Genomic DNA, 64273 nt, shown 5'->3' with positions numbered 1-64273 from the left:
TTTCATATTTTCATGTTGAAGAAGTGCATGGGCGATCATTCACTTATCATACCAACTAAAGATATTGGTATCAAGGATAGCTTGTCTTATGAGGAGATCCTTGTTCAGATCCTAGACCGTCAGGTTCGCAAGTTGAGGACCAAGGAAGTAGCATCAGTCAAAGTTCTTTGGAGAAATCAATTTGTTAATGAAGCTACTTGGGAAGCTGAGGAGGATATGAAGAAGATATATCCACATCTCTTTGATCCCGGAGAAATTATAGGCCAAGGTACTAATTCTCTTCTTAGTACTCTTTAATTGATATGCTTGATGTGTTAGATTTGCTAGTTGGGTGTTTGAGTTGAATGTTAGATGTTACACCCTTAGCCTACTAAGAGTAATCTCATTCAAGGACGAATGTTCCCAAGGGGTAGATATTGTAACACCTCTCTATTTGAAAGATCTAGAATTAGAAAGAGTCATTATTGGAAAGAATGAAAAATCTGGAAAATTGGTTAAGATATGTTGAGTTGGAGTTTTGGGTCAACTTCAAATGACCATAACTCCTAGATCAGGATGATTTAGGTGTGTTTCCAGATACCATAGGAAATATCTTTGAATTATCTTTCCAATTCCGCCAAGTTTACTCAATTCCGAGTTCATATGAGTGAGATACGCTGATTTGAAGTTGGGTTGTTTGGATAAGAAAAGTCTAATACGGATTTTGGAAGGGTAGTTTGGTTTTTTCCTTACCCAATTATTTTATTTCGATTTTAGGAGTTTAATTAGGGTCTAATCAGAATTGGATGAGTTTGGAAAATTGGAAATTCACGCTAGGGCATGGAGAAAAGATAAAAGAGGAGAAAGGAGAAGAAATGTTCAAGATTTGTCAAGATCGTACAATTTTGGTTATGGATTTCGCCAAGGATTTAATCCTACGAGGTATGTCAGATCACATAGCATTGGGTTAGTTCACCCACGCGCCAAACATGATTCAATTTAGAGTAATTGTGTTTTTTTGAAAGAAAAGATTATGAGTTCTTGATAAAATTCGTTTAAGTTCTGGTGGGTTCTTGTTGTTGAAGTTTTCTTGAGTTTAATTCATATGATAAGGTGTGATTTCAAATATAATCTTACATATATTGAGGATATAGTTGATTCTAAGTGTTTGGGAAAGAGCCAAATGAAATTAGAGGGTTTAGAGTTGAAAAACGAAGGAAAAAGTTAGAATTTACCTAGGAAGGGGCCTGGGGCGCCGCCCCAACCAGAGCACCCTTATAGGGGCTCTAAATATTGGGCTCAGGGGAACCGCACCAGCCAGAGCGCCCCAAACCATTCTCTGAATTTTTGCCTCTGGCTCCCCACGTCACTCAGAGCGCAAGGGACGCCAGGTTTTCCACCCTTTACCACTTCTTTCCGTACTAGTTCCCTAATAACGTACCTAAGTTTTCTAGTTGATTTCTACACTCTAAGGTACGTCTAAGCATCATGAAACCATCCATAAACATGAGATCATGAGCCTTTGAATCCATAATTCAATTCAAAAAAAGTTAAGAGTCAAGTCAAGATGAGTTCAAAGTGTTTTCCAAAGTCTCTCATAAACGTTTTAACTTTGTTTTAAGACTTGAGTTTTGAGTTGAGCAAAGAGTAAAGAGTTAAGTTCATTTCTTTGAAATGTATACGGGAACTAAGTATTCACAAGAGTTAAATGTTTTTCACATTTAAACAAGAGAGGAAACACTGATTTCAAAGAGAGCTTTTAAGCTAAGTTTTGAGTAATTATCTCAAATCAAAGAAAGAGTTTTATTTTAAAAAACATATGAGCTGAGTATATTTTGGAAGTAGTATTGAGCACAGATATGGGGACGAGTTCACTATAACTCAAGTCTCCAGAAACCAAGTAGCCATCATGGGTAGAAAGGGTGATACTTTTTAGATTACACCTTAGTGCGTTTTAGCATAGACTAGTGGATCCACTTAGTTGAGGCATTCTATATCACGACAAGGTATAGGACAGTTCTGGCAGCGTGGACGAGATGCTGTATCATCACTTTAGCTCATAGTGGTGGTTGTCGGTTAGAGAAACTCCCACAGTATTATATTACTTTATATGTAAACTGAGTTGTTGAGTTGTCACCTACTGTTTTAAATGCTTTGTATAAACTGAACCTTTATTGTTGTTTTTACTTTGCATTTCAGTTGAGTAACGCCAAGGTAAGTGTTCTTTCTGATTCCTTTCAAGTTTATGTCATGTTAGTCTTCCCATCGCATGCTCGTACATTCAATGTACTGATGTCATTTGGCCTGCATCCTTTTATGATACAGATACATGTAATGAGGATCAACATCTAGCGCCCCGTTGATCCAGTTGAGCACTCAGAGTCAGTTGGTGAGCCTCCTTGATTTTCGGGGGACCCTTGTTACATTTCTTTCTAGTATTTCAGTTGTTAGGATGATCCGGGGTCTTGTCCCAACATCCCTTATTTATTAGAGGCTTCATAGACAGATAGTTATAGTTCTTTAGTCTTATTCATTTTAGTTGTTGTTTTAAGACTTGGGTTTGCCTTATTGACTAGTTGAATGTTTTCTTATTAACATTCTTGTGTTACATGGGTTTATCTTTGTTAAGTTAAGTCTTCCGCTATAAGTTAAGCCAAGCCAGGGTTCACTTGGGGCCAACAATGGTTTTCGAGTGCCAGTCCCGCCCAAGGTGTAGGCTCGGGGACTGACAAAATCTATCTGAGTTCTAACTTGAACTCCTATCTCCTATTCTTGCCTCTTGAGTTGTGTAGAAACTGAATTATTCTTCTTTACCGAGTCAACCTCATCTATCATTCATCATCAGAACGAGAAAGAACCAAACGAACAGGTCCTTGAAGTCAAAATGTTGGCTGGAAATTGAAATATGAGCCTCCAAAGTCTCAAAAAGTGGGTTGTATGCCTAAGTATACACTGATATACAAAGCGAGAAACACTGCTATACAAGTCAAAATTGTGAAATACACGGCTAAGGCAAAACATAAGTCGGGGAAGCTGAAATGCATGGTTATGTGCAGCAGATTTGCGAAAATATACATCATATACATTGATATACGTCAGGTATTTACGAAGAAAGGGAATTGGGTTAAACTTCAAAAGTAGCAGCAAACTTGGCCCAAGAAAGGCCCAAATTCAACTTCTTCTTTACTCTTAAATTATTTAATTGTGATTTTGTTTACCAACTCTAAATTTAGAATTGTTAATTAACTTAATTAGCTTCCTCAAAAGATGATTTATTTTCTTTGTGTTGGTTTACTTTTAATACATTTCATTTTTTTTGTGTTCACTTATTTTATTAATCAAGTATATTGGTCAAAATTTCATATCTTCAATTAAGCTAAACCTTTTGTTCTTAAAAAAGATATGTTCTTTGATGCTTCTTCACTTAATCACATTTTACTCATTTTAAAAAAAAAAAAGTTCAATTATTTTTTCTCAAAAAAACTTTAAAAAATGTTTTTTTTTCTTTACTTAGTTATTTTCTCAAAAAGGTTAGTCAAAAATTTTACTCTTCAATAAATATAAAATGGTTTTCATGCTTAAATTAACCAATTTGGTTTAAATTATTATTTCTTAAAATGATTCAAATAAATTTTAATTAATCTAGTTTTGTTAAAATTCTAATCACTTGTAATTAATTTAAATATTTTAATTAGGGTCCCCCTTTCTAAAATATCAAAAATTGTTCTTTGTTTAACTCTTTTTTTTAAGTCAATATTAAAAGTCATTTTTATAATCATTTTTCTAAAAAAATAGTCAAAACATATTCTAACCAAGTCGTGGGATAACCGCGTGTTAGCGGGTGCTTCAAATGCCTTAAAACCTTCTTGAAGCCTAAATAAGAACCTCTTACCATTTTCTCTAAATTTATAAAGATTTAATCTGTTAAAATCTTCTTAAATTAAATTTTCTTAATTTCTTTAAAAAAAATTAAGTGGCGACTCTTTTTTAAGTATTTTTCTCAAATTGTTTTATACTTAGAACATTTCAAAAAATGTTTTTTCTAAAGATAGTAAAATTACAGAATAATAAGGAGTTTTGGGAGCAGAAAAGTTATGATGAATCCCATGCTCATCACAAAAGCCATCTATTTGGGTATTTTTGAACTCTGTACCATGGACTGATCTAATTCCTGCAATCTTGCAGTTTAGTTTCAACTGAATTCCTTTTGCAAAGATCATTAGTACTTCAACTGTTTCATCCTTTGTTCGCAGGAACATGTTCCAGGTGAATCTTGAGAAATCATAAACAATCACCAAGATGTATTTCTTTCCACCTCTGCTTTGAATTCTCACTAGTCCACAAAGATCCATGTGGAGAAGCTCTGATGGCCTGATTGTGCTGACCCCTTTCTTTTGCTTAAAATAGGATCTTGTTTGATTCCCCCTCACGCAAGCATCACATATTTTGTTCTCATAAAATTTCAGCTTGGATAGTCCATGGACCAGGTCCCTGCAACCAATTAGTTCAATAGAGATGAACTTACATGTCCCAATCTTCTGTGCCAAAGATTTGCATTGACAGATTGAGCACTCAGACATGTGAGAGTATCCCCTTCTATAGAGTCGAGGTCAGCAATATACATATTCTTGACCCTTCTGGCAAAAAGAATGACCCTTTTGGAAGTAAGATCTGTAACAATGCATTGATTTGACACAAATATCACTTCATTTCCTTTGTCACAAATCTAGGACACACTAAGCAGGTTGTATTTCAGCCCATTCACATAATACACATTATCTATGGAATGTTCCACAGATCTCCCAATCTTCCCAATACCAAGGATGAACCCCTTTTTGCCGTCTCCAAATGACACACAACCACCTTGGTGTGCTTCCAAAGAGAGGAAATTTTGAGTTTCTTCAGTCATATGCTTTAAGCAGCCACTGTCCATGAACCTGCATTGACTACTTCCTCTATTCTGCAAAAGAATCACTTGTTAGATTTGAAAACCCACTTGAGGTGGAGTTCCCAAAAACTATCAGGAGACTTAATGAGAAACCTTCCAGTCCATGGTGGCAAAGTACTTTTATTGAACCGATATCTAGGATCAGGTGCCTTCCTTTTGTCAAATTTACAAAACATTTCTTGATTTTCTTTATTCCTTTTTAAGAACTCACAATTTCTTTTCAAGTAGCCATTTCTCCCACAGTGGGTACATAACAGGCTATCAGGCACAGACACGTACTTGCTATGAGGGTTATAGGGAAGTTCTATCTTTTGGCACCCTAGACCCTTAACATTGTTAAATTTCTGATTTTCCAATTTAGAAAGAATCATTGATGAGTCAGCCATTTCCAGGATTGATTTAGCTCTTCCTTAACTTTACTAAGATTCACTACTAGTTGTGAGTTTCTTTCAAGGGCTACAACAAGTTTGGACTCAGAAATTTTAAGACTTTCCTCTAACTCAAGTTCGAAGCTACTGAGTATTCTTTTCCACTCTTAGAGGTATCAGGTTCCTCTTCAAGTTGATGACTCTCAGTCTCTAGAATACTCAACCTAACGTTCATTTCAGACATCTGAGAAATAAAGGCAGACTTTTTGTCTTCACAGAGATTCAGGTTTTCACTTAAAATTAAATTTTCATTTGTTAATTCATCAATAGAGTCAATTAACATAGCAACAAGTTTTCTCAATCTTTTAATTGATAATGTGTCTATGTCACCCTTGAGATCAAAAAGTGTTACCTCATCTATTTGTCCATCAATGAGAATATGGAGTTGAAAACATTCTCATCATCCTTGACTGCCATCATAGAGACATCTTCAGGATGTTATTCCTCTTCAGAGTCACTGGAGGCATTTCCCCATACTGCGAAGGCCTTCTTCACCACTTGATCTACATTGGCCTTTCTTTTAGCATGTTCAGGTACCTGGTCCTTCGTTGTGGTTTGAAATCTCACACTTCATGTTTGTGACTCTGACATCTCTCAAAAAGTGACCTGGCTTTCCACACTTGTGACAAAGGTCCTTGGCATTTGCCGTTCTGCTGCTAGTTTCCTTCTTCTGAAACCCTCCATGCTTTTTGACTGTTTCTTGAAACCTTCTAGTCAAATAAGTCATTTCATCTTCATCTTCAGAGATATCTTTTTGAGATATCTTCAGGGCTACAGATTTCTACTTTCTTCCTTCCCACTTCGAAGAATCCTATTGTTTGTTTAGCTCATATGTTTGCAGATTTCATATCAGTTCATCCATTATGAGGACTTATAGATCTCTAGCTTCAGTGATAGAATTCACTTTGCTTTCCCATGATTTGGGAAGAACTCTGAGAATTTTTCGTACATGCTTGCTTGGATTAATGGGCTCACCAAGACACCTTGGTTCATTGGTTATGGAGGTAAACCTGGTCTGCATCTTATGGATCGTTTCACCTTCCTTCATGCTAAAATTCTCATATTGAGTTGTTAGCATGTCCACCTTGGACTCTTTGACCTAAGTTGTTCCTTTATGGGTTGTTTTTAAGCAGTCCCATATTTCTTTTGTAGTTTCACAAGAAGAAATCATGTTGTATTCATCAACACCAATCCCACAAACCAACAACTTCTTAGCTTTGTAGTTCTTTTCTATTTTCTTCCTATCAGCTTCGTCGTATTCTCTTCTAGACTTGGGAATTACTCTAGTGAGATCTCCTTCCTTCACATCCTTGGTAGGAATGTAAGGACTATTGAGTATTACATCCCATAGCTCGTTTTCCTCTGCCATAATGTAATCGCGCATCCTGGTCTTCCACCATCCATAGTATTGGCCGTTAAATCGAAGAGGATAAGTGGTGGATTGACCTTCTTCCAGACTTGGTGGAGCTGCCATTCGTTTAGGATCCCTTTTCTCTTGGTGTTAACTAGATAGAGAAACTGATGCTCTGATACCAATTGTTGGAATATATGCGCCCACCAGTAATCACAGGATCATGTCCTTTAAGACAGTTAAAGTGCATAAAGTAAATAACTGGAAGTAGAGTAGGGACACAAGATTTTACGTGGAAACCTCCTTGCTCAAGGTAATAAAACCACGACCTGTCACACAAGATTTTCAACTGTTTCCACTAATCTCCAAGCAAAAGTGAATACAGATTTCAACTACACCAATGAGACTTAACTCTTAATCTCACACTAAGTAATACACCTATTACTTATTGAGCCAAAGCAATGCATTCATTGCCCACTATATTAACTATCACTAATTAATATAGACTTCAACAGTAAGACCCAAAGTTAACTATAATAATGTTCTTACAATGACTTACACAAAGGTTTGAAACGTTTCTTATAAGAGTGAAACGAATCCTACAAGTTTAGTACATTACAAGCATTCAAAAGACAACAACACACACATATAGCACTTCTTCAGTTGATCAGGTCCCTTGCTGTATTTTGTGTTTTGAGGCTTGATTACTTCTCTCTCTTTTTGTGAATGAATGATCAAGTTGTTTGTCTCTTGATTATATCAATCAAGAAGATGTGTTGACCACTGGACAAACAACCTCATCCATTTCTATTGGTGAAGTACACTGACTGCTTCACCAACATCCTGACAAAACAACTTTCTAGTTGTACACCATATTGTACCTGGACGAGAACAAAACAACTTTCTAGTTGTACACCATATTGTACCTGGACGAGAACACTCTGTTGGGGACCGGATCCCTGCATTTGTGAGGATCATTAAAATAACTAAGATACATCAAGGAGCAAAAGAACTAGAAGCGATAAATTCAGTGCACCTATCCATATCACCTTTTTATTGTCTATAAATTTTGTGGTCTTGCCTTAGATTTGGACATTTAAAACCTACAAAACAACATTCTAACATAAAAATACAATAAAACAAGCATAAGAACAAAACTTCAAGTGAAAAAGGCATAAGATGTGCTATAATTACAAGGCACGTCAAGGAACTCGCTACTATAATTTAGTTCTTTGGTGATAGAAATAATGGATAACATGTTAACAGAAAACTCAAGTACATGGAGAATAGTTTTGAAAGCCTTTAGAGAAGCATGTCATGTGTTTATTTGTTCCAGAAACAATAATTCAGGAATTAAGCTGAGTGTTAAAAACGATACCTTAGTACTGCACATAATTGGAACTGACAGCATTAGAGAAATCAAGTTTGTTCAGGAGACGACGAAGATGTAGATTTTCATCTGTAGGCAAAGTTTCTCCGGAAGTAGTTTCTCTGGATGTCTCCACATATTCTACAATGTTAGCTGATTGATTGCCCTCTAGTTGGTCTACCCAGGGCCGGCTCTATGCTTATTTGAATAAGACATTGGCCTTAGGCCCCCAATTTTAGGGGGCCTCAATTTTTTACCAATAATAAATTATGTGTTAAATTTTTATAGAAAAGATTGATTATTTATGATAATATATATGTTTTTATTCTCTTTAATCCCATTTAAATAGAAGAAATCAAGAAAAAATGTTTTTTTTTTACAATCACTACACTAATATTCACATTATTTTATTCTTTTAACTCCTTTTACACTCTCTTCTTTAAATTTTTGATAAGTTAGAGTAATATTCTATCAAAAATATGAATCAATAGTCGAAAAGTGTTGAGTGAATTGTAAATTCTTTTTCTATTTCTTCTTAGATTTTCAAGCATTACAACAAGCATAGTAAAATGTGGGGTATACAAAATTATCAACTTGTTGAATCAAATTCTATGTTAACAATTCATATAATAATTGCCCGAGTAAGAAATGTTTTTCAACGTTGAATTGATAAAATCTTATCTAAAGCTAATAATTGTAAAAGAAATTGAATAAATCATTTATAAGAAAAATATTAAGTATACTTTGCATTTAAAAATGTAAGTTTTTTTTNCGACGAAGATGTAGATTTTCATCTGTAGGCAAAGTTTCTCCGGAAGTAGTTTCTCTGGATGTCTCTACATATTCTACAATGTTAGCTGATTGATTGCCTTCTAGTTGGTCTACCTTGTAACTTTTACTTTCTGTTCTACTACGACTCTACGAACCAGTTTCCTTGAAATTACTGTTGGTGCATAGTTTTCTTTCATTCAGACTTCTCAATTGGTGCATAATATAGCATTATCCTCATCGACAAACATATGAATATGCATCCTCAAGAAAAGGAAAAGAAATTTTATCGACAACTTGAACCCTGATCTGATCATACTCTTGGTTCAAACAGGCCAAAAAATCATGAACTCTATTCTTTTCAACCAGCTGTTGAAAGAGAACTGCTTCATTTCGTTACACTTTGCTTGAAGATCATGATAGTAGTCAATATCTTCCATTAACACACTTCGATGGAATTTTAATCACTGATAGTCAACTCACCCTTCTTGGTGTCATGGATTTTGTTTCGAATCTCAAAGATCTAGGCATCATTTCCCTTGAGGGTTTTTCAAGTGTCTGACCATCTCATCTCAAAGATCTAGGCATCATTTCCTTTGAGAGTTGTTTAACTGTTTGATCAACTTATCTAAAAGTTTAACTTGTTAGAGAGAGCAGAGCACACTTTTATTAGTTAATTGTATTCTCAACAAGAGTAAGCCCGCTTAGTTGAATACCAAAATAAATTTCTAACATTCTAGAAAAACTATATAAGAAAAAAATGTGCCACATCTTAACGTTCATAGCTCAAAAAGAAAGAAAAGAACAAATATCAAGCCCTTGCATCAAATACAAAATGGTTGCTTCAACATTATGCCATTTCCTTTACTCCCTCGGTTCCAATTTACGTGACACATGCCATTTTTCGAGAGTCAAACAGTTTAAGTTTGACCAAGAATTTGCTCATGAAATCTTCAATTTTTTTAAAATGAAATTTATATATTTGTAAACTACTTAAAAAATACTATAAGTCACAATGATTGATAATTCAAAATATTTAAAAGATATATGAAAAATTTATGGTCAAAGATAAACTTGTTCGAATCTCAAAAACTGAAATGTGTCGCATTGGTTGGGACAGAGAGAGTAATAGTTTCAACCTTTATTTTTTGGTACATTTAATAGTATCAACTTGTGACAACTAAAACTTGAAAACTAAAATGTCTACTAGTTTAACTAAGCAATATATTAGTTCATTCCATTTCTTGCTCTATCTGTTTGTCCATCACCTTTAGAATTGTCTAACAAAGTTATTTCATCAGCTAATTCCACATCTGTTCCCTTGCTTCCTTCAGTAATCTGTTCCAAGGGTTTGTATATATATAATGATGCACATATAAGATAGTATACAAAATTTACTACTTGTACTCCAGCCATAAGCCAGTAAAAGTTTTCAAGTCTTCCTCTGTTGAGATTCCTATCTGGTAGCCAATTCGTTTCTTTTCCGGTATACTGATGAACTAGAGTTACTATAAATGTACCTAAGTAATTTCCAAACGACGAAGCTAACGAGTTAAGTGCAGCTCCAGTGCTTCTCATGCTTTCAGGGAATTGTTCAATGAGAAATTCAAGGTGTCCAACACTCATGAAGACTTCAGCTACTCCGTGAAGGCAATACTGCGGAACCAACCAGAACACGCTAATAGGAATGACATGAGTCGTTGGCTGATCAAGTAAGTTATGATCTGCAGCTGCTTTTTTACGCTTAATCTCAGCTAGTGCTGAAGTTGCAGTAGCAAGAATATTAATGGCGAATCCTATTCCCATTCTCTGTAAGCATGTAACGCCTGATTTGTGTCCTGTGAATCGACGAGCAAAAGGAACAAAGAAGCGCTCATAAAGCACAAGGCCAATAAGCACCGTTAGGACGCTAAAAATAGACATGCTGGCTGGAGGTATTTGGAAGCTGTGGGACAAATGACGATCCATACTTCGCGCTTGTTGGATTGTAAAGCTGCCTACATGTGAATGTGAAGCAAAATGTAATATCCCTGCAGCCCAAATTGGCAGCATCCTTAAGATGCATTTCAGCTCTTCCGTTCTATGAACGGTAGCTAGCCTCCATAAATTTGGCTGGCACGACTCTTTCATGTCATCGCCGGTTACTACAGCAGCTCGATCAATCCACCTTAACCAATTGGTTAAATTAGTAAAGCAATAACAGGGTCGATTTCCCAGATGGTCAGTCAACTAATAGTTATTATATCAGAAAGTCATCTTTTTTCTTGATTCCAACTTTTTCTTCAGCAAAGAAAGTGACTTTCTAAAATAATAACTATTAGTCGAATAACCATCTGAGAAATCAACTTAAAAGTTCTAGACCAAATTAACTAAAAGAGCATAATTTACAAATTAGCATCTCTACAGATTCTTTTTTTTTTTTGCAAGTTAATTTTATCTTTTAGCTATTCTACATATGCTACATATTCGTGTTCATCAAACGTTACTTAAAATCACCTTACTTGAACTGATTAGTATGCAAAAGCCTTCCATCATGTGAGATAGCAGAATCAAGCTCTCTGTTCTCATATAAGAGACGATCATCGTCTGGAACAACGACTTTTCTCTTCCTCACTGAGGCAACAATAACCTGTGTCAATCTGATTAATGGACTTCCTCCTGGTTCTACTTTTCTGTAAAATGGAGATCCAACAACAAACACGATAACAGACAATGCCATAGCAATTGTTAGAAGTCCAAGACCCCATCCCCAATTTACGTTATCTTGTATATAAACGACAACAGTTAATGCAGTTAACGTAGCCATTGTGACACAGAAATAGAACAAATTATAAAAGTTCCACTTTCGCGATTCTACTTTAGATTTCCTCATGTCCAATTGATCAGCAGCAAAGGTAACTACACAAGGTCTAAGGCCTCCTGTACCAATAGATGTCAAAAGTAGGCAAATGTAGAGTGCCCAAAGCTGTGAATTCGAAGCTTCTTTGCAATTCTCCTGAGTTGGACATGGTGGAGGACGGAGTTGTGGCATGATTGCTGAGATAGTTATGCTGATCAGTCCCTGTATATAAACATCTCAAAGTAAGATTTCCATTGCTACTATAAAAATCAGGGGACTCTGTATGGACAAATTCTGTAGATAAACAGCAAAATTGTTTGTTAATCTTATTTAGCTACGGATTATCCTAATTCATAGTTCGTTGTTGCTCAGGCTGTTAACATATTTGAATGGAAAATGACAAAGCAGGGGCAGCTCAAGCATATTAGTGTCCTAGAGCCAAAACAAATCAAAAGAAAGCTTTAAATCTAAAACTTGTTAACAACTTCTATATAATACTCCAAATGTGTCAAATCTATTCCAATAATTCTTAATTTTTATATGAAAAGATTGTTTTTTCTGCAAATAGTACTTGGATTTTAATTATTTTTTTAAAATCTATAACCTACAAAATAGGCTCTTTAAGAAAAAGCCATGTATCTAGGAGTGGAAACGAGTGGGTCGAATCATATATGGATTGGCCAAAAATGAATAAAATATCTGACTCAATGTATTAAAAAATATAGGTTAATCGACAAAAAAAAAAATATGAACATCCATAGTAGGTATGACTTTAGGAATAGTCAGATGAAGTTCTAAGCCATAATGATTTTAAATTTTCCAAAAAATAAAAACTCATGAAAAATATTACTTCATGTGTCACATTTCATGTGAGGTAGTTTTACTCGGCACAAAGTTTATGAAAGAAAAGAATACTTTTAAAACTAGTCTAAAATGAATGATAGAAATTTTTATGGCTATAAATCATTTCATTGAGTGTAAAATAGACATTTTAAAGTTAAATTGTTACTTAATATAGAAGTGTGTCATTCTTTTTGTGACTGAATGAAAAGGAAAGTAACTCACATAAATTGGGACAGGGGAGTACTAATTATAATGTGAATATCTATGGATATGCATATTTTTAATGAATAATACTATAATCTATATTTAAAAAGTTGATTATGTAATGGATTGATTAGTTTGAGATAGGGAATAGAGACATACCATTTCATAAATAATGGAAGCAACAATAATAGTCCAAAATCGACCAGCAAATGAATCAGCAACAAGAGCACCAATAAGTGGAGTGAAATTTGAAACACCACTAAAGTTGGCTAGTGTATTAGATGCTTTTATTAAAGGCACATTTAGCACTTGCGTTAGGTATGTTATCAAGTTGCTATGAAATCCAGCACCCACAAATCTGTCACATACTTCATTTGCTGTTCAACAATAATAATTAATAAGCATTGTTAATTCTTCATACATTTCAATAATTATTACTACAAATATGTCCTTTTGCTAATAATTTAGCTCACATATTTATTTATTTTATCGTAAAGACATATCACATGTGAAGAGAGATATCAATTTTAAATATTTTAAAGAACATTTTCCGTTTTAAAATAAGTAAACTTATCTTATTCTTGGATCAAATCCCAATGGATAATAAGGGAAAAACAAACAGAAAAAAGACAAACTACCTTAGTTTTCATATATTTTCCATTCAAAATAAATGAATTTTTAATTATTTTTTTCAATTAAAATGAATGAATTTTTTAAAATTTAAGGATGTATTAATTAATTTTTTTTAGAAAAAAAACTATTCTTCTGTTTAATAAGTTTATCAATTATCTCTAAAAATAACAAATGAATAATATTGATAAATTATCTTTTATCAATATAATTAAGTATTTTTTTAAAAAAAATATACCACTCAAAAAATTAATTAATTAATTTAAACCTTCTTTCTTTTTATCTCTCAAGGGTCAACAACAACTTAAGTCACTAAAGGAGAAGAAATCAAAGGTAAAAAAAAGGGACTTTATTTACTTGAGAGATCGGATGTTATAAATAATTTTGAAATGATATTTTTCATCAACTTACCAAAACAGCATAAAATAAATCAGAAAATTCTTTCGTTTTTAATAAAACATTTTTAAAAAAATTACCAAACACACTCTTAGTCTAAAACTTTACTAATCAAAGAAGTTAAGAAGCACAATCACATGTGCAACAAATTAATTAAGTATATAGCTAGTTAATTATCTAATTAGAAGTTTCACCTTTCCCTCCATTAATTTATATTATGAAAGTGATTTTCATTTTGAAGAAGATGAAAGTGAGAGTTTAACTTACCAAGTATAAAGGGCATTGTTTTCATTCCTCCAAGCTTCCTTTTTTCAGTTTCAATTGTCTCATCTTCTTCTTTCTTGCCATTTTCTTGAACAACTAGCTCTTGCTTGGCCACCTTCATATTTTCACTCATCATGACTAGCTACCTACTCTTAGTTATGAAATGCAAGTAATTTTGAGAAATTCCCTATAGATGTAGGGGATATTTATTGACATTCTTAGCCCCATGTTAATTTGTCTCATCCATTGGTTTTCATTTGGAAGTATTTGGTCACCTTTTTTGCTTCTCTCCCTACTTGAGTAAGTTTGATTGAATGGAGAGGTATTAAAGTATTTTTTGGTAAAAAAATATATGTGTGGTCATAGAATTTATCTTACTATTTGAGAGATTTTGGAAATCAAAATATTAAATTTTAACATCTTTTTCAGTTCTTTTGTTTTGCTCAAAATATAATTGTTTGTTTATTTTAAAATCTACTCCAAACTTTTGTATTTTATCAAAAAAAAAACAATATATATATATATATATATATATATATATATATCCCTCAAACTTTTACTATTGTTAGTATATTAGTATTATTATTGTTTTCTTTTGCCGTGATGGATATTTGTAACTAATTTGTGTTGGTTTTTAGAGGTATGAATGGAAAATGAAGGATTGTGGTTTTTTCGAAAGGAAGTGACTTTTTCGAAGGATTGTGAGTTTTTTTGAAAGATTGTGTCTTTTCTAAAGGATTGTGACCTTTCTAAAAGATTGTGCATTTTCCAAAGGGTTGCGACCTTTCTAAAATGTTGTCTCTTTTTTGAAAATGGTTGTGACCTCTCCGATAAGACACAATTAGCACATTTTCATACTATCTTTTGTTGGCTATAAATTGAGGAATTTTCTCTTGTTTTTCAAAATTGATTCATCTTCCTTCTGCATACATTTTCTTACAAACAAAGTAAAGTGTTTGTGTAATTTCATTGCTGCCTTTTGAGTTCACTACAATTATTGAAGTTTGAGGTAGCGCTATTTTTTTAATAGATCATTCATTTCTTCATGAGAGGAAATAATCCATAAACACAAATAAAGTAAAGGGATTAAATTTCTTAAAGACATACAGTAAATTCTATGGCCTCAAATATTTTTATTTCTTTTCATCTTAATAGTTTTCTGGTTTAGTACTATGTTGAATACAGGAAGCAACAATTTGTAGTTACTAATAATTGGTTAGTAGAATTTGTTATTCAAATGATAATTTGTGTCAAACTTTTCTATATATAGAATTATATATGATTTGTGATAATAATAATTATAATGAACGATATTGATGAAGGCTCTACATAATATGGAATAAGAAAATATGTTTGTTTTGGTATGATTAGATCGATATTCTTGATAGTTTTTAAAATTTATGTTTATAAGTCATGTTCATATATTTGAAAATAGAAGTGAAATATATTTTAAGATTATGATCTAACACATTAAAAATTTATGATCAAATACTCGTTCAAAATTCTAATGTGATTTAAATTTAATATATGATATAACTTTAGCAACAAATAGATTTTCCTAGATTTTAACCATTGTGGGTAGATCCGCCCCTAGAGTGAGTAATACTGGCAGGTATTGTGGGGTCCCATTTGCAGTTTTTTGTTTCACTTTGCAGCTCATGAATTTTGATGTACATGTGACTATTAAATCAAATTTGCATTACCTAGTTGGATTAGAATCTGCAGAAATTGTTCTGGAGAAAAGACAATAACATGTTAAACAAAGTTTATCTACATGTTTTAGTTTTTAAATCTAACCAAAAATGGTCATTGGGTTATACCGTAGATTTTGTTTGCATTAGCTGATTAAAAGTAGCTTACTGTTAAAAAATTGTCAAAAAATAATCTCGAAGGTTAGGTTTTTTTGGGTCCAAATCGAAAAAAATGTCAATCTACTTTAAAAAAGATTACAAAAACCAACCTTCTAAAGTCGGTCTTTTTTTAAAAAAAAAAATGCAAAATCCAACCCTGAGAGGTTAGTTTTTCTTCTTTTTTTTTATTTGCAAAAAAATAAATAAAAAGAAACCTTCAGAAGCCGGATTTTACAAAAATAAAAAATAAAAATCACAATATATAAAATTAAAGAGTATTAATAAAAGATAGTCTTAAACCAGCATCAATTATTTTTACTAATAGAAACGTATTCAATTACAATGAAAATGGGAGTTTGAACCAAAATATTGGTGCATATTATTATTTTATGATTAAAAATATCAACCTCATGAAATCAATATTTTAAAAATAAAAATAAAAAAATTGACCTCCTGAAGTTAGTATTTTCACAAAAGAAAATTGTAACAAATACAATTGAACTTCGAAGGTCGGGTTATTTTTCGACCTCCAATTTGAGGTTGGTTTTTGGTTTCTTTTAGATATTTTGTTTTAGCCGTGACTATATATAATAAGCGTCAAGTGTTGAAAATCAATTTTGGGCAATGAAGTTAATGACTTGATTCAAGTTTTTGGAATTTGAATTTTTAAATTTTTCGTTACATGTTTGGCTAGAAGAACATTAACATACCACGAGTAAAGCTCCTTAAATAGTAGAATTTGAAATCTTAATAATGGAACATGTCAGCTCATGCTTATTTCAACACTAGAAGAAAGAGTTTTCAAAAAGGGAATTTGTATTTTAAATGTGGAATAAGTATATTTGATTTTATTTTATTTTTTAAAAAGTATATTTGAGATAGAATTTTAAGACAAATTTAGCAAGATGTATTTTAATTTGGAAGGGGCAAATAGTTGAAGATCTAATCTACTATCCGGAAGAGTTATGGTGCAACATGTATTTTTAATTTGAGATGCAAGTATGAATAAAAGCATGTAAAGTTGTTGTCACAATCCAATCCACCGGGCCTGCGGGCACCTACTCTAACACCTAGATAGGAGAACCCTTAGTCCCTAAACAATTTCATCATGCGAAAAAATTAAGAGATAAATCGGAAAGTTCATGAAGTTTACAAGATACTGAGTTAAAACAAAACCAAGATTGAATTTCTAGAATAATTAATACCCCGGGGATCTAGTCTAAAAAGGTACAAGAGCTACTAAAGATACGTCATGTAAACAGAATAATATCATGACATAGCTCCCACCATAACGAAGGAAAGTGGAAGCCATTGGAGATCGTCTTCGTCTTCTCTTATGAAACATCACTGACCCTGCAACTAGACTATGCCAAGTGGCATAGCAAGAGTAGTATCAGTACAAGCAACACGTACTGATAGGCATCATTGGTCAACTCGATATCCACTTCCTAATAAAAAGAAATCAACCAGAAGAAACACGCTATAAGGAAAATGCCCCAGCTAACCTTTGCACCCACACTCTGAACACCTTATTTGTCTTAACCACAACTAGGGAACAACACAANTGATATAGCTAAACAAGTTTCCGGTAACTTTCGAAGCACATTTTTAAGAACCTTTTGGGTCATTTCAATTTGCATCGCTCCCAATTCTGATTTAGATTAAGGTCGAACCTTTCTGGCACATATAAAGAAGTTTTTGAAACACACCTCGCCCCCAATCCGGCCAACCAACTTACTACACGCACATGATTCTCCACCACAACAATTCTGCCCTTGACAACATAATATACCATCTCAAGGATGACTAGCCATTCAAGAACGAACCCCTTTCCCAAGGTAGATCCTAGTCATTCATCACCATTCCCACTACTATGCCTTTTACTCTCACACATTCTCATACCTGGGATACAGAAACACATTTAATAGCCACAATATAGCAACACAAATAACATCATCACAATACGAAAAACAGTAACATTCGGACTTCGGGTTCTTTCATATCCATTATTACACAGGATAGGCATGATCAATCATAGTTCTGTCAATTTCTCAATTATGGCACAAGAAGTCATATTCATTCACAGATAATGCGTCAACAATGGTCTTCTCATGGAACCTACATCCAAGCTATTAGTGTGTCGAAACGTGACACCCGATCTAATAATGTGTCGGAATGTGACACCTGATCAAATAATATATTGAAACGTGACATTTGATATAATAATGTGTTGGAATGTGACACCAGATCCAATTATGTGTCGGAACGTGACACCTTATCCAATCAACCACAATTAAAAACACAATCAGAGCACCATAATCAATGATTTATATATTTGTATCGTATAATCAGGTAACATGTTCCTTGCATGCAATGGATCATAAATAGTCATTTCATTAAATTCATTTCATCTTTCCCTATTCATATATATGCATGAATACAATAAAGCAGTTAACAGACATATATAACACCGACGGGAAATCAAACCATCACCTACCCCTAAATTCATATAATAAGTCCACCCACACAATACACACTAGTTCAACCACAGGCACCACACTGACTATCCTCCCAACTTCATGCCTGAAGGTCTAAACATGAAATCTCCAGTCGGCTTATAATATATTAGGCGGTGTGAATGATTTATCAACTACTAATAAAGAAAACCTAGCCTACATGGGTACCAAGTAGTTGTATGAGGATTATATAACGACTCCTGACTTCCCAACAACGAAACAATGGAGGCAAGCATGTAATCCATGGATTGTAGCCTTTCTTATGTTATAATTCCTCCTCTCCCTCCTCCCCAAGCCTAGAGCAGCCTTTTGAGGGTTTTAGGGCGACCCTTATATATTTTGGCACTTAAGGAGGAAGGGGAAAAATAAGAATTTGCGTCTTTCAATTTTTTTCTGACTATCCCACCATGGCGACTCCCATCCCACTATGGCGAAACCGTTGTGGCAAGATTATTCCCACTATGGAGGGAACGTACAGGCCTGGACAACTTAGTTCCATGAAATACGGTTTGGGTCATTATAATAGATATTGATTTACCCCTCGTTCGTTCTTGAACGATAATAGGAGGAGTAGGCACGAGTCGATTGGAGTACTTTCAAAACTAAAAAATTAACTTGTCATGGAATAATAAAGAATTGCGTACCCCGAGACTTAAGCATGAAAATCACCTTGTCAAAGGAATGAGCTAGAAAGAATGAGACAAAACACGAACAAAATATATATCCCTATTTTGCTAAAACTGATCTTGCTATGGCGGTCGAGATCCCGCTGTGGAGAGGCCGCGGTGGCGGGACCCTAACGCCATGGTGCAATTTCAGGGGTCATATAAGAGGGGGATAGAAATGGGTTCTCCCCATTTCCTCTAATAGTAACCCTCAAACTCCCAAAACCCTCTCAATCGCTTCGTTCATGACGTCAATACTAAGGTAATAATCTCACTCCCTACTCTAATTGCTTCATTACATGCTTAACAATAATTGTATGATAAAACAATTGAGTAAAAATAGCCTTGAGGTAGTTTTTTGAAATTTCAAATAGATTGCTTGATTTGATGTAATAAACGTAACATGGATACTTCCCTTACGTTTACAACGTTTCCACATCATTCTGAGAGTAAGGATTACATGAAAATAGGGTCAAAATGTTCTGGAATTGGTGGGGAAGTTGAATAGTGTTCTTGGTTGGCAACTTAGATTTAGGCACCATTTAGGATTAGAAATTCTAGAATCTTTACTTATTTAGGTATTAGGGTACTTCAGAAACACTAATCTGACTAAATTTAGTGAAAATGGAGTTTTCTTTTTGGCGAAGGGGTGCCATAAATGCACCTCTGAAGCTTTTGCCCAGATGAAGGCGGCCATGCGGCCTTGCTCCTGTTGTGGCAACATCACTGTGGTAGGATCCTGGCCACCATGGCAGAAGGCCGCGAACCAGTGGCCTCCCAACCATTTTAGCTAGAAGANTTAGGTATTAGGGTACTTCAGAAACACTAATCTGACTAAATTTAGTGAAAATGGAGTTTTCTTTTTGGTGAAGGGGTGCCATAAATGCACCTCTGAAGCTTTTGCCCAGATAAAGGTGGCCATGCGGCCTTGCTCCTGTTGTGGTGACATCGCTGTGGTGGGATCCTGGCCACCATGGCGGAAGGCCGCGAACCAGGGGCCTCCCAACCATTTTAGCTAGAAGAATTTTTCCTTTCATTTTACCAGGGTTACTTATATATGTTGAGTCCTAATATGCACATTATGAAATTGCAGGTTTGATCAACAATGGCTGAATTTAATGAAGAGAACTTATTTTTTCGATTTCCCCGTGCTACAAGTCGGGAGAGGCATCATGATTACCGAAACACCAAATTTTTGTATGAGAGGGATTTCCAGTTGCTAGGCTTAGCGGAGAAGGCACCCGTCTTCCATGCCTGACTAATGGAGTTCGGTTTGGGACCACTAGCGGACTGCATGCTCAACCTGGATGAGGGAGTTTTATGACCTCCTCCCAACTATTTGCTGGGATGACCCTCACCATGTCATCTACATTAGAGTAGTGGATGTCCCTATTGGCACTCAGTTCATCAATGTAGTGTTCAAGTTGTCGGAGGTCTCCAACGTTGAGTACGAGACCAGACTGAGGGAGATGGATCTGGTTTGGTTATGGGATACGCTAGTTAAGGATGAGCATTAGGATCGGGTCTATTGGGCTACTACAGAGGGAATCACCATCACTTACTAGTTCGCCGATGCCAAAAGGTGGCTAAATTTGGTGGCTAGAAGGGTCTGCCCGTCGGGCAATCGCACTGACGTGACTTAGTGATCTTAGGTATATTTTTATGCCTAGAAATATAATATTTCCCGTATTTAAAGCTAAGTTTGAGTTCAATGTGTGTTTATTTATAGTCTTATCGAGTCTTTTGGTTGTTTATGAGCTAACCAACATGATTAGTTGTGTAGGTGAGTTTAATTGGAGAAATGAGCACAAAAATGGACAATGGGGAACACAAAAGATCCAAGTCAAAAGGAAGCAAGGAAGAAGATTTAAGAAATGTCATTTAAGGTATCTTCGTATCCTCTCTTCATCGCGGAGAGGAATTATAATTTGGCTCGTTAAGTACAATTCTAGGCAGACCACTCCGTGCCCCCTCCGCATCGCGGAGAAGGAGTCTTAAATTAATTCACGATGCTCAAATTTAGGCAGAGTGGTCCGTGTATTTATCGCATCGCAGAGAAGAGCAACTGCGTTCGAATGGAAATTTGAACATTGCTATACGTCGCTCTCTGATGTCCCAGTTTTGGCTGTTTCGACTTTTTGTATAAATAGGCTAATACTTTATTTTATTAAAATATTATTTTTCTGGGTTTTGAAGAACAACGACTTGGGAGAATGTTTTCATCATTTTTTAGGGTTCTTTACTAAACTCTTTTACTTTCGATCTTTCTATGATACTTAAACATTGTTTGATCGATTCTTTGATTATAAGTAGCTAAATACCTTAGTTCTAGGGTTGTGGCTACAAGATGATGGTAATTCATTAAGTTTTCATTGGGTTAATATCAATTATCATATGGATCTTTCTTATGTTCTTATTTGTCGTATTTCGTGACTGGACACCATTGAAATAAATACATTGTCCAAATTAAACTCGGAAGAGGAATAAGAGGATAGAACGTAGAGCATAAGGAGCATGATTTTCTCTTAATAACTAGGGTTAATTTTTATCTAGGATAGGGATATACCTAGAAACCATGCTTGGTCACTATACAGGAAGAAATCGTAATGCTCGGTACTTGATCCAGCCTATCCCCGCTCAACGATGTAGTTAGGTTGTCATTTATCGTAGGTGATTAGAGGTCGGGAGACCATGATCATACATTTAACCCTTGTGACTCAGTGATTCGATAGTTGATAAATACCCAAGTGAGTGAGTGATATTAATTGCATGAATCCTGATAAGAGCTGCAACCTTGGACTTTACCCAATCATTGTTTTAAACCCTTGAAATTGAATCGCGTTTGTTACATTTTATTTAACTCTTAGAATTATAAAATAAATCACTTTTGGAATATTGATAACTCTTGTGCTTAGCTAAAAGTTGGATCGAAAAGATTCGTCCACTACCAGAGGAGACGAAGACAACTTACTTACCTAGTCCCTCTTGTTGCTAGTGAACCAACATCACCAGTAGCAAGAGTTGAGCAAGAAGAACCTGAAATAATGGCTGAGATAAAGGTAAGAGACGTGGCAATCCCACATACCACCAATGTGACATCATACATTCAGAAACTTGCAGCTAGTAGAAGGTTTGAATTGAAGCAAAGTGTGGTACAACTATTGAACAGTAAAGGGCAGTTCACTGGTCTATCGCATGAGGATCCAATAGTCCATATCCAAAATTTCCTCGAGATCAGTGATACTTAGACTCCAACTGGAGTAAACAAGGGTTACATGAGGCTCACTTTATTCCCTTTTTCTCTGCTTGGGGAAGCAAAAAGATAGTTAAACTCAGAGCCTGCAAACTCAATTCCCACCTAGAATGATCTAGCACAGAAGTTCCTCATCAGTTTTTTTCCATCTTGAAAAATAGCTAGGTTGAGGAGTGACATCCTAAGTTTTAGATAGAAAGGAGGAGAAAACTTGTACCAAGCTTAGGACAGGTTTAAATCGATGTTGATGAGCTGCCCACATTATCATCAATCTAATGAGGTGTTGGTCCATACCTCTATTGAAGGATTGGAGCCTAACACCAAAATTCTACTTGGTTCAGCTGCAGGTGGTCAGACTTTGGAGAAGACATATGCTAAGCTATTCACCTTGCTGAACAGGATGTCACAGGGTAACCTCGAATGGAATGGTGGAGGGGTGAAACCTATGATAAAAAAATTGCAGGTATGCTGGAAGTAGATGCAATAACTATTTTAACTGCACAGATTGTTGCGATGCAAAACATGATGAATACCCACTTTAGCAATCTAGCATTGGGACAACAACCCGCTCAGGTGAATGCAGTCCAACAACCACCAACTTGGTGTGAGATCTGTGGAGGTGGTGATCATAGTGCAGAGGTATGTGGTGCAAACCCAAATTCTATTAATTTTGTAGGTAATGCACAATAAGGAGGAGGCCAGCAGAACTATGGAAACTCTTACAACCCGAGTTGGCGCAACCATCTTAACTTTTCTTGGGTGGAAATCAAAATCAGGCTCAAGGCCAAAATCAGTATAGACCCCAAGAAAATATGCAAGGGTACCAACCACATGTCTAACGGGAGCAACTAAATAAGTAATCGAGTAACATGAGCATGGAGGAGATACTGAAAAAGATTATGGTTGATCAATCCCAGTTAACTGCTGATGTAAGAAATAATCAGTTAGCCATACAAAATCTAGAGAAACATCACGATCGCAAAGAGGTTAACCGAGAAATATTGATCCAAATCCCAAGCAGGTAAACGCGGTAGATACACGCACTGGTTTGCAATTGGAGGAGTTAGCTCCTAAGAAAAGAAACACTGATGTTGTGAGTAAAGAGAGTGAACCAAAGAAAGTGAGGTTGTTGCACAAGAAGAGAGAGTGCAACCAATAGTGAAACCACCTCCTCCATTCCCTCTGAAGTTCAAGAAACAAAAGAAAGATGAATGTTTTGGTAAGTTTCTATCTCTTTTGAAACAAGTTCACATTAACTTGCCATTGGTAGATGTTTTGCAGGGTATACCCAGGTATGCGAAATATGTGAAAGAGATTGTGGTGAACAAAATGAGGCTGACTGAATATGAGATTGTTGCACTTACTGAAGAGTGCAGCACCAGAATCCAAAATAAGTTGCCCACTAAACTGAAAGATCCGAGTAGCTTTAGGATTTAGATCACTATAGGGCAGAGCATTCATGCGCAAGGGTTGTGTGATCTAGGAGCTAGTATCAATTTAATGCCAACTTCGTTGTACAAAAAACTGGGGTTGGGTAGTCCTAAACCTACTACCATCATCTTACTGTTGGCTGATAGATATGTTGCTAGGCCTGAGGGTGTTGTAGAGGATGTGTTAGTGCAAGTGGGATAGTTGATATTCCTAGTAGACTTTGTTGTGCTGAATTTTGAGTTGGATCATAAGGTTCCATTCATCTTAGGAAGACCTTTCTTGGCTACTGAGTGGGCTATGATACATGTAGCAGCCGGGCAACTCACTATCCAATCCCATGATAAAGTAGAGTTGTTCGACGTGTACAAGGCATTAAAGCTGCCAGCTATTTATGAGGAGTTGTTTGCCATAACTATGATAGATATTGAGGCAGAGGCTCGACACATTGCATCTAAGGACCCTTTAGAGCGAGTGTTAGTATGAGATAATATCTATGGGGATGTTGAGGCACACGAAATGGTGTAACATCTTGTTGTGGCACTTATAGGTAAATCTGGAGATCGTTGGGAGCCTTTAAATAGGGTGTTGGGTCCTCCACCCAAACCCTCCATTGAAGAAGCACCCTAGCTGGAGTTAAAAGCATTTCCAACCCACATCATGTATGCATTTTTGTGTAAAGATAAAATTTTACCGGTTATTTTGTCTACAACATTGTTTGATGCACAGGTTGAAGCAACATTAATCATCTTGAAAAAAAGAAAAGCAGCTCTGGGTTGGCAAATGTCCGACATCTATGAAATTAGTCCCGCAATGTGCATGCATAAAATCTACATGGAGGAAAGGCATAAACCGAGCGCACAACATCAATGGAGACTAAATCCATTGATGAAAGATGTGGTTAGAAAAGAGGTGATCAAGTGGTTAGATGCAGGGATTGTGTACTTCATATCAGATAGTAAATGGGTAAGTCTAGTATAGTATGTGCCAAGAAGGGCGGAATGGTGGTGGTAACTAATGAAAAGAATGAGTTGATCCCTACAAGAACAGTGACTGGGTGGCGTATCTGCATGGATTATAGAAATTTGAATGATGCCACTAGAAAAGAACATTACCCGGTACCTTTTATTGATCAGATGCTGGATAGATTGGCGGGTCAGGAATATTACTGTTTCCTTGATGGCTACTCAGGGTACAATAAGATTGTTATTGCACCAGAGTACCAGGAGAAGACTACCTTCACTTGTCCATATGGCACTTATGTGTTCAAGCGCATGCCATTCAGCTTATGCAATGCACCAGCAACATTTCAGAGATGCATGATAGCAATCTTCCATGATATGGTAGAGGCTTTTGTTGAAGTGTTCATGGACGACTTCTTGGTGTTTGGTGAGTCTTTTGAATTTTGTTTGACTAATCTTGACAGAGTTCTTGCTTGGTGTGAAGAAACAAAAGGGAATTGTGTTGGGGCATAAGATCTCCAAGAGTAGGTTGAAAGTTGACCAAGCTAAAGTTTGAGAAGTTTGCACCCCCTATCACAGTAAAGGGAGTTAGAAGCTTTCTAGGCCATGCGGGGTTCTATAGGAGGTTCATGAAGGACTTCTCTAAGACTGCAAGACCCATGTGCAGCTTGTTAGAGAAAGAGATGAAGTTTGTATTTGATGAGAAGTGTTTGCAGGCATTTTAGTTGTTGAAGAAGAAATTAATGAAAGCACTTATTCTGATTGCTCCAAACTGGGAGCTTCCATTCGAGCTGATGTGTGATGCCAGTGATATAGCGATTGGGGCAGTGCTTGGGCAGCGAAAAGATAAGATGTTTCATTCCATCTACTATGTAAGCAAGACACTTGATACAGCCCAGACAAATTATATTGTTACTGAGAAGGATATTCTAGCATTAGTGTTTGCATGTGATAAGTTCAGATCATACTTGGTGGGAACCAAGGTTGTGGTGTACATTGATCATGCTGCAATTCGGTACTTGTTTAATAAGAAGGATGCCAAGCCGAGGCTGATTAGGTGGATTCTGCTATTACAAGAGTTTGATCTAGAGATAAGAGATAGAAAGGGAACTGAGAACCAGATAGCTAATCATCTATCCAGATTGGGGGATTCATCCTATGTGAAGAATGAGGGGTAGATTCGTGAAGAGTTTCTTGATGAGCAATTACTTGCTTTGGACTTTGCTCAAGTGCCTTAGTATACTGATATTGTAAATTTCCTGGTGAGTGGTTTATTTCCACCTGGGCCTCAACACATCAAAAACAGAGGCTAAAGTATGATGCACACTTCTATGTATGGGATGAGCCCTTCTTATTCAAGCAGGGACCTGATCAAATAATGAGAAGGTGTATAGCTGAACAAGAGGTGGCACAAGTGTTGGAGAGTTGTCACTCTTCACCATATGGTGGACATCATAGAGGCAAGTGAACAACACATATGGTATTGCAATCTAGCTTCTTTTAGCCTACTCTTTTTAAAAGATGTTGCTATGTTTGTGAAGGGTTGTGACCACTGCCAAAGAATGGACACCATTTCTAGAAGGTATGAGGTGCCATTGAGCAATATACTGGAGGTAGAGATCTTCGACGTCTGGGGGATAGACTTTATGGGATCATTCCCATTGTCTCGTGGTAATCAATACATCTTAGTGGTAGTGGACTACGTGTCCAACTGGGTGGAGGCATGAAATTAATCCAGAAGCACATCTTCACCAGGTTTAGAACTCCAAGGGCTATGATTAGTGATGGAGGTACGCATTTAATTAATAGTTCAGTCCGTAATTTACTAGCTAAATATGGGGTAAGACACAAAGTGGCTACAACATATCATCCCCAGACTAGTGGGCATGTGGAAGTGTCTACTAGAGAAGTCAAGCAGATTCTCCAAAAGACTGTGAATGCCTAAAAGAAAGATTGGGCTGACAAGCTAGATGATGACTTATGGACATATCGGACTGCATACAAAACACCGATAGGGACTTCTCTTTATCGAATGGTGTTTGGAAAAGCATTTCACCTACCAGCCGAATAGGAGCACAAGGCATATTGGGCGATAAAAAGTTGAATCTGGATGCTGAGTTGGCTGGAAAGAAGAGGATAACGCAGTTGCATGAGTTAGAAGAGTTCAGGCTTCACGCCTATGAGAATGCCAAGTTGTACAAAGAAAATACCAAGAGGTGGCATGACAAGCATATTGTGGCACACACCTTTGAGCCTGGTCAATTAGTGTTGTTGTTTAACTCAAGGTTGAAGTTGTTCCCCAGAAAACTTTGATCTAACCGGAGTGGTCCATTTGAAGTAGTGAGGATGACTCAACATGGTGTTGTGGAGCTAAGGAACAAGGACAAGAGCTCTACTTTCCTTGTGAATGGACAATGGCTCAAGCACTATTTTGGAAATGATGTTGATCCTGAGCTTGAAGCGCTCAAATTGAATGACGAATGAGTCATGTGATGGGTCGTGTCACGACGCTAAATCAAGCACTACACGGGAGGCAACCCGTGAACCCTTGTAATAGTTAGGATTTCCTTACTTTTGTTTAGTTATTTCAATTCATAGGATTTAATTTTTAAAAAATGAGTCGTGCCATGACCAAAACTAAGGCGATGGATGGGAGGCAACCCATTGTGTTTTTCCTAGCGAGTTTTGAGCTTGAAATGTGCAGGAATCAAGAATTATGACCTAATCCGCGCCGTGGAGGTGTATAGGAATTTTGCCTCACCTGGAATTAGTTTTCTAATTTGAGGCAGAACCCTCCGTGTAGCAGCCGCGTCGCGGAGGGAGTCTCTAATTTTGATTTCGACGGGACTTAGTTTCTACGTCAAGAAAAAGGCCACCATGACAGTCCCGCGTCGCGGAGCAAGGGATAAATTTTTTCCTCGCCTGGAATTAAATTTCCCAGACGAGGCAGAGGACTCTATGTAGCAGCCGCGTTGCCCCTCAAGTAAGCCAACTTTGATTTTTATTAAGTAAAAGGGTTTTACCCATTTTCTTTGGAAATAACCCGACCCAATCCCGTCTAAACCCCAAATTCTCGTCCCCTAACCCATTGTACTCCTCAAATTGGCGATTATTTTTCCCTTTCCTTTTCCTTGCGATTCTCCAGCTTCAATCCGTAACGCAGAGGCAACTTGTCATCTTCTCTTTCTCAATTTTGAGCTTATCTATCATCCAGGTACGTATTTTGCTATTCTTTTCAGTAAGAGTTGGGCATCTTGATATGTAGAACTATGGGTTGTTGTTTGTGTGATCTGTGTGGTGTTTGGAGTGTATTGGATCGCATTAAAAAGGTTGTATGTTGTGCAATACGGGTGTTATCCAATTTCTAAGAAAAGCTCACCTATTATCACTTGTGCTTGGGGTTTAGGTTGATTGGTTGAAATTGCTAAGGTATTGTAGGTGGGTTATGCACGATTAGGAATGGCTGTCTAAACTATCAATTTATTGGGATTTCAAAGTCTGAGTAGAAGTATCCATTTGATTTCATTATAGGGTATTGAGTTGAATTAGGCTATGTATAAACATGCTGCCTATGGGTACTATTTTGTTCCTAGGTTAGGTTTGTTGGTTTCCAACAGGTTGGTGATTTCGAAAACTTGAGTAGAATTATCTGATTGTTATGTATATGTGGGTTTAGAGGAATTTTGGGGGATTGAATGCTTACACTAGCGAGGTCTAATAGGTGTTTTAATATGCTCTCATTGCAAATTGGGTGCCTATAGTGTCAAATTCTTGAGTAGACATTATTTTGGCGATGAATGCGTGAATGGTGAGTGTTGCTTGGCGGTGTTAACTGAATGATAGTATGTATTCATGGGTCTATATTAGTTGTGTGAAGTCTTGAGTAGCACTACGAGTGTGTTGACGGTCATTTTTGGAAAGTCTGAGTACCTAGGCTGAAGCATGCTTTGAAATATGTGTGGGGTGGTGTGTGCACACCACCCAATTGTGATCAATGTTATGAGTGATGGGCTGAACTATACTATGCTTATTGGTAATCATGTCGAATTAACAAAGACCTGGCAAGGAAGTGGCCACATCAAGCCATAGGAAACGTATCCAGAGTGGGAACGTCCCACCTCCACCTACAGTTCCCAAGGGCCAAACCAGGCGGTTTGGGGTGAGGGTTGTAACCAAAGAAGGGAAGGCATGGTACAAAAAGCACATCGAGGCCACTTATTTCTCTGATGTTTGTACTGACAGGCCTGGTGCATGAGCTCCCACAGATCCTGAGGCGAATTAGGGAGTTGTGGATGAAGTTTATATTCGCCGAACTAGAAGAGTGCAACTTGCACATGGTCCGAGAGTTCTACGCCAATTGGGTGCCAGAGGCAAGATCCTATTTTGTGACGGTGAGAGGAATTAATGTGCCTATCACCCCCTCAGGTATAAATGACATATTAGGTACACCACAAGACATGGACCCACTAGTGCTGACAGGGTTAAATATACACCCTCCATACCGGGCCATTAGACATACTCTGTACGGTCCCCAACCCATGGCGCAATGGACTAAGCACAGTGGGAAGAGATATCACCAATCTCTTCCCTATGCTCACATGCTTAGGGAGACACGTGTTTGGCTAAAGGTTGTCATGAACTATTTAATATCGGGTCTCCACTACACAAAGATTACTCGTGACAGGTTGTGCTTGGTATATGCCTTGATGACTGGAACGGAGCTGAATATTAGAGCTTTTTTAAAATCTACTATGTGAAAGGCCCGGGTTCACAAAGGGAACTGGTATACTTTTGGTGGACTTATTACTAGGGTGTGTCACACTGTAGGTGTCCCTGAAGAAAATGTGGACTACGTGGAACCTTTATTCCCAGCACAGGTGGACATCACTAGGACCAAGGGGCTCGACACTGAGTTTGGGCCAACCCTCACCACTGTTGAGCGCCATCGACGCGATGAGTTGATTATGGCCAGGATGTATGGCTTAGAGATGCTGCGCCATCAGAATGGCTGCCTGGCGTCCACTGATATGCAGTTCGGAGAGGTTGAGAGACGTTACTCTTTGAATGACCACGCTAAGGCACTACTTGGCATTGGTCCTGTGTTTCGTGAGCCGGTTGACAATGACATTCCGACCGATGAGGAGAGATTTCAGACCAGCTCAGATGTGGAGTCTGATTTGGATGAGGAGGTAGACCCCACTCATGCCGGTGATGAGGCCGACGGGGGTGATGCGACAGAGGATTGATCAGGGAGTGTTTTCACCTTACCACTTGAACTGTTCTGATAATTTTTTTAAAGCACGACAGTGCTAATGTATAAGTGTGGGGTGAGGAGTGAAAATCATACCTAGTCTGTATATATTTATTTTTGTTGAACATTGTTAGAGTCTGTTTTTGTTTTTTTGTTTTTTTTTGGGTTCCTTGGAGGTTGTTTTCAGTTCTTTGGCTAAGGAAAGTCCCTTTGAACCGTGCAAAATACAAAAAGATTTTGTCTTTTGTAGGATTGAGTCAGTAGTCATAGTTGAGTCACATTGCCCAATGATAAATGGATTACGACAGTCTTAAGGGCAATTTTGTCATGAAGTCATAGGTTGGGTTGTGCTAAAGCTGAAATTCTTAAAGGAATATGTGTGAAAGCATGATTTGAAGTTGATATATGAATGCAGTGAAATTTTTGTATTTGACTTGAATGATTACAGCTTAAACTTAAATTAGACCTTGTGCATAAATTGATTGTGTGTTGTGATTGAACCATTCTTGATTAGAACTTGTGCCCTGTGTGGTGAGATTTTTGTAGTATCCATGAATGCATCTGAGTCTAGAACTTGCCCGACATGTTATTCAAGAGAAATACAAGTGTGTTTTGTCTAGAAGATGATAATAGGCTTTCTTTGAATTGTCTTGAATTTTTGCCTTATCAGAAATAATATCCCTAGTATAGCCCAATTGAGCCTTGTTAGCCTTGATTTTGTTCTAACCCACGTAATGAAGCCAAATCTATTTTATTGATACCGTTAGCTTTGATCTCAAATCCCTAATGCACTATGTTAGGAGGAGAAGTGAAAACAACGGAAAAGAGTAAATAGGGTAGAAATGTTAGTTTGTTGGGGAAGAATGAAAAGAGGTGGTAAAATGATACCCCATGAGTTTGAATCTGAGATTGGCCCTGGTCCTTAGGACATTGTGCACTTCGACTAAGGTTAAAATCCTAAGTTGAGGGTGGCTAACTTGGTAAATACCTTAATGATGGCCCTGGACCTTACAAGGGCAAAGTGCACCTTAACTCGAGAGAAATCTCTAAGTCAAGGGTGGCTATTGTTGAGTGGTTATAAAAAAAAACTATAGAAATAATGGGGCGAATGATAAATAAAGGTAAGGTCGGTAATACTGGTGGAAATATACGAAGAAAGGGGGGGCTGAAGAGAAAAAAAAGTTGTGAATATAAAAAAGATGTTGAATATGGTGCATTAGGGGGGATAAGTCACTGATTTTATCTGAATGAATCCTGCCTTACCTTAAGCCTACATTAAAACTGGAACAAGTCCTATTTGATTGTGAGCATAATACACTTTACAAGTAGAGATGTACATAATGGGCAAGCTTATGGTTCTCAATGCATACATGTTTCATGTCTTTGTTGAGTGAGAGTGTACCATGCTTTTAAAGTCCTCAAAGTATATTCAATTTGCTTATTTGAGTGTGTGGACTATTCTTTGGAGTAAGGGGCACTTGTTGTATGAAGGATAGGTGATATGTAATGGTGCACATGTTGTTGAATGCGTTGGTTGCTAAAAATTGTCAAGTAAATTACAGGAGTCATGCAACTTTGAATGAAATCATGCTTGTGTTATCTGTTCACAGATCCTCAGAAGAAAGTGGCGGATGCACAAATACCATAATAGAGAGTCTAGGTCTAGGAGAAGCTGGTAAGTCGTTCGAGGACGAACAAAGCTCTAAGTGTGGGGTAGTGATCTTAGGCATATTTATAAGCTTAGAAATCTAATATTGCCCGTATTTAAAGCTAAGTTTGAGTTCAATGTGTGTTTGTTTATAGTCATATCAAGTCTTGTGGTTGTTTATGAGCTAATCAACATGATTAGTTGTGTAGGTGAGTTTAATTGGAGAAACTAGCACGAAAATGGACAATGGGGAACACAAAAGACTCGAGTCAAAAGAAAGCAAGGAAGAAGATTTAAGAAATGTCATTTAAGGCATCTTTGTATCCTCTCCGTGTCACGGAGAGGAATTATAATTTAGCTCGTGAAGTACAATTCCAAGCAAAGCACTTTGTGCCCTCTCCGGAGAGGGAGTCTTAAATTAATTCACGATGCTCGAATTTAGGCAGAGTGGTTCGTGTAGCTGCCGTGTCGAGGATAAGAGCAACTGCGTTCTAATGGAAATTTGAACACTGCTCCACGTCGCGCTCTGATGTCTCAGTTTTGGCCGTTTCGACTTTTTTGTATAAATAGACTAATACTTGATTTTATTAAAATATTTTTTTCTGGGTTTTGAAGAACGACGACTTGGGAGAATGTTTTCATTATTTTTTAGGGTTCTTTCCTAAACTCTTTTACTTTCGATCTTTCTATGATACTTAAACATTGTTTGATCGAATCTTTGATTATGAGTAGCTAAATACCCTAGTTCTAGGGCTGTGACTACAAGATAATGGTAATTCATTAAGTTTTCATTGGGTTAATATCAATTATCATATGAATATTTCTTATGTTCTTGTTTGTCGTATTTCGTGACTGGCCACCATTGAAATAAATACATTGTCCAAATTGAACTCGAGAGAGGAATAAGAGGATAGAACGTGGGGAATAAGGAGCATGATTTTCTCTTAATTACTAAGTTTAATTTGTATCTAGTATAAGGATATACCTAGAAACCATGCTTGGTCACTATACATGAAGAAATCGTAATGCTCGGTACTTGATTCAGCCTTTCCCTGATCAACGATGTAGTTAGGTTGTCATTTATCAAAGGCGATTAGAGGTCGGGAGACCATGATCATACATTTAACCATGTGATTCATTGATTCGATAGTTGATAAATACCCATGTAAGTGATATTAATTGCATGAATCCTGATAAGAGCTGCAGCCCTGGACTTTACCCAATCATTGTTTTAAACCCTTGAAATTGAATCACGTTTGTTACATTTTGTTTAACTATTAGTATTATAAAATAAATCACTTTTAGAATATTGATAACACTTGTGCTTAGATAAAAGTTGGAGAAATTAAGTGATTCCAAGCGTAAGTACCTGTGGGTACGATACCTGACTCTTTATAAGAGCCACTTTAATACTTGAACGACCACATGCACTTGCGTGTGCGATTTGGGTGCAACACTTATCCTTAAGCTCTGGTGGTGGCTTGCATAGTGCAGGGGATCAGGCGGAACGTGGGGTCACAGATAGTGTCCGAGTGGAAGATGTTCTATCAAGGCAACAAAAAGGCATTCTTCCTATCGGGGTTGGTGACAGCGATGTGCAAGAGGGTGCCACTCCTGGACATTGACGAGGTATTACCCATGGATCCCCTTTTCCATCCTCTCTTGACCAAGCGTCTCTATTCCAAAGGAAAGAAGAAGAGAAATATGAGCAGGATCAGGGGCAACAGAGCAGTGGCAGAGGGGGACGATGACGCCCCTCCTACCTAGTCTCAACCCCCACTATCAGGCGATCACATGGATAAGGACCCGGCTGCCGTCCGGAGAATATTGGGATGTACCTATGTTTGCACCTCAGCTCCAGTTCCACTTTCCATCGCCCTTGAGGTCGAGATGCTTCGCCACCAGTTGCGATGGGAGAAGTAGAAGAACATCGAAAGGGATCGTTTGATGGGCAGGATGTGAAAGGTCATATTCTCTTGCGTCGACCCCCAACGGGAGCTTCCCACGCTCGAATCGGAGGACTTTCGGGAGTTTTCCTTGTTAAGCGAGGCATGGACTAGTGAGAAGGCCCCAAAGTACCTCGATTCAGATGACAACACCCCCCCTCCCTCTAATTATAAATCTTTGGCTTGATTTGGTTTGCACCGTTTAGGCATGCAATAGACAATTGCACTATTTCCTTCTTGTTTTTCTATGTTTTGTAAGCACATGGAGGCTAGATTTATAATTTCATAGGCAAAAATAAATGCTAGATGCATACAACTCACTATTATATTGTTGAGCACTGACTGGGATGCGAGAATTAGTCAATATATAATTCAGAGCCAATTGGTGGAACATGGGGAAAACAGGAAGACAGGGCTGAGATTTTGTCTTGCCCTGCGCCGCCATGGCGATATCATCCCACCCCGACTGCCCTGATCAGGTGAGTTCCCAAGAAATATTTTCCTGGGAGTTCTGCCATTCTTAGAATTATTTATTTACCCCAGGGTCATAATTTAGCCAGAACCCAACTCCCCTAGTTGAATTCGGCAGAGTCTACCCCAAGATCGAACCCAACACTACAGATGCAAGAGATTTTCCACATTATCTTGGCATAACAAATATTCACACCTCAAGAATATGCCTATTAATCACATTATGGGTCATCATTAGACCATTTTGCCCCCACTAAACATGGTTCTTTTCTATCCACAAGTTCATAGAAACTCAAGCAATTATACCTCTTCTGATATTTAAGTATTCCGGCAAGTGCATCCCACACATAGACAGTTATTCAGCCACGATTATGGCATCTAGTTCACTTTGTTGAGATAATAATTGAAATCTTGAGATACCAATTGGACTCAACCTACACCACAAGCGACAAACTGCACGAAAGGAGAGAAGAAATAGAACGACTTCCTAGAATGCTTCATAGCTTCTTGAAGATTAGCTATGGACATCAACACACCAATCCACGGGAGTCTATTCCACATTTTCTTTTGTACTGGGAGACTGGTAACCTGGGCTATAATACCAATTGTCACGACCCAACCTACTGGGCCGTGTAGACACCTACTCTAACATTTAGATATGAGAACCCTTAGTCCCTAAATGATTTCATCATGAGAAAAAATTAAGAAGATAAGAGATAAAATTGAAAGTTCATGAAATTTACAAGATACTGAGTTAAAACAAAACCAAGATTAAATTTCTAGAATAATTAACACCCTAAGGATTTAGTCTAACAAGGTACAAGAGCTACTAAAGATACGTCATGTAAACAGAATAATATCATGACGCAACTTTGTAATGACTTGTTCACTTCGTTATGGATAAGCCAATGGGGAAGAAATTTGGGCCAGAAAACATCTGAGTAGTAACTTGGAAATTTCCAACCTAGGCCAGGCTTGGACAAAATCTGAGTCAGGTGAGGTCTAGGGTAATTCGGTAATGTATGGGGGATTTGGTTATGAATTTAATGATTTGCGTGGATATCCATGACAATCAGGAGCCTATACGGCTTTACGGAATCGAATTTGGGCGGGTAGAACTCTCGTAATTGATATTAGCGTGAAATGGTGGTTTTAGAACATCAAGGTTTGAGGGTGTGTTATGAAATTAAGACTTAGGAACAAAAATTCCGAGTCTCTGTCTCCTTGAAAACTGCCACAACAGGATTATTCCCACCCTGGCAGGGACGCTATGGCGGGCCAGTCACGAGTAAAAATGAGAAAAGTCTTAAAACGTTATTTTTCTGCAAACTTCGTTCTCGGAGAGCAAAAGGGTGACCTAGGGCTATTTCTTCTGATTTTTCACTAATTCTTGCTCTAAAGGTAAGTCAATTACTCCCCTAATTCGTAAATTAATTATTAGAATCCTTGTTATTTATTCTTGGGGAGGGTTTTGGCTTGAATTTAATGGTTGAGAAAGCCCTAGTTGGGTGTTAGGATCATGGGATTGGCCAAGGGTTAGTATTTGGATAGAATCTGGGTAAACTAGGCATCTATTATTGATCCTTTGAATAATTTACATGGTTTAGACCAAGAACAAGTTGAGAGACTCTGGAAAGGGAAAGTTCAAGCTCCTTAAAGAGTGTTCAGGCTTGGTTTCGAGGTAGGTGATGGTTTGAATCCCCATTTGTGTTAGATATGCCTGCTAACTGCTCAATTATATTCATTCTTGTATTTGAATCGAGAAAGATGAAATATATCTAATGAAAAGACTAATTGTGATTCTGTAGAATGAACATGTTACCTAATTGTACGATACAAGTGTGTAAATTATTCATTGTGTTTTTTATTGTGGTTGATTGGCTTGGATGTCACGTTCCGACACATAATTGGATCGAGTGTCACATTCAGACACATTGGATTAGATGTCACGTTCTGACACATACTTAGATCGAGTGTCACATTCCGACACATAATTCGATCGGGTGTCATGTTCCAACACACTAATAATTTGAGTGTAGGTTCCATGAAAGGACCATCATGGACTGTTGCATTTGAGATTGATATTGTGAAACTTATATATTGGGCATGAACTGGTAATTTTTATTCTTTCTGTATATGTGTGGGTTACTATGTTGTAGTTACTTGTGTATGTCTCTCTTACTGGAATAGTTGTGTGATCCTACAATACACTGTTGTTTACGTACTGATACTGCACTTGTTCTTTCTTTGTTGAGTACAAGGCATATACAGACGACTGTTGAGAGACCTTAGTTAGGAGATCACTGACTTGTCAAGTTCAATGTTAGTCCATTTCCTTTGGACTTAGACCTTTTAGACTCTTACTTTATGTTTAGTTGTTTTGGGGTTGCATCCCCTTATCTTAGACCATTTAGTTAGAAGTTTTGGTGCAATGACTTTCAGGAGTTGAATTTTAGCTTGCTTATGTTTGTGTTTGATTACTTACGGAGTTTATGGGAACTCAATTTTTAAATTGATTATTTAAACTGTTTCCACATCTCTAAATGCATATCTTTTGGTTAGTATTGTTTAGTTGGGTTGTAGTAATGGTTCTCCTACTTGAGAGTTAGTGTGGGTGTCGATCACAACGGCTTGGGTCGTGAATAGATCCCACCATAAGGAAGGAAAGTAGAAATTGTTGGAGATCAGCTTCGTCTTCTCCTATGAAACATCACTGACCCTGCAACCAGACTATGTCAAGTGGCATAGCAAGAATAGTATCAGTACAAGCAACACGTACTGGTGGGCATCATCGGTCAACCTGATAGCCACCACCTAATATAAAGAAATCAACCAGAAAAAACATGTTATAAGGAAAATACCCCAGCTAACTTTTGCACCCACACTCTGACCACTTTCTTTATCTTAACCACAACTAGGGAACAACACAATGTTGGCCTTATATTTGCATCGCTATAAACTTTGATTTAGATTAAGTCGTAACCTTTCTATCACACATAGAGGAGTTTCTGAAACACACCTAGCCCTCAACCTGACCAACCAACTTACTACACGCCTACGATTCTCCACCATAACAATCTTCCCTTTTACCACATTGTATACCATCACAAGGCTCCCTAACCACTGTGGAACGAACCCTTTTTCCAAGGTAGATTCTAGTCATTCATCACCATTTCAACTACTCTGCCTCTTACTCTCACACTGCATACAGAACACATTTACCAGCCACAATATAGCAACAAAAATAGCATTATCAAAATACGGAAATTAGTAACATTCAGACTTTCGGTTCTCTCATATTCATTATTACATAGGATGAACATGATCAATCACAGTTCTGTTACTTTCTCAGTTATGGCACATGAAATCATATCATTCATTGATAATCCGTCAATAATGGTCCTCTCATGAAACCCACGCCCAAGCTATTAGTGTGTCGAAACATGACACTTGATCCAATAATTTGTCGGAACATGACACCCGATTCAATAATGTGTCAGAACGTGACATCAGATCCAATAATGTGTCGGAAAATGACACTCGATCCAATTATGTGTCAAAATGTGACACCTGATCCAATTATGTATCGTTGCGTGACATCTGATCCATTCAACCACAATCACAAACACAATCAGCACCACAATCAATTATTTACACAATAGTATCGTACAATCAGATATCAGGTTGCTTGCATCAATTAATCACAAATAGTCATTTCATTAGATTCATTTAATATTTACCTATTAACATACATGCATGAATACAAAAAAGAAGTTAACAGACATATATAACACCGACGGGAATCAAACCATCACCTACCCCTAAATTCACAAATAAGTGCACCCACACAGTACACACTAGTTCAACTATAGGGACCACACTTACTATCCTCCCAATTTCATGCCCGGAGTCCTAAATGTGAAATCTCCAGTCGACCTACAATATATTAGGAGGTGGGAACGAGTTATCAACTACTCAATAAAGAAAACCTATCCTACCTGGGCGCCAAGCAGCTGTATGAGTATTATAGCACGACTCCTGACTTTCGGATAGCGAAACAATGGAGGCAGGCCTGGAATCTGTGGATTGTAGCCTTTCTTGCATTAAAATTCCTCCTCTCCCTCTTCCCCAAGCCTAGAGCAGCCTTTTGATGGTTTTTAGGGTGACCCTCATTGTCACGACTCAGGGGTACCCCCTTAGATGTAACATGACGTATAGAACCTCGAAGAACTCCATACAAGCCACTTAGCTCTCACGACATAAGAAATAGAACAATAAGAGTAAAACAACATTTCAAGTCCAAATCATTTTATAAAGAAAAGCGGAAGTCTAGACACTTTGTCTCATCATAGCCATCTATTACAATAGAATGAAATTGGGCCTAGCCCATACATCATGTCCAAAAGAGAATTACATGAAAGAAATTCAAATACAATAAAACTCCATCCTCGAAGCCATAAGGACTCACCAAAGCTCGAAAATCAATCAAATCCAACACTAGCCACGAAACTGACGACCCTGACTTTCGGACCCAACATTTGGAAAAAATGTAGGCAAGAGTATGTGTTAGTACAAATCAATGTACCAAGTATGATAGCTATGAAAAAACATTTAAATCATGATAAAATAGACATTTCATTTCATGACATGCAATTGACCAAACTAAAACATGATATAAGAGGGTTAGAAATCATAAGTCATAAAACCATGGTCAATGCAAGCTAACATCAATTTTGAAACCTTTGAACTCATATATGATACTTTTTGAAGTAACCTTAGTTCATTATTCATCTTGTTGTGGGAAATTAGCCTTAACCAATATAGAGACCATGTGAGTTATAACATGATCCCCCAGTATCTCCCACACCGAAAAGGGTTGTCCTTGCCTAAGGTAGAACCATGAACTTCTAGCTTAAGTAGATCCACTAGCTAATCATCCTACGGGGGTACATAGTTTAAGAGATAAGGAGATTGCTAATAGAAACTCGGCCTCTACTCAGGAGAGCTTCCATCTCAAGAGATTGCTTCTAGAAACCCGACCTCTACTACGGGAAAGCTTCCATCTCACATCAATATCTACTCGGTGCTAAGCATAATTCCCACAGAATAGTCATTTCTTACTTATTCTCGATCATTATTCATGGAAAGGCAGGATAACCAATCCAAGCTAGTTTCATTAGGATAGCTCCTTGTCTTTGATTCATGTAGGTGAGAAAACCTTTCAACCTTAGAATCCTTATTATGTAAGAAAACCTTTCACGTTATGCTAATATGTGTATATGATAATATCCTTTCACAGCACATCAACAACATCATCATTGACACTTTACTCTAAAAGCACCCTTAAAACATTTGCATAGACTTCATAAGAACATACATAAGTTCATAATTTACCTCTTGAGGTTCAAAACCCACTTTCAATCAACATTACTTGAAAACATAGGTTAGATATGGATTTCATGATAATTTCATGTAAAGCTTGCAATACATTCTTGATTTCATAAAACACTTGCCTTATACTCAAAATCCCACATCATATGATCATAACTCAAAAACATGGGGGGTTACATGGGTTCATAGGGGAAAACATCATAAAACCATAGTAATTCGTCAATTGATGCATAGAAGATCATAATTCAGTCATTTAAATCAATAATCAAGAGAACCCATGATGATTGAAGAAAACCCTAACTCAATTGGGGAATTCTACCTTTTGAAATAGAGGAATTTGGGAACTCCATTGATGGAAGGAATCCGTGGATGAAAACTATCACACCTCAAGTTCAAATGCTAGCTTTCAATGGAGGAATTGAGACCTTAGCTTGAAACCCTAGTTAAATTATTCTTATTCTCCAAGTTCTAGAGAGAGAGATATTTTGGGAGAGGAATTTGTTCTTCTTTTGTGATTTTGGAAGAATTAAGTGAATGAATGGAATTTAGGGGTAAAAATACTTATATAGGGGTCTTAGTGAAGGGTAAAACGACGTAGTATAGGAATAAAATAATTAGGAAAAGACCCAACTATCCTTGAACTTAACTGCCAGTTCTCACCCACGACTCACGACCGACGGACTGACCTACAGTCCGTCCTACACAGTCGTCGCTAGATTCAGAGGATTCTGGCCTGACCTACGATTCCTCGACCACGGACCGTGGTCCGACCAACAGTTCGTTGGTTAGGCAGTGGTTCTAGGCTTTTGAGCCAGGCTGAGGTGACCAACCACGGACCCCACCTACGTCTGTGGTTCCCACCACGGGCCGTGGTTGGCCTGCGTGGGTTGGCACCTGCAACTTCTGAAAAATGGAAATTTTCCCCTTTTTGAATACGGGGTGTTACACTCGTCTATTTTGGCACTTAAGGGAGGAATGGAAGAAAATAAGAATTTGCGTCTTTCAATTTTGTTTTCGACTATCCCGTCATGGCGGCTCCCATCCCGCTGTGACGGCGCCGCTATGGCGGGAAGGTACAGGCCCGGACAACTTAGTTTCACAAAATACGATTTGGATCGTTACAGTTGTGTTTTAACTTAATTTTTATCACCTAGTAATATTAAAAGGGTAAAACTAATTTTAGAGAGGTTTATGAATTTTCACACTCATTAGATTATAAATTTCAATATTTATTTTAGAGGTGTACTAAATCAAACCAAACTGTAAATCGAGTCAAATTGAAAGAAAAAAATTGACCAGTGATTTGATTTGATTTGGTTCGATATTGAGTAAAAAAATTCGGCTATACTTGGGTTGATTTGGTTTTAACAAAAAAAAAAAAAATTAACCCGAGATCATATCAACCCCGCATTAGTATATATAATTTTTAAAAGTTATTTTATACATAAAAGTATTTAGTTTGATGTAAGTTCTAAATATTTCTTATACTATTTCACAATTTTTATCTTTTAACATATTATTTCAAGTTTTTGAGACTTAGAATTTTGAATGGTCCAATAAAGGTCATAGATATTAGTTACTCTAATAAACCCCAAATCAATACTAATGCTACCAAAAAAATTAATTCAACACTAAGAATGGCAATAATGTTGAATATTTGTTCTTTAGTTTTACATCCTAATTTTAATTCTTCTTTGATGTTTAATCATGTAATTATTACTTATTAGCCTTATTTTAGCATGATTTAATACTTTTAAATTATGGTTATTCTCATTATGACTTATTAATTTGCCGTATTTATTTTATGATATTTATTATTATTTTTTGATGAATATTTTAGAGTCATCACTCATCTAATATTTTGTGTTACTTTCTTAAGAAACACCTTAGTTAGTTATATTTTTGTAGGACTAAAGAAATAATATTTGGACCACAAGTTAATCATATGTTTGTATGAATACTTTATCGGAAAAATCTGAAAAAAAATCGAAGTTTATTAATTTGATTTGGTTTATAAATTAAAAAATTGTACACAAATAATTTAATTGGATATTTAAAAAATCTGAACAAACCCGACCATATACACCCTACTCTATTCTATTCTTGTTAAACTAATTATTTATAATTGGGAAAATGAACATGGATATATTCATTATTGTGCGAATATAATTCGGCAAAGATATTGGTTGTACTTTGTTACCTTTCTCAAAAAAAACATAAAAAAATATTGGTTGTACTTATTAAGTCTCGATGCAATATATTTCATTATTATTACTATGTGCACACATTATATTTTAATACAAAGATACTATATAGGTACGAAAACACTTAGATTATATATACACATAAATATACGAATACAATATATTTTACTTATATAATATAAATAAAATATAATTATTATTATATTTCATAAATACACCTAAATTTTCTGTTGAGGCACTTTTATTTTATTTAAATAAATAGATAGATCTATTACAGACAGATGTCAACCATTAAGTCCAACAGAGGAAAAATGCACTATAGGTCATCTGCAGATATTAACTGCGTTTCCACATAGCTTCGTCATTTTTGTCTTCTTTCATCTGGTATGATATCCTATTAAAATTTGATTATTTTGGATTTGTGTTTCATGAAATTTTATAATCAAATTTAATTATTGATGCTAGTCTAAATATATAAAAGCTATAAACAAAGTGTATTATTTTCGCAACTAATTTGATATTTTGTTTATAGATGTTTTAAGTTATATAGTAAAAGGGGGCTTGCGTTTGAAATTGAAGTAACGCTTTTGGAATATGCGTAGAACTCCTATCATGGGTCAATATTTTGGTGCCGTTGAAAGTATGAATGAATGAAAACTTTACCCTAATTGGTTGGGGTGAGTGGGAGCTTAGTAATTGTTTAGTCGTTCAAAATCCTATGACATCAGGGAATTATGCTTTTTTTCTAACCTCACGGTCTCAGCTTCACAGATGGAATGAAGGGAGAGCGCAGCATGCACGCTCTACGTTTTTTGCTAGCTTTTCCTCTAGTAAAATATTAGCGTGTACCCTCCAGAAATTTCTGGGGCATGAGTTAGACATACAGTTGATTGCTCTTTCTTTCGATTGAACTTCAGTACTTCTCTCTCTGTAGACGTGCAAAATAACAGAGTTACAGTTTTTCATCTTAACACATATTTTTAATGCACGATATAAATATAGTTTAAAATTTATTAAAATTATAATAAATACATATTAAATATGAATTCATAACTATTAAATCATAATAATTTCAATCCTAAAAATCTTAGATCTTAATTATTAAATTCGTAAATTTAATTACGGATCCGCCTATGAGTCAAATTCTATAACATAATGTCACGTCAGTATATACACCACCTCATAGCTGTCTACGCCAAATATGATTGTTAATAGAGGTAGTGGAAAAGAAAAAGAAAGGAAGAAAAAAAAATGAAGAATTCAAAATTAGGAGCAATATTTTGATCCTAATTAATAATAACAAAGACATATTCGACCCCAATTATTAATAGTGAACAAATTTATTTCATTTTACATATTTTGGAGTAAATTTTATTTGATTTTTTTTAAAAAAAGAATAAAATTAATTTGCTGACATATGTGCTTAGATCATATATGGATTAAATGATTGAAGATGTTGATGTGAAATACAAAAACCATATCTTGATCAAAGAAAGTCAGATTTCCCTCTCTCCTTTAGTGGTTTTTGCCCAATTCCTTTATCACAGATTTAGTATTTTTTGTTTTGTATGGAAAAATATATTGTTTTTTTCTCTAACATATCAATAAAATAATAATGAATGACTATAGTGAGACTGATCTTTAACATTATCCCTGTCAAAATATGGTCTGGAACGCATAAATTTGTGGTCTTATTTGGAGACAAAGTGGTAGGTTTATACATTCTTCATTCATGTGATCAACAATTATCAACTGTACAACATATAGTATATTATATGAAGTGGGGTGAGCTGAATTTGGACGGACTAAAATTACTGAATTAATAAATGTCAGATTATTGATTTTTATTGCATGATTTGTCCATCAAACAGGTTGGTATTTATTTATTTTCTTCAAATACTGATTTTTAATTTGGTTTATTTAACAATCGAACTTATTTCTTAGGAAATAAGTTCTTTAAGAATACAAAATATGACTTGTAGCATATTATGATATGAAAATATAAATTCATGTCATGAGAAAAAGTTATTCATCTTGAGGGGTAAAAATTAAAGATCAATATTATCAACAAAAAATGATACAGTTGAATTTATGTGAAGCTAAGAGCATGTGTCTTAACTAATTTTTTAAGGATCGTTTATTAGTGATTAGAATATTAATTAATAGCTAAAAAAAGTAAGTAAATAGTGTGAGATAAAGTGGAGTAAAAAGTATAGATCCAAATGTCTCGGTGAGTTAGCAAGCATATCTAGGAGCTCTAGTCCAAGCTCCAAGAGTGCTTTTGTATGAAAGAACATACAAAAGAAATTTAAGTGCTTTTGTACGAAAGAACACCTTACGTAGGGTCCCGCTGTATCATTTTGACACTTTTTGCTTACATGACACAATGAATGTGATACACATACTATATGCGCGTGAGAGGCTTATTTAACTATTTTTTATTTTATTTTCTGTATCTTCTTCCCCATTTTCAGCCACCATCTTCCCAAACTTAAACTCCTTCCATGGAAATATAGATCTGATGATGACAGAGGAAGCAGTGAATTCCCGCAGCAAAGATTTCCTCAAGTTTGAACACATTTTCTTATTTTTTTCCCCTTCTTCCTCCTCAATTAGTTTGACAAAAAAAATAATCCATATCTTACTTCTTCTTTTTATAGAATTTGAAGCATTTAAAAAGAGATAGGTATTAATGGAGGAACGCACATCATATCGCATTTTTCCTTTTTTTTAGTAGTTGATCTACAGTTCTACATTCAATGATGCTCTCTGATTATTGAAAGGTCTAAAAAAAATTCAAGAAACTAATATTTAGTACTGGAGAACTCATGTTTAGCACAAGACTTTGATTGTTGGGATAAAACAAATCAAATTTTGATAAGAAAAATCGTGGGGTTGGAATTGTTTTCTGCAAAAAGCGTCGGAGAAGATGGGTTGGGGGGGATGCGGGGTGCAGGGGAGGCAGATGGAGTGCTGAAAAATAAATTTTTAAGAGTTAAATTATTTAGGTAAATGCTACATGTCATTCATTCGTTGGGTATTTTTTTTTCTTAAACATAAAACTCATTGTTTAAGAATTATTTTGAACATAAATGACAAATGTACAAATTTAATTTGATACTTTACACGTCAACCACAAGTATGGCACACACACCCACTATATTTTTGTTGATTATAAAAGAAGTGTCAAAATGACACAATGAGACTCTACATAAGGTGTTTAAAATGAGCATCGTCCCATTAAAGTATCTAAGTAAAAATTTGTGCCAACTTTAGAGGACCGTCAATGGGTTAGGCCATATATATATATATATAAGGAAGAAAGATGATTGATCATCACCAAGTAGAAAAGAGTCAAACATTCACATGTATATGGAATGGATTTCTTATTTGATTATTTTTTAAAAAAAAGTTGTATAAGCAATTATTGTAAATATATGATTGATGCTAGGAATGATACGGGGTGAGGTGCATATTGACAGATGTTGTATTTCTAATTCAACTTATCAATTGTAAGACAAAAAGTAGGCCAAATAGCACAGCAATAACATAAACATCACTATCATATATATTAGTAAATTATCTTTTTTTTTTGAAAAAAAAAATATTAAGTAAATGGGCCATAAAATTCAAAATAATTACAAATTCATACTTACATCCAAAGTAATTTCTCAAATACTCATTATCTCATAAATAATTATAGTTCATACCCCCCATTCATTAAGACTGATAATTTTCATTTAAATGATATTAAATCGGTATCATATATTGTATTGATATCATTAAGGTTGATATGATGTCCCGTTATCCTCATCGCTTTCCTTCTACAACTACTCTAGCTTGAGGTATTGAGTTCCTCATGGTTTACTCTTTGGTGTCATGAGTCTTAGGTATTCCCATGATTTACTCATTTATGCATGTTCATGGAAAAGCTTAAGTTTTGAGAAAATGAGTCAAGTTGATTTGATTTCTACATGTTTATGTGCATTTGAGTTTGAGTTGCATATAGACTTCATGATATGATGCTTTGAACATGCTTTAGCTTGGAGTTGATGTTTCCTCCTCGGATATGTGCATTTATGTGATTGCATACATGATTGGGCTGCTAGATTTGAGTTCTTTTCCTTCATGTGATGTCTAGAATCCCATTCGAGGACAAATGTTCCCAAGAAGGAGATAATGTAACACCTCGGAATCAAGAAGTCTAGAAAAGGGGCAAAACGGGGGATCACCAGCCCAAAATTGAGTCATGGTACCCTTCATGGAGCCCTTCACGGGTTGTGAAGGGCACAATGGCTCATGGTGGTGCCCATGAAGGGTAGGCAGAATCCTCCCCAAGGCCAGCCTTTTCCCAGTGCCCCTAGACGGGTCGTGAAGAGACAAACGGCTCGTCAGGGTCGTCGTGAAGGGGCAAGGCCACAAGGAACATCTCCCCAGGCTACTGTTCAAGGACCACGGCAGCCACCACGGCCCATGAAGTCCTTGACGGCTCGTGAGGGCCACCATCTGGGGTTTGCATCAGCTGTAATTAAGTGACAGTTGGGTATTTTCCTAATTATTTTATCTTGATATTATGTCATTTTGCCCTTACGTAGAACCCCATATATAAGTGATTTTAACTCCAAAATAACACATTTTTATTCATTCTCTTCTCATTCACCAAAAGAAGAGCAAGTCTTTCTCTCCCAAAATATTTCTCTCTCTAGAAAACTTGAAGAAGAAGGATTCAACCTAGGGTTTCAAGCCAAGCCTCCAATTCCTCCATTGAAGTTGAGCAATTGGCATTGAGGTATGATAATTTTCATCCATCGATCCATTCATGGAGTTCCTAAATTCTCCAATTTTCAATGTTAGAAATCCCTAATTGAGTTAGGATTTTTATTCTATGCTATGGGTTCTCTTAATTATTGATTTAATTGATTGATTTATGATATTTTGTGCATGAATTGAGTTAATCTCATGTTTTTATGATGATCCCCCATGAACCCATGTAATTCCCATGTCTTTCCAAGTAATGATTTAATGATGTGAGTTCGGATTAAGAAGGAAGAGTTTATGAAATATTCTCATGTAATTTATGTAAATGTTTTAAGGATGCTTTGAGAGTGAAGTATCAATGATGTAGTTGTTGTGTTGTTGAAAGGATTTCTCATATACACATGAAAGCATGATTGTGAAAGGTTTTCTCACATAATAAGGGTTCTTAAGGTTGAAAGACTTTTCTAACCTAATGAACCAATGGTAAGGAGCTATTTTAATGTAGAGGCAAGAGGCGATTACCCATGCTCTTTAATTGTATAAAAAGAGGTGATTATCCATATCACATGACGTAAGGACAAGAGACGATTACCCATGTTCCTTTAAGAGCTAACATGAATATGATTAAGAACTATTTCGTGGAAGTTAGATTAGTACCGAGTGGACAAGTGGCGATTACCCGTGTCCCATAAACTATGTGCCAACATAGAATTGTCTGGATAGACATTAGCTAGTGGATTCATATAAGCTAGAAGTTCATGATCCTTACCTTGGCAAGTAAGACAGTCCTTTTCGGTGTAGGAGATGTCGAATTCTATGTTGATAGCTCACATGGTCTTATATGTCGGTTGAGGCTACTTCCCACAAGCAAGTTATGATGAACGAAGGTTACTTCAAAAAATATCTTACTTATGTTTTAAGATGATGTTCACTTGCATTGATCATGTTTTATGACTTATGGTTTCTAACCCTCAAGATTTATGTCTTTAGCTTGATCATCACATATTCATGAATGTCCCTCTTTAGCATGTTTTAAATGTTTTATGCATGGCTATCATACTTGGTACATATTTTGAACTAACGCATACTCTTGCCTACATCTCCCCAAATATAGGGTCCAACAATCAAGGTTCTTAGTTTCGTGGCTAAAGGTTGATTTGATAGGTTTTGAGTTTTGGTGAGTCCTCATGCTTCGAAGACCGGACATTATTGTTTTCAGTTTTTCCTTACTTTCAGTTTTGAAACATGTTGTATGGGCTAGGCCTAAATTCATTCTTATGTACTAAATGTCTATGAGACGATGTTTAGATTTCCGCTATGCTTTATAAAACTTTAATATCTTGGAACTGTCTTTGAAATCTCTTCATTCTATTATCTTGTATTATGAAAGCTAAGTGGCTTCTACAGGGCCTCTCGGGGTTCTATACGCCATGTTACACCTAGGGGTACCTTGGGTTGTGACAATCAATCTCAACTATTAATCAAGTCATGCCCAAGCATCAAAGGTATCAAATCACATAATTAATCTCTCGCTGGAACCATTTCCCATCAGCACAATATCATTGGCCATAACCATTTCTCATCAGCTTTATATCCCTTGCCAACAATGACCTCAGCATAATAACATTTCCCGAAAATGGCCTCAGCCTAATCACACTCACCGAAAATGACCTCGGCCTAATAACATTTGCCGGTAAAGATCTTGGCATAATAGCACTCGCCGGCAAAGACTTCGACATAAGAATCATCACATGTCTCATCACGCTGTTCAACAATCAATACACACAAGCAATATCACACCACATAGAGGAGACGACAAATTTCACAATTCAAGTCCACATTTATGCTTTCAAGCATTTCATCAATCAATCAATAAAGGCACAATAAGACAATTTCACATCATCATATTCAACACATAACTTTTTCATTTCAACTCCTTTTTATTCAATTAGATGTAACCAATGGACAATTTTACCCTTCACATTATCCCCATTACTCCCAACACACAAACAATGAAGGCAAGCATGCAAATTCAACTAGAATAAAAGGTTTATGAAGACACTTGTCTTAGATCAAAGAACAATCACTCAAAAAGTTGGGTTTTCCCCTTCCAAATCACTTCCAAAGCTAGACAATCTAAAATAATCAAGTATTCATAATCACCCAACAGAAAAAACACTTCCGACATTAATCATATAGAGAAATGGGTCAATCAACTCAAAACCTAATATCAAAATGGAGGTTTGAATCTGAAAAACAATACTTGAAAATGATATTTAAGGCTTTAGGAAATCATTAGTGAACATCATTTTGGAAAAGGGATCAAAACCACTTTAAAAATCACCATTTTAAACAATCCTTGGGTTCTTGAAAAACCTTGCCATTAACCCACCAAAATTCCACATTTTGATGTTAAAACTCATAATTAATCAATGGAAAATGAAGGTTTAGGATCAAGACAACTTACCCAACTGATCTAGCACATAAAATCCTTTCAAAAATTGCCACCAAGGGTCCCCAAAGCTCAAAAGTGAAAAAATAGGCTTAAACCTCAAAATGGTAGGCCATAACCCCTCTGCGATGTCGCTTAAGCCAAAATTCAAGTTCGTTTAAGCAAGCCCCGCTAAAAATGTGGCATCGCAAAAGCAAATCTCCTTTCGCAAGAGCGAAAGTCACTTAAGCGACATGTCTTTTACTTAATCGATGGTCGCTTAAGCGACAAGTACTTTGCAAAAATGAGGCCTGCTTCATCAGAACCCAAACATAAAAAAATCAGCCAACTCTCAAAACATCGAAAGGACCCTCGAGATTCGTTGGAACCCCGTACACACAAACCACATACAAATCAATTATACTTGATATTCCAGACTCAATAGAACCATCAAAATACGAATTTGAGGTCTCATTGACTGATTAACGTTTCAAGAACACCTCATCCAATTCTAGGTGCAAACGATTGTTAAGCAGTATAAAACCCAAGGAAGAGTTGGGGACGAACCCACAGGGAGCGATACGTATTCAAATTCAGTTATGAAGTACAGAGGTAGTCCAAATAGTTATAGGAATAGAAATTATTGAAAAAGACATGTAAACAAGTCTCAAGAGGTGACAAAGAATGTCAGATGAGGGGTTTTGATTTGTAATTATCAGCTACAACGCAATCAAACAAGAGAAAATAATTATATAAAGAGGAATTCTCGGGATGTGATTGATTATAGGAAAATTTCACTATATGGGTAATTGAAACCACTAATAGATAGCTAAATATCAGAGGGTAGGATGGACTATGATTGAAATAGTTTTCTCTCGAACAACTATCACATTTCAAGTGATTTATTTCGAACATCAACAAGCTTAGCAATTAAGAACATCCCACAACCTTAATATATTCTCTCTCTCAAGCAAGATGGGTAGGATTAGGTTTAGGATTCACTTTCTCAAACTGAACCCATATCAACCATATACCTACAAACCATTAATCAAGAGTTTTGCTCCCAAAACCTCTCTCTCAGGCAAGATAAGAACTCAAAGTTAGAATTGCATTTGCAACTACAATTCATAGAATTAAACACATCAAATGATTAAACCCACTTCAATATAAAATTAGTAATTAACAATACCCATAAGATAATTCAACCTATAATCACACCCCAAGAAGTTGAGGTTTTAGCCACACATCATAAAATAGAGAAACAATTACCAAATACATTCACCATGATCTAGGTAAATATTCCCAAGTCTTTACAATGGTCCAAATTGAAGAAATTTAGAAACCCACTTGCAGATCCTCAAAATTAAGCTTAGAAATTCTCCAAGTCTACAATAAGAACTACAAACTAAGAGAAAACTTTAACTCTAGACTGGGAAAATGCAATATATCGGAGAGAACTCTCCAAAATCCTTTTTAAAATACAATTTATAGTTTCCCAAAATTTAGCTTGAAAGTCCAGTCGGTGATTTAGGTTGGGCTCGCCGAGTGGTTTATCGATCCGCCCTTTGCTCCCTTCCATCACCATTTTGCATTGGTAATCAGCCTCCCAGGTCCTGTAACTTTAGGCGATCAAACTTGTTGTCGTGGAATCGATCGACGATTCGACGAATGCTCACTTCTGTCGCCAACTTGGTTTCTTCCCCAAGGCTAGCACACTAGAACATTAAGCGAGCTAAAGAGCCACTCGGCGGTTCACCGAGTAGTCTTGGCGATCACCGGGATCTCCTTTTCTCCACTTCCTCAGTTTGTTTTGCTCTTTTTTGCCTAGTAGCATCCTTGCCTTGCTCCTTAGCTCATATACCTGAAAATCAGTGCTTTAACATCAGTTTATAGCATAAATTAGGCATTTGAGAACACTAAAACTATCAAAACAAAGCCCTAAATGAGCTCAAATCTTGGACTCATCAACACCCCTAACTTAAACTTTTAATTGTCCTCAAGTAAAACTTAAGATCAACAGTTTAATAAAGATGTCTCAGATAGTGCTGCACAAGACTCAACATAAATGCACACAAAATGTTCGAACTACACATACAATACTCAATTGTGCACTCAAAGATTCAAATTGTGACTCACCGTTATTAAGTATACTCAAGTTCACAATACTTTCTTCAAATTCAAGTTCAAGCTCAACAAACGTACTCAAATGCCCTCTCAACAAAGATGATTCCACATTCACACAAAAGTCTTCAACAATTTAAAGTCCCGGAATCACATACAACTCTCACACTCAAAAAGACGAACACATGCATGACTTCACCCATAGGTTTGCCCTTATTTTCCAATCAACATTCGTTTTAGCTCACTAATGATACGCTCAAATTACACCTCCTTAAAGAAGTATAAGCGATCGTTGTCAAGTAAAGAACCCAACTTGTAGGTTAGGGTCGATCCCACGAGGAATATGGTTTAGACTTAACTTTAACCAACAATTATATTCGTTTAGTCAACGTATTTCCGAAACAAATAATTAAAGGAGGGGGATTTATGAAACAAATTCTGACAATTAACTGAGTAATCAGTGAGCAAGATTCAAACTTTAGGTGTCATCAAGATGAGAGAGAAACTAGGGTGTATGTGTTCCCCATAAGCTCATAACGCGGTAATCCTAGTAATAGTAACCCTATCCTAGTGTATTACATGCAAAGTGATAAGTTAGGTATCTCTAATTCCTTGGTCCGACAAGTAGAGAATTTCACCCCGCACCTTAGTCCAGCTACGTGTGTATAATTTACTAACCCTTACCTTTACCTCATATTAGACATCACATCGATGTATGGATTAGTTTTCACCCTCGCACCAATCGACATTAGACTATTAGATAGTATCACACTAAATCTATGTTGATAATTCTTTTCTTACTAACTACCTCCTTGGTCTGGCAAGTAGCAACAAGGCGAGTTCTAACATTGGCCACCGTTAAAAAGACTTCTAAACGAAAGAATTATCAATGCATGCAATAACACTACTCAAGAATTACTTAGTTACTATTCATACATTGTTAATCACTCATGGTGACCACAACCCTAGTTGTGAATTTAGTTACCCATAATAGCAAGAACACAATTCATATTTTTAGATGAAGAAATCATGAACTTACGTAATAAGAAGAATAAACCTAGAATCTCAACTTGAATTTCAAAGTCAAAATCTTCAAAATGAACTTAGGAAATCAATAATTGCTAAAATTGCAAGTTAATCTCCAAAGCCAAGAACTAGAACGAAAGTAATAGACTCTAACCCCCAAAAATGAGGTTTACATACCCTATATATAGAAAAACAAGCCCAAACTAAAAAGGAAACGAAATAAGGAAATAATGTTTCAGGATACGGTTTCGATCTATGACACTGACCTATGGATCGTGGATTGACCTACAGTCCGTAGGTCTCTTTCGTGGCTCAAGACTTAGGCAATATTTTTAGCTTCAAAATTTTCACTCTCTGACTCAATCGACAGATCAATAGTACTGGCCATGGTTTGATCTACGATCCGTGGATCCTCCTCCATAGCTCCATACCTAGAATCTTGAAAATCAGGTATTGGAATCCCCTCTCTGATTGATTTGACGGAACTGCAGTACGGATCGTAGGTCGATCTACGGTCCATCATTTGCAACCGTGGTTACACACTTAGTCAAGAATTCCCTGAACTCCTTCAAGCCTTTCCCGTCCATCTATGATCACCATCTACGGAACATGATTGGACCTACGGTCCGTCAATCACATCCGTAGATGCCCTTTTCTGCACATTCTTCAGTTGTATCTTTCAACTTCCACATCTGAACTTATTTCTTGCAAACATGATGAAAACATATAAAAACCAATAAAAAATGGCCCTAGACACACACAACTCTTAAGTGAAATGTATTAAAAATACCATAAACTCACGGTATATCACTCAAATGCCCTCTCAACAAAGATGATTCCACATTCACACAAAATTCTTCAACAATTTAAAGTCCCGAAATCACATACAACTCTCACACTCAAAAAGACGAACACATGCATGATTTCACCCATAGGCTTGCCCTTATTTTCCAATCAACATTCGTTTTAGCTCGTTAAAGATCACAAAGGTCTTTTTAAGGCTTGTGACGGGGCTAAGTGCAAAGGTATGGTCATTTAGGCTTAGTGGATTCTTCCTTCATTAAGTATGTCCTGAAAATCACTCTTTCTCCTTCTCTTTCATATTCACACATGTTCCAAACTCTACCCCAATATTCAACTAGACATGAATTACCGGATACCCTATTTTTCGCTATGTTCACACACTTTATTTCTCTATTTTTGCCTTTTTCAGTCTTTTTTCTTTCTTTCTTTTTTATTTTTTATAAATAGAGGGGTTTCATCTTTTTTTTAAACAGTCCAACAGAGGGGGAGTTTTTCACACTTCTTGACTTTCCTTCTTTTCACCACACCCACAACCTAGGCTTTTGGCCTAAGTTGGTTATTCAAACATACCAAAACTTCATGAAGGTTATAAGTGATGGGATAAAGAGGTCAAAGTTGCTCAAGTTTCTTCCAAGGAAAGGATAGGCTCAAAAGGAGCCAAGCTAGGTTCACACATCTCACAAGGTTAGCCATAAAGAGGTATATTGTCAAATTTGGCTCACTCTTCGAAATTCTTGCCTAAGATCATTTCAATTATTCACTTCACTCAATCAATCGGACCAACGGGGCAAGTTCTAAGTGTCATCAAATGCAATGTTCCAGAAAACCTCACAACACAAGGCATTGGTACTAATATGAAACAAGACTCCACACTTTCTAGTTAGCGTACATTGTTCATTACAAGAGACTCATTCGACAACCGACTAGTCACAACGAGATGCTAAAAACATATTGCCTATGTAACTTAGTTTGCCTCATCATAGCCGCACATTCATTTCGTTCGATTAAGAGCACTTTTCAAATCATTGGTATTGATCACAACTGACACTCAAANGATGGGATAAAGAGGTCAAAGTTGCTCAAGTTTCTTCCAAGGAAAGGATAGGCTCAAAAGGAGCCAAGCTAGGTTCACACATCTCACAAGGTTAGCCATAAAGAGGTATATTGTCAAATTTGGCTCACTCTTCGAAATTCTTGCCTAAGATCATTTCAATTATTCACTTCACTCAATCAATCGGACCAACAGGGCAAGTTCTAAGTGTCATCAAATGCAATGTTCCAGAAAACCTCACAACAAAAGGCATTGGTACCAATATGAAACAAGACTCCACACTTTCTAGCTAGCGTGCAATGTTCATTACAAGAGACTCATTGGACAACCAACTAGTCACAACGAGATGCTAAAAGTTCACATATTGCCTATGTAACTTAGTTTGCCTCATCATAGCCGCACATTCATTTCATTCGATTAAGAGCACTTTTCAAGTCATTGGTATTGATCACTACCGACACTCAAATTTGCACAAGAACAACCACATTCATACACACAAGAGGTGGCAATTTTTTTTTAGAAAAATTGGTTCAAAAACCGCTTTCAATTCAAAACAATGAGCCACAAGCTAAGATCAACCGCAATACCCCAATCAAGATATATATATAAACAATCGGCTCAAAATCCATAAAAGCATCATCAAGATAGAACTAACATTCACAACACAGTCATAAGAGGTAGGCATGGAAATACCTTACCCACCCAACAAAATAAGCAGTTGCCCTTAAATGCAACTAAAACATAAACAAAGTATAAAAAGGTAACATACAGGGAGGGGAAAAGTCATCCTGCCAGGCTAAGCCTGGGTGAAGTCTGCATCTCAGCCACTCCATATGTCTGGGCATCAGTGCCCAATGTCTCATCAACCTTAGCTCCATTGGAGCTCACCATCGAAGTATCTCTTAGGGAGGCCTATATAGCTGTGTCGAACATGGCACCTCCTAAGTCAGCCAGATCCTCATAAACAGCCTTCTCACGCACACCAAGTTGCTCATCATCTATCTCGACCTCAGACTCAGCAGCAAAAACATCAGCCTTAATATCATCTCTGGTGGTAGCCGGTGGCACCTCAGAGCAAGTTAGAATATTTACACTCGGGTTATCTGGGATCTCCACCATCTCGAATAATGAGGCAAAATCTGTGGACTTCAGATGGTCCACATCCTTCCTCAACTCAGCAACATCGGCCTTCAAGGCCGTCACCCCCTTAGTAGCACCCTGTCCTCTCTCACAAACCTCTACTCTCATTGTGAGGGCATCAATAAAATCCCTGAGAGGTGTCAATATATCACTAAGAGCTCTCTCAATCATCCCGGGAACTGCAACATCTAGCCGGGAGTCACGCACATCAGCAGAATGGGCTAGGTGCCCTATTTTGAGAAGCATGGCCTGGGTGATCAGAGGCTTAGAGGCAGTAGTACCAGCAGCAGATCTAGGGGTAGGAGAGTAGCAGGACTGTCGGAAGGAGCAGAGCTAGAATTACCTGAAGGCCGAATGGTCGGAGTAGGCATGACTGCATCTGTAGGTAGTGTATCAGTATCGACCTCGAGGGATGTGTCCACCAGAGCTGCTCTCCTGCTATCGCCTCATCTCTCGTACTCGGCCTCTATATGCCAGATGTTAGTAGAAGATGTGTGTGTGAGCTCAACATCTCTCTTCTAATCACATGGAACTTCGGCCTGACAACATAACTTTGTGATCAATACTAGAAAGGGAAGAGACGTCTGGTGTTGCTTGGCCCTCATGGCCATCTCCTACTCAATGATCAAACCCAAATTTAGTTGTTTCCTAGTTATGACAGACCCAAGGAAGGCCACTTTTGAGTGGCTGAGAATGAACTCATTCTCTGAAGGCATAATCTTGCTGCTTATGAATCCAAACCAATAACGAGCTGCTATGTTGAGGTCCTTTTTCTCTATCAGTGCTCCAGCCTCAATGTACCTCGAGGTGATGTAAAAAATCAGGGGTGTCATCCAACCCTTGAGGTCATCTAGAGTCTGTGTCCAGATCATACTCTGGTAGTCATGCATGAATCCAGTAGCACGGTTAAACACAACATTTATATCATCACAACTGCATCTAGCCTTCTTGCTTCTCACCATTACAGATTCCACTGGTTTGAAGGCACTAGCCTTCTTCTTCCCCTAAGGCACCAAATCACCATAGGCAATATAGAACTCCCGGACCTAGGTAGGAATGTATGTGCCATTGGGCCTGGTGAAGACCTCGAATCTGTGGAACCTGAGGGTGTCCCACACTTCTGGATGCATGTCGACTACACTATTTGTGGACAATATGTTCTCCTCCAAGATGATCCTCAATCCCTTGGCCTTTAACCGGTTGAGTGATTGGGGGAGGACCCTGTACTGTGTCGAGACCACTGTCTATGCTGGAGCTGGAGGAGGGGGAGTCTGAGCTACTAGGACCCTAGACGGATCATGAGTACCCTTTGAGGGAAGCTCTGCTCTCTAGGCTTGCAGCAGTTGATCATCCTCAGGTTCAGAGAATGAAGCCTGAGAGTCATAGGACTCTCCCTCACTGCCGGAGTTCTACTACGGTGTCTCAACTATGGGCGCTTTTCCCTTTCCATTGCCTCCTTTCGGAGGTAGCATCTTGCACGTAGTATTGGAAGCAGTTGCTTCCTTATTGATAATGATTGCCCGTGCCCGCTTTTGGGGTGGCATGCCATTATCGTTTAAATTGGTTCTAGCCATATCTGCAAAACAACAGAGAAACACTTAGAAAAATATCTAGAAAAGCTGCAGAAAATATGTTGTAGAAAGACTCACCGAACCATTCGATGAGTCACTGAAACACTTTGGCGACCCAAATCAGGCTCGCCCAAAGTACTAGTGTATAAATTTCAAACATTCAAGAAAGTTTGGTGATTCATAGGGCCTTTCGGTGAATTAGCGACACAAATTGGTGAGGTAGAAATGGCTCGCCTAAAGTTACAGTGTATTTTAGGGGCGCAAAAGGGCGATCAAGAAGGCATTTCAGCGAGCTCAGACATCTCGCCAAAAGTTACAGAACAAACTCAACCAATATTAGAAATTAAGGACGATCTGTGTGGGACTTGGTGAACCGCCGAGCCACTCGGCGAGTCCGACTTGGGTCACCAAATGGCACTTCGTGCCAATTTTCAACCCCATTTCTCAAAATCAACCCACAGCCCACGAAAACAAAATTAAACACAAACATTATGTAATTAAGGTTAGACCTAAACTACCCATACCTTGGGGTACTCAAACTTCCTCCGATTTGGTCAAAATTGGCTATTTGACGACTTTTGCCCTTAAGAATGACGTCAAACTCCATCATTGGGCAAATTATGAAATTTAGCACAATTTGGGGTTACTTAGATTTCACCCCACTAGACCCAATACATATACACCGTAACCCATGAATTTAGACTCAAATTAAGGCAAGCACAACATGGGAATCGATCAATTTAAGGCAATTAGGCCTTAATTTAAACAAATTACGGGCAATCCAACACTTAAACATAATTAAAACATGTTTCCCAATAACAATCAACAACAATTTACATATTGCATTCGATTTCAACTACACATTTAAAGTATGGGGTTTGGAAAAACCAACATTTAAAGGCGAAAACAAGAGTTGTAAAGCTAGGCGGCAAAGTTCCATAATGCGAACAAAGAATTCACAAGATACGATGGAAAAAACAAGAAAATATGAAAGATGTAAAGAAGGGAGTGACAGTACGGAGGTTAAAAATGGGAGAAGATGAAGGATTTTAAAATTTTAAACCGTTTGGCCTTTAAAACATTTCAGTTCGCGCTCCCTTCGGTGGAGTAAGTCATACTCGCCGAACCACTCAGCGATGCATCGAGTGGTATTTTACCTCGTCGAGTTTTACAGAACTCCCAGCAATTTGGGGGATCAAACGGCGGACAAATTGGGCTCGCCGACCTGTTTGGCGAGTCGCCAAGTGAGCATGTAGCCCGTCGAGTTTTATAGAGTTTCTCTTCAAGCTTGGTGGTTCCAACGGCAGTCCAAGTCAGGGATCGCCGACCTGCTCGGTGTGTCGCCGACTAGACTTTGGCTCGCCAAACTACCAATTTTCCAACACTTTTCACTTTTCAACCTGCACAATCAACACCTATTATTCCAAATCAAAATTATAGCATTAAAAAAGTTGGGTTGCCTCCCAAGAAGAGCATTAGTTAACGTCGTGGAACGACGAAAATACCAGTTCAAGGATCATTCTTCGAGTTTGCCAAAGTATCACTTGGCAGGCCCCTTTTTAGCCTTGGGTTCAAATAAGAAGAAATCTGACCCATTTGGGTCTCCAACTGCTTGATTGGCACGAAATGGGAGGTGACCGTCTGATTAAGTCTAGAGACATCCTCCTTCATCTCTTTCAACACTTTGTTCAACCCTTCAAATTTGTTGAGAATACGTGAGAGCATGTCTTCCGTATAGATATTTTTAGACTCTTTGGGATTTTGACGCTCATGGGGTGGGACATACATGTCCTTGTCACCCTCTCTTTCCTTCAAAGTGGCATTATGATCATGTCATTCTCTGTCATGGTCTCTCCATCCCTCATCTATATTCCAACCCTGGTTTTCACCCGGTCTTGGATAGTTTGCTTGATATCCACCTCCTTGGTTAGCTAAGAAGTTCACTTCCTCATAGTTAAGCGCTTCAAAATGAGCTTCTTCGGGATTCACTCCACCAACACCAACATCATTAACACTCTTTGCACCACTACCCATCATATTTTTCGCTAAGATGTCCAGCTGGGTCATCATTTTGGCTATGTTTTGGTCCCTCTCTTGATCCTTTTCGATCTACTCTTTTGTCATTCTAAAATTGAGAGGGGATAGTTGGTCCTCACAAGTATACCATGCTCTGTTTATCTTGGTCATGCCATCAAGGAGTTGAGACGCTACTTCATAGGGTTGTTGCATTATACCTCCGGGAACAAGTTGATTAGCAACTCCTTTGTTCACCGAGTCAAGGCTCCTATAGAAGTATTGTTGCAATATATGATGTAGCAGCGCGTGGGTTGGACATTGAAGTACTAACTTCTTAAACCTCAGCCATTTCTCATGGATAGGTTCACCTTTCAAGCATTTGAACCCTTATATATTATCCCTAAGTGTCATCATTTTTTATGGGTGGGAGGGGGGAGAATCTCACATTGAATGCGGTTGTCAATTCATCCCAAAAGGTGATAGAATCCCTCAGCAACTTAGCTAACCATTTGCTAGCCTCACCCATCAATCAGAATAGGAACAACTTGAGACATACTGATTCTTGTGATACGTTCTTGAATGAGAACTGGCCGCAAATGTCCACTAAGTTCCAGATATGCTCGTGAGGGTTTTCATGAGCCAACCTTCCATATAGACCTTTCATTTGGAGGAGCTTTAGCATTGTGCTAGTAATATGGAAGACAACAATCCATTCAATTGGAGGTAGACGTATTGCACCAACACCACCCAACTGGATTGGGTCATTCACATCATTAAGATTCCCAATATCATCTTGGTGGCCCACTTGGCTACTATTACTCCCGTTTATGCTCATATTTTCCTCTGTTCAACATAAGCAACACAAACAAAAACTAAAGTACATCGATTCAACTACAACTAATAAGATCACAATTTACTTCAATAAAAGAATTTCAAACAACACCACTCCCCGGCAGCAGCGCCATTTTGATTAACGTTTCAAGCACACCTCATCCAAGTCTAGGTGTAAACGATCGTTATGTAGTATAAAACCCAACAAAGAATTAGGGTCGAACCCACAGGAAACGGTACGTGTTCAAATTTAGTTATGAAGTACAAAGGTGGTCCAAATAGTTATAGGAATAGAAATTATCGAAAAAACATGTAAACAAGGCTAAAGAGGTGACAATGAATGTCTGATGGGGGATTTTGGTTTGCAATTATCAGCTACAACGCAATCAAACAAGAGAAAATAAAAATATAAAGAGGAATTCTCGGGATGTGATTGATTATAGTCAAATTTCACTATATGGGTAATTGAAACTACTAATAGATACCTAAATATCAGTGGGTAGGTTGGACTATGATTGAAATAGTTTTCTCTCGAACAACTATCGCCTTTCAAGTGATTTCTTTCCAATATCAACAAGCTTAGCAATTAAGACATCCCACAACCTTAATACATCCTCTCTCTCAAGCAAGATGGGTAGGATTAGGTTTAGGATTCACTCTCTCGAGCTGAACTCATATCAACCCAATACATACAAACCATTAATCAAGAGCTTTGGTCCCAAAACCTCTCTCTCAAGCAAGATAAGAACTCAAAGTTAGAATTGCATTTGCAACTACAATTCATAGATTAAATCACAGCTAATGATTAAACCCACTTTGGTATAGCATTTAAATTAGTAATTAACAATACTCATAAGCTAATTCAACCCATAATCACACCCCAAGAATTTAGAGTTTTAGCCACACATCATAAAAATAGAGAAACAATTACCAAATACATTCGCCATGATCTAGGTAATTGTTCCCAAGTCTTTACAATGGTCCAAATTGAAGAAATTTAGAAACCGACTTGCAAATCCTCAAAATTAAGCTTAGAAATCCTCCAAGTCTACAATAAGAACTACAAACTAAGAGAAAACTTTAACTCTAGACTGGGAAAATGCAATATATGGGAGAGAACTCTCCGAAATCCTTTTTTTATTATCCAATTTATAGTTTCCCAAAATTTAGCATGAAAGTCCAGGCGGCGATTTAAGTCGGGCTCGGCGAATGGTTCAGCGATCCTCCCTTTGCTTCATTCCATCACCATTTTTTATTGGTCATCAGCCTCCCAAGTTCCGTAACTTTAGGCGATCAAATTTGTTGTCGCAGAATCAATCGGTAATTTACCAAATGCTCACTTCTGTCACCGACTTGATTTCTTTCCCTAGGGTTGGCACACTAGAACATTAATCGAGTTAAAGAGCCACTCAGCGATTTGCCGAGTGGTCTTGGTGATCACCAGGATCTCATTTTCTCCACTTCTTCAGCTTGTTTAGCTCCTTTAGCATCCTTGCCTTGCTCCTTACCTCATATACCCGAAAACTAATGCTTTAACATCAGTTTATAGTATAAATTAGGCACTTAAACTATCAGTTTAAGGACACTAAAACTATCAAAACAAATCCCTTAATGAGCCCACATCGTGGACTCATCATTAACCTGAGATCCGTAAAAACCATAAGAAACTAACTCATGCCTAAAAAGGCTAAAACAAGCTCAGGACCTCTGAAAAATCAACCAAGATATCACCTAGGCCTAAAGTCATCCCCCCAATCCAATGGAGCTCTCGAAATTCCGATCCAAGCATTCGAACCTTGAATGTTGACCAAAGTCAACTCAAAGGCTAAATTTCATCATTTCACAACTTAAGACCTCAAATCCTTAAAAAGACTCGGAATCTGAAATCGACAACTCTAACAAATTAGATATCACATTTCAGGACTAATGGAATTGACAAAATTCTATTCCAACACTTGCAACTCCAAAAGACCCCAAAAATCACTTTCTTAACAACTTAGCCTTTAAAACTCACAAAACCTATCAAATTCTCAACTTTAAACTAAGATTTTGAAACTAACTTTTCAAACTCAATCATAAAAGACTCGGGGTCAATATCAAGAGGGGTAAAATGGTCAATTCATGAAACATTCCAAAAAAATATCGACCAAATCATTACTGATTGATTAATTATATTTACATTTAAACTCCAAAATTAGTGTTTTAATTAAAAATAAATATTTTTATGAGTTAGGGTAAAATAAAACTTTAACTCTAACTCTTCATTTTCCTCTTCCCTTGATTAGTCGAAATTTACTGAGAAGAAGCACTCCATGAAAATGGATATTCGAAGCCTTTGATTTTGTCACTCTCAAGCCAATCCCCAAGGAATCCACCATTTTTTCTCGGTAGGGGAGACACTTCTCATGCGCAGAGGCAATGGGTATCGTTGTAAGTAGAGATTTCAAGCCCAATAGATTTATCAAATTCGACATTGACGATGGTACCGGTTGCATACCTTGCATATTATGTGGATCAACCAAGAAACTTCGTGTCACTTCTCCTTTCGTATCTAGACGCACTATGAAGCACCGATGAATAAAAAGGTGAAGCAAACATTGTCACGGTGAGATGTCTTGACCAGCCACGAACGTAATCGGAAAGTTTTAATAAGCGGAAATTTACACATGTATTTGACAAATTATTGATGTATTTGATACATTATTGAGATACGATTATATGTATCTAGTTTTTATCGATGTATCTTATTAAGTGTGTATGTATCTAATGAATATATTGGAGATTTACGCATTATTGGAAATTTACGCATGTATTTGACACAACTTGTTCTGTCATGTATCTGAGTTTTGTCATATGTATTTGGTCTTCTATCATGTAAATTAATGTTATCATATATATTTGTTATGTTATTACCATGTATCTAACTATTTTTGTATTTATCTGAGATACATATTTTTGGATATAACATATGGAATTGATACTTGATACATCAAATTATACATATAAAAGATACATGAAATAATATTAGATCATATAAATAGATACATGAAATTAATATTAGATTGTATAAAAAGATACATGAAATTAATGCTAGATACTTCTATGATATATATGAATGCACTGGTATGATACTCATGTATGTAAGTATTTAGTTTGTTGAATTCATTATATATTGATAATAGATACATCAAATAAATGAATTTATTATGTTAAAAGTAATAAAATGAAATTAGTCAAATTACATGACTAAGATATACAATTTTTTGTCTTTTATTAATAATATTAATGAATTTATTATTTCAATATAAATAATAAAATGAAAATAATTAAACATAGATACACTTCTTGATTTCCGCCTTATATTAAGGGATTTAATTCAATAAAATTTCTAGAATTAATTGTTCATGTATTTTGAAAGTCCTCAATTACTCCTCTAATTAAGAAAATCAGTTACAACAAATTTATTTAAACAAATAAAATATGTATCTCGATTTTAAAATTTGGCAGATACATGTATCTCGCAGATTCAGGCTCATATATCCTACGCACGAAATATGGTAGAGGAAGTAATATTTAAAACTATCAGAAATCTTAGTAATTAGGACTTAAATTAGTGGGGTTTATATATTTTACCTTTTTTAAAAAAAATATCTTAATAGGTCTAAATACATTTGGCTGAATCAGATCTGTGAAATCATCTTGACATCATTCAGACTTAAAATTCATGTTTTCGTTTCTCTCTCTCAAACTCACACTCTTTTTTCTTTTTTGCATTCTCAAAGCAAATTCGTTCTCCCTCATCTCTTTCAACTGTCAATCAATCAACCTAATATTTTTCTCTTGGATTAGTAAATTATCAATTCTCAATCTTTATTCTGTATTTTTACTACTAGTTTTTAGTCGTGAAATTATGATTTAAAAAGACCAACAAGATAAACACAACTTAAGTCAAACACAAAGAAAATAAAGCATCAATATTTCTTCAAAAAAAATTAAAGAGAAGGAAGAACAATATCACATATATTAAATACTAAAGTGGGAAGGTGTCAAGTCAAAAGTTTAATATATTTTTGTAACGACCGGTTCCCGTTGTTATAGAAAAGCCAACGGAGAAAAATTTTGGGCTAGAAAATATTTTTGTAATAATTTAGAATTTCCCAACCAAGTCCAGATTTGAACAAATCAGAGTCAGTGAGGTCTAAGAAAATTTGGTAACAAATAGAAGATCTAATTATGATTTCGATCACATGAGTAGATAGCTAAGACGCTAAGGAACCCGTAAGACTTTATGAAATTGAATTCGGATGGGTAGAACTCTCGAAACTGATTTTAGCGTGAACAGGTATTTTTTGAGTGTCATGGAATGAAGGTGTGTTGTGAAATAGGGGTTTAGAATTCTTAAATTTGCTCATTGTTTACATGCAAGCCGCTAAGGCAGGATTTTCCCGCCAGGGCGGGGCGCTGTAGCGGGATGAGGACAGCTATGGTGGGACAGATGCGACTTAAGTTGGAAATAAACCACCAAAACTTTTAATTCTGCACTTTTCGACTTTGAGAGCTAAGGACAACCCCAGGTGTTTTCTTGACAGTTTTCCACCATTCTTGAGGCTAAAAGTAAGGTTTTCATTTCCCGAATTCATTTTTTGATCCGTAGAACTTAGTTTCTTGGGTGATTATTGTTCTGGAAGGGTTTTGGAACTGTTTGTGTAACACCCCGACTTGAAACGTCTAAATTAACTTATACCTTCGTGGAAAGACAAAGAGGGTGAGTAATAAATTAAGAATGATGTGGCATGTCATATTTTAAGTGTTCAAGGGTTGTATCTCAAGTTTTGAAGTTAGGTAAATCGTAAAATAAAAGTTGGCGAAAGTTATCGTAAATTCCTTTTTAAAGATTTCTCTGAAATTTGGGTAAAATGT

At 36.8% G+C, this 64273-nt stretch overlaps 1 protein-coding gene across 1 annotated transcript; it reads right to left on the bottom strand.

Moving 5' to 3' along the window:
• Nucleotides 1-9927: 9927 nt before the first annotated feature.
• On the bottom strand, nucleotides 9928-14319 carry LOC125872823 (protein NRT1/ PTR FAMILY 3.1-like). Its single transcript, XM_049553621.1, has 4 exons — nucleotides 14023-14319; nucleotides 12889-13106; nucleotides 11345-11904; nucleotides 9928-11010 (listed from the first exon to the last, which is right to left on the bottom strand). Exons 1-4 carry the CDS (start codon nucleotides 14153-14155, stop codon nucleotides 10071-10073), a joined length of 1851 nt encoding a protein of 616 aa, XP_049409578.1. The 5' UTR covers nucleotides 14156-14319; the 3' UTR covers nucleotides 9928-10070.
• Nucleotides 14320-64273: the final 49954 nt, after the last annotated feature.

Source organism: Solanum stenotomum, chromosome 8, assembly GCF_019186545.1.
Source record: "Solanum stenotomum isolate F172 chromosome 8, ASM1918654v1, whole genome shotgun sequence".
Taxonomy (NCBI): domain Eukaryota; kingdom Viridiplantae; phylum Streptophyta; class Magnoliopsida; order Solanales; family Solanaceae; genus Solanum; species Solanum stenotomum.
This window is presented reverse-complemented; position numbering and strand designations above follow the sequence as displayed.

Bases quoted from the DNA above. Each gene is read 5' to 3' on its own strand.
- LOC125872823 (XM_049553621.1), bottom strand. From the start codon at position 14,155: ATGATGAGTGAAAATATGAAGGTGGCCAAGCAAGAGCTAGTTGTTCAA. The intron at 11,905-12,888 runs GTATGTCTCTAT...GTTTATATACAG, and splicing joins CTTCCATTATTTATGAAATG to GGACTGATCAGCATAACTAT. The intron at 11,011-11,344 runs GTAAGGTGATTT...CAATTGGTTAAG, and splicing joins TTGCATACTAATCAGTTCAA to GTGGATTGATCGAGCTGCTG.